This window comes from Astyanax mexicanus, chromosome 12 (genome assembly GCF_023375975.1).
Source record: "Astyanax mexicanus isolate ESR-SI-001 chromosome 12, AstMex3_surface, whole genome shotgun sequence".
In the NCBI taxonomy this organism is placed as follows: domain Eukaryota; kingdom Metazoa; phylum Chordata; class Actinopteri; order Characiformes; family Acestrorhamphidae; genus Astyanax; species Astyanax mexicanus.
The window spans coordinates 13,456,148-13,528,236 of NC_064419.1; the positions used below are offsets into that span (position 1 = coordinate 13,456,148).

The window sequence follows — 72,089 nt, forward strand, 5'->3', positions numbered from 1 at the left end:
TCTCCAATTAAGCCAAAATGATACAGTAATATCATTTGTTACTCAAGTCATTGATAGTATAGAATGTGTTCTTCAAGACTGTCTTGGTGGCATTGGATAACAATTTAATTTGCTGGTTTTATAGGACTCTGAAATCAGGTTTTTTCACAACTGAATAGACATTTTTCCTAAGCTTGGTATCCAATTACTCCAAAATGATACAGTAATATTCTTTGTTACTCATGTCATGCCTAGTATGAAATGTCTTCTTTAAGCCTATCTCAATGGCATTGGATAACAATTTGATTTGCTGGTTTTATAGGACTCTGAAATCTGGTTTATGCACAACCGAATATACATTTTTCCTAGGTTTGGTATCCAATTACTCCAAAATGATACAGTAAAATTCTTTGTTACTCACGTCACTAATAGTATGTAATGTGTACTTCAAGAATGTCTTAGTCGCATTGGATAACAATTTGATTTGCTGGTTTTATAGGACTCCGAAATCTGGTTTATGAACAACCGAATATACATTTTTCCTAGGTTTGGTATCCAATTACTCTAAAATGATACAGTAATATTCTTTGTTACTCATGTCATGCATAGTATGAAATGTCTTCTTTAAGGCTGTCTCAGTGGCATTGGATAACAATTTGATTTGCTGGTTTTATAGGACTCCCAAATCTAGTTTATGCACAACCAAATAGAATTTTTTCCTAAGTTTGGTATCCAATTACTCCAAAATTATACAGTAATATTCTTTGTTACTCACTCCATTAATAACATGGAATGTGTTATTTAAGGCTGTATTGGTGGCATTGGATAACAATTTGATTTGCTGGTTTTATAGGACTCTGAAATCTGGTTTATGAACAACTGAATATACATTTTTCCTAGGTTTGGTATCCAATTACTCTAAAATGATACAGTAATATTCTTTGTTACTCATGTTATGCATAGTATGAAATGTCTTCTTTAAGGCTGTCTCAGTGGCATTGGATAACAATTTGATTTGCTGGTTTTCTAGGACTCTGAAATGTGGTTTATGCACAACCGAATAGACATTTATTCTAAGTTTGGTCTCCAATTAAGCCAAAATGATACAGTAATATCATTTGTTACTCAAGTCATTGATAGTATAGAATGTGTTCTTCAAGACTGTCTTGGTGGCATTGGATAACAATTTAATTTGCTGGTTTTATAGGACTCTGAAATCAGTTTTTTTCACAACTGAATAGACATTTTTCCTAAGCTTGGTATCCAATTACTCCAGAATGATACAGTAATATCATTTGTTACTCATGTCATTAATAGTTTGCAATGTGTTCTTCAAGACTGTCTTGGTGGCATTGGATAACAATTTAATTTGCTGGTTTTATGGGACCTTAAAATCTGGTTTATGCACAACCGAACAGAAATTTTTCCTAAGTTTGGTATCCAATTACTCCAAAATGATACAGTAAAATCACTTGATACTCATGTCAATAATAGTATAGAATGTGTTCTTCAAGACTTTGTTAGTGCCATTGGATAACGATTTGATTTGCTGGTTTTGTAGGACTCTGAAATGTGGTTTATGCACAACCGAATAGACATTTTTTCCAAGTTTGGTATCCAATTATTTCAAAATGATACAGTAAAATCACTTGATACTCATGTCAATAATAGTATAGAATGTGATTTTCAAGAATGTCTTGGTGGCATTGGATAACAATTTAATATGCTGGTTTTATGGGACCTTAAAATCTGGTTTGTGCCCAACCGAACAGACATTTATTCTAAGTTTGGTCTCCAATTAAGCCAAAATGATACAGTAATATCATTTGTTACTCAAGTCATTGATAGTATAGAATGTGTTCTTCAAGACTGTCTTGGTGGCATTGGATAACAATTTAATTTGCTGGTTTTATAGGACTCTGAAATCAGGTTTTTTCACAACTGAATAGACATTTTTCCTAAGCTTGGTATCCAATTACTCCAGAATGATACAGTAATATCATTTGTTACTCATGTCATTAATAGTTTGCAATGTGTTCTTCAAGACTGTCTTGGTGGCATTGGATAACAATTTAATTTGCTGGTTTTATGGGACCTTAAAATCTGGTTTATGCACAACCGAACAGAAATTTTTCCTAAGTTTGGTATCCAATTACTCCAAAATGATACAGTAAAATCACTTGATACTCATGTCAATAATAGTATAGAATGTGTTCTTCAAGACTTTGTTAGTGCCATTGGATAACGATTTGATTTGCTGGTTTTGTAGGACTCTGAAATGTGGTTTATGCACAACCGAATAGACATTTTTTCCAAGTTTGGTATCCAATTATTTCAAAATGATACAGTAAAATCACTTGATACTCATGTCAGTAATAGTATAGAATGTGCTTTTCAAGACTTTATCAGTGGCATTGGATAACAATTTGTTTTAATGGTTTGTAAGACTCTGAAATGTGGTTTATGCAAAAGTGAATCAACATTTTTCGTATGTTTGATATTTAATTACTCCAAAATGGTACAGTAAAATCACTTGTTACTCATGTCATTAATAGTTTGCAATGTGTTCTTCAAGACTGTCTTGGTGGCATTGGATAACAATTTAATTTGCTGGTTTTATGGGACCTTAAAATCTGGTTTATGCACAACCGAATAGACATTTTTTCCAAGTTTGGTATCCAATTATTTCAAAATGATACAGTAAAATCACTTGATACTCATGTCAATAATAGTATAGAATGTGTTCTTCAAGACTTTGTTAGTGCCATTGGATAACGATTTGATTTGCTGGTTTTGTAGGACTCTGAAATGTGGTTTATGCACAACCGAATAGACATTTTTTCCAAGTTTGGTATCCAATTATTTCAAAATGATACAGTAAAATCACTTGATACTCATGTCAATAATAGTATAGAATGTGATTTTCAAGAATGTCTTGGTGGCATTGGATAACAATTTAATATGCTGGTTTTATGGGACCTTAAAATCTGGTTTGTGCCCAACCGAACAGACATTTATTCTAAGTTTGGTCTCCAATTAAGCCAAAATGATACAGTAATATCATTTGTTACTCAAGTCATTGATAGTATAGAATGTGTTCTTCAAGACTGTCTTGGTGGCATTGGATAACAATTTAATTTGCTGGTTTTATAGGACTCTGAAATCAGGTTTTTTCACAACTGAATAGACATTTTTCCTAAGCTTGGTATCCAATTACTCCAGAATGATACAGTAATATCATTTGTTACTCATGTCATTAATAGTTTGCAATGTGTTCTTCAAGACTGTCTTGGTGGCATTGGATAACAATTTAATTTGCTGGTTTTATGGGACCTTAAAATCTGGTTTATGCACAACCGAACAGAAATTTTTCCTAAGTTTGGTATCCAATTACTCCAAAATGATACAGTAAAATCACTTGATACTCATGTCAATAATAGTATAGAATGTGTTCTTCAAGACTTTGTTAGTGCCATTGGATAACGATTTGATTTGCTGGTTTTGTAGGACTCTGAAATGTGGTTTATGCACAACCGAATAGACATTTTTTCCAAGTTTGGTATCCAATTATTTCAAAATGATACAGTAAAATCACTTGATACTCATGTCAGTAATAGTATAGAATGTGCTTTTCAAGACTTTATCAGTGGCATTGGATAACAATTTGTTTTAATGGTTTGTAGGACTGAAATCTGGTTTATGCAAAAGTGAATCAACATTTTTCGTATGTTTGATATTTAATTACTCCAAAATGGTACAGTAAAATCACTTGTTACTCATGTCATTAATAGTTTGCAATGTGTTCTTCAAGACTGTCTTGGTGGCATTGGATAACAATTTAATTTGCTGGTTTTATGGGACCTTAAAATCTGGTTTATGCACAACCGAATAGACATTTTTTCCAAGTTTGGTATCCAATTATTTCAAAATGATACAGTAAAATCACTTGATACTCATGTCAATAATAGTATAGAATGTGCTTTTCAAGACTTTATCAGTGGCATTGGATAACAATTTGTTTTAATGGTTTGTAGGACTCTGAAATCTGGTTTATGCAAAAGTGAATCAACATTTTTCGTATGTTTGGTATCCAATTAATCCGAAATTATACAGTAATATCACTTATTACTCATGTCAATAATAGAATGGAATGTGTTCTTCAAGACAGTCTTGGTAGCATTTGATAACAATTTAATTTGCTGGTTTTACAGGACTCCAAAATCAGGTTTTTGCGCAACCAAATAGACATTTTTCCTAAGCTTCGTATTCAATTACTCCAAAATGATACAGTAACATCATTTGTTACTCATGTCATTAATAGTATGGAATGTGTTCTTCTAGAATGTCTTAGTGGCATTGGATAACAATTTGATTTGCTTGTTTTATAGGACTCTGAAATCTGATTTATGCAAAAGTGAATTAACACTTTTTGTATGTTTGATATTTAATTACTCCAAAATGGTACAGTAAAATCACTTGATATATATGTTGTTAATAGTATAGAATGTGTTTTCCAAGCCTTTGTTAGTGCCATTGGATAACAATTTGATTTGCTGGTTTTATAGGACTCTGAAATCAGGTTTTTTCACAACTGAATAGACATTTTTCCTAAGCTTGGTATCCAATTACTCCAGAATGATACAGTAATATCATTTGTTACTCATGTCATTAATAGTTTGCAATGTGTTCTTCAAGACTGTCTTGGTGGCATTGGATAACAATCTAATTTGCTGGTTTTGTGGGACCTTAAAATCTGGTTTATGCACAACCGAACAGAAATTTTTCCTAAGTTTGGTATCCAATTACTCCAAAATGATACAGTAAAATCACTTGATACTCATGTCAATAATAGTATAGAATGTGTTCTTCAAGACTTTGTTAGTGCCATTGGATAACGATTTGATTTGCTGGTTTTATAGGACTCTGAAATGTGGTTAATGCACAACCGAATAGACATTTTTTCCAAGTTTGGTATCCAATTATTTCAAAATGATACAGTAAAATCACTTGATACTCATGTCAATAATAGTATAGAATGTGCTTTTCAAGACTTTATCAGTGGCATTGGATAACAATTTGTTTTAATGGTTTGTAGGACTCTGAAATCTGGTTTATGCAAAAGTGAATCAACATTTTTCGTATGTTTGATATTTAATTACTCCAAAATGGTACAGTAAAATCACTTGTTACTCATGTCATTTATAGTATGGAATGTGTTTTTCAAGACTGTCTTGGTGGCATTGGATAACAATTTGATTTGCTGGTTTTATGCGACCTTAAAATCTGGTTTATACACAACTGAATAGACATTTTTCTAAGTTTGGTATCCAATTAATCCAAAATTATACAGTAATATCACTTATTACTCATGTCAATAATAGAATGGAATGTGTTCTTCAAGACAGTCTCGGTAGCATTTGATAACAATTTAATTTGCTGGTTTTACAGGACTCCAAAATCAGGTTTTTGCGCAACCAAATAGACATTTTTCCTAAGCTTCGTATTCAATTACTCCAAAATGATACAGTAATATCATTTGTTACTCATGTCATTAATAGTATGGAATGTGTTCTTCAAGAATGTCTTAGTGGCATTGGATAACAATTTGATTTGCTTGTTTTATAGGACTCTGAAATCTGATTTATGCAAAAGTGAATTAACACTTTTTGTATGTTTGATATTTAATTACTCCAAAATGGTAGAGTAAAATCACTTGATATATATGTATATATTAATAGTATAGAATGTGTTTTCCAAGCCTTTGTTAGTGCCATTGGATAACAATTTGATTTGCTGGTTTTATAGGACTCTGAAATGTGGTTTATGCACAACCGAATAGACATTTTTCCTATGTTTGGTATTCAATTACTCCAGAATGATACAGTAATATCACTTGTTACTCATGTCATTAATAGAATGGAATGTTTTCTTCAAGACTTTCTTGGTTTCATTGGATAACAATTTGATTTGAAGGTTTTATAGGACACCGAAATCTGGTTTATGCAAAACCGAATATACATTTTTCCTAAGTTTGGTATTCATTTACTCCAAAATGATACTGTACAATCAGTATACATGCATGACATAAATAGTATGGAAGGTATTCTTTAAGGATTTCATGTTCTGATTTAAGAAGAATTAGATTTTCTTTTAGATTTATAGCACTCCGAAATAGATAGTTTTGGTATTCAATTACTCAAAAATGATACAGTAATATCACTTCAAACATATATCTGGGATACATGAGAATAAGATCTTTAAGAATTTAGGGATGTGATTTTATAACAATTACTTATTTAATAACACTCCAAACCTTTTCAAAACGTTACACTGTTCTACAGATAAGAAGTGGTCTTTCTGGTGTATATTTGTGGATTAGATCTCGTTAAATCATTTTTATTTAGGTGTAAAACTAGTTTCTGTTCCATTTTAAGTCTCTGCACGAGAAGCGCCAGTCTCCGCTCCTCCGGGTGCGCTGTGCACGCTGCTACAGTAAAACACGGTTTAGACGCGCACTTCAGTTTTCGGTGTAGATAGCGCGACCGAGCGTTTTCTAAGTGCAGATGGCGTGACCGCGGTAAAAAATGTTTAGCGTGTTTTGCCTCGGCATATCAGAGTGGAGTTTATGATGACGTGCGGTCTCAGCAAATCAGAGTGGCGTTGACTGGTTGAAATCAACTTAACAATTTTCCACATAAATTGCATTTCCAAATAAAAATAAAAACATACGTAAATAAATACCTACATTCGTTAATTAATTAAATAGATAAAAAATATAATACTCAAATAAATAATTAGAAATAAATGATGCTTAATCATAAATAATCTATATTCATAGTGATTAACAATATTGATAACAACAATTTTGACATACATTTAAAAATAAATATATTCTTAAATAATGTTAATTTCCTGCACCTGTATTAGACGTCCCCATGACGTCCAAAAAAGTGACCTAGTCCGACGTTCAAATGTTTAACTGCATATTGACGTCCAAGTGGGGTCATAGTTAGACGTCCAAATAGCGGACCTAGTTTGCACGTCTTGTAGACGTACAGAATTGGTCTTGGACCGACCGACGCAATATAGACATGATCTGCACGTCCATAAGACGTCTAATGTTTAGTGGGTTATTTCAGCACGAAAAGGGCGGATTCAACTGAGTCGGCTGTATTATGTAGGATATGTAGTATTATGTAGTTTATAGATATATAAATACTTATAGATATTATAAATATTATTTATATATTATATCATTTATATTATTTAGTTTATATATATATATATATATATATATATATATATATATATATATATATATATAGTATTATTTAGTTTATATATGTAGTATCATGTTTATGTTGTTATATGTTAATAGTTATAGATATATAAATACTTATATATTTATTTACATAAACTAAATAATATATATAGTATTTATATATATTTATATATATATATAAAAATACATAATACTATATAATATATAATATATATAATAAATAATATAACATAATACTTTATTCTAATTTATGCTCTTTTTTCCAACTTCATTTCAAACGCCCTTTTATTTGTTTATGTTCAGTTCCACCCGTTCACATTTAAAATATTTAAGTAACTGGCTCATTTCTCAGCTCTTACTTTGGTTGTGGCGGGTAGAATCTCAAACAGGAAACAGGAAATACTATAGAGATATTTTTACGGCTTTCTACGGCTCTGGACTGTCCCATTTCAGTACTGCCATCGCAGCCTACACATCGAAGGACACACCTTCGTAGACTGCGTCCTTCGAAGAATGCAGCCCCTGAATTGAGACATAGATATAGACAGACACCGCCTATTGGAGCTGATTTTTCAGCACGGCCGCCATTTTAGATGGGTCTCCCGTGTACCCTAAGTGAATTTATTTGTACTGAGGAAGGTGTATAATACAACTATAATAATCACAACTTTGTTTGGTTTGTTACAAACGGCAGATATGTAGTTATGATACAGGACGCTCACTGGAACATTAATAGGAAACATGTTATAAATATATCTAACTGATATATGTATAATATATACTCTGTTGCGTGTGCTCTGGTGCTAGAATTGAGTGGAGACCCAACCAATATGGCGGCGATTTTGGATTTACGCTCCAACCAATAATGTGGCCGGAGTTGGACGCCAACCACTCTTGAATGCAGCGAGAGGCTAGACTTATGGACCGGCTTGGCAAGTAGTACTAGTGTTTTTTGAACAGGCGTCACCAAAGCAGCCCGAGGGGCCTTGCGATGGGGAACCAGGACGGGCATATAGGATTGTGCATCGGTTAAAAACAGTAGCACACAAAGTAATATTAGATATTAATGGTTATAAAATCAAGGTAATATTAGTGTTACTGGCCATAAGTGCAGGGCAATATTAGTTTTACTGTTTATTAGGGCTGGGTAATACTAGTGTTACTCGTTATTACTGCTGGGTAATACTAGTGTTACTGGTTATTAGTGCTATTCGGCTCTACTCTCATAACGCTTTCAGAAGGACAGAACAGCGCGCTGAACTAAAGGTAGACTTTAAAGTTAATAGTAGTTAACCAGGGTAATAAGTAGTGTACTGGCTCTAACCCAGCGAGCTGAGCTAGGGCTGTTTGTGCGGGTGAAGCCGGGGATCTGCTTATTAAAACATACGTTAAACCGTAGAATGAAGAACTGCGCTGGATAAATGTTAATGGGAAAGTAACATTAACTAGCTCAATACATCATGACAGGTAAGCTATGCTAAAAGTTTTGTTTTTAGGGTAGCTTTACTAACCTTCGTTAAGCTAGCTTTCTACATAGGTTCTTTGAATGTCTTGTTTAAGTGATACTTTGCCATGCCTCAGATTGTGATTAGATGTTCAGGGTATCTGCTTCACATTCACTTAGCAGATGGATATTTACCTGGTTAATCTAACTAGCTAGTTAATTTTCTTGATTTTGCCATTAAAGTCCAACGACAGATGTCCTTGTTATCTTAACCTGCGAACTATTTTGTAGATGATGTCGTTTTATTGAACGTACCAATAATTCGACAGCTCTATCACTGGGATTGCGGACTGGCATGTTCTCGGATGGTTTTAAAGTAAGTACAGAATCACTTTTTCTTTTTTTTTTTTTCTTTTTTTTTTTTTTAATCTCACATCGCAATTACTTTGGTTTTCATTCGAGGCATATGTTTCTCCGGCTGAGCTGCTGATTCAGAATAACGGGAAAATGTAAGGAAATGTGGAAAGTAATATAAACTAAATAATATATTAATATAAATAAATATACTTCCAACTATAAATAGTTAGTCTGGCTCAAACTGATCTCATACTTTAAAATGTCGTAACACTCTTTTGTGTTGCATTGCACATACAATCATTTCCCAAGATATTGAGAGCTAATTTCTTTTATATTTGCTGTAGACTGAAAACATTTGTCTGGGATCAGATACATAGCTCAGAGGATAGCACCTTCTGTCTGAACCCACCCATATTTGTTGTGAGCAAAAGTACATGAAAAACATGAGATTGGCAAGTGTGTTTTGTTGCCAAGGTGTCTCCTGATACATACATTTTTCAAACAATAAATAGTGCTGAATGTCTGTACAGATTTGGGTTTTATCTTCGCAGACTGTGCATTTATATCATATATATAAGTAACCAGTATGAAAACCAGAGAGCTGTCTATGGTAAAGATCAGAGCCATTGACCAAATATTGGCCATAGCAACCATTTGAAAAGTAATAAAGAAAAGGCATTTTCATGAAAATATTTTAATGAATAAAAGTACAGTGGCTTCACCAGCAGATGAAAACCACTATTAACCTGAAGAATAAGAAGGCCAGATGCACTTTAATTTACTTTAAGCTTATCTGTTCCAATCATTCTTCTCACATGAATAATGGGTTGGTTTACACAAAAAGCTTCCATCCTTTAAACTCTGTCAGATGCAGATATAAATACATATAAACATATATATATATATATATATATATATATATATATATATATATATATATATATATATATATATATATATATATAATATGTTGAAATGCCTGAAAAGTTTTGTCTACCGAAAAAAAAATTATATGAAGCTAAGGTTCTATAAGGATAAAAAAGGCTTATTTACAGTGGCTTGCAAAAGTATATACCTTATACATTTGCCATTCTAACACATATATAACATATGGAGTTATATATAATGTATGGAGTTTCCTGGAGGATTTTGATAGATTTATCTAGAACCAGAACTGATCTTGTACTTAAAAAAGGTTTAAGGTCCTTAGCTGATTTCATATATAAAAAAATATGATTTGTGTGGCATATTTCATAGTAGAGCACATACAACATCAAAATGAAGCAGGTTCTTGCTACAATTTAAATCATTGGCCCTTTTACAAAAGTACAGCCAAGAGAATATGACTCTCTGGAGCAGATCAGTAAACATTAGCCTGTTTGCACCATGCCTAATACCAGGCCCTGTGGAACAGTGCAACTGTGTTCTCTGAAATGAAGGTTCTCTGTCCAGTAATTTTACGAGTTGGGAATGAGGTAGGGTGGTGATCCAACATCCTGACCTTGCATATGCTTTTTTTATTAGTGCCATTAAATCCTCAATGCTTTACATTTTAGTTGAACGTCTTCTCTGGGCAGTAAAGACAGTTACTCAAAAATGGCAGGATACATTTTTTTTAATATGCTTGAACTCAGAAGAAAAAATGTCCCAATACTTTGTTCATGAAATGTACTTCTAAAACCTCAGTTTTGCCATATTGTCAGTTAATTATAAAATATAAAAGCAGTTTGTGTAATGCCAAGATTTTATTACTGTAAAAGTCTGTGACTTGATTTGAGAAACAGTACCTCACAAAAGTGAGTGCACTCCTTACATTGCTGTAAATATTGTATGATACCTTTCAATTGAACAGCACTGAAAAAATTATAGTTTGATTCAATGTAAAGTAGTCAGTGTCCAGCATGTATAATAGTGTAATTTATCTGTGTCCTCAAAATAACTCAACACACAGCCATTAATGTCTAAACCACTGGCAACAAAAGTGAGTACATTTTCCTTCTCCAATGTTATGCGGTTTGTTAGAGTTAGAGGTGTGAATGGGGGCAGGGTTATTATTTTGTTGTTTTTGGTATGATTCTCTCATACATGGCACTTCATGGCAAAAAATATGAGATGGCCTAGGCTATAAAAATATTGCTTATAACTGAGAAACAGAACAATGGTCAAAGGTTTCCACTCAGAACAGTCCTTCTCAGGATCGACCAAAGAAGTTTTGTATAATGTCCAGTGGTTGGCTTTAAGAAATAGATTTACGAGTGCTGCAAGCATTACTGCAGAGTTTGAAGAGGTGAGAAGTGCAATGCAAAAAAAGGCACAAGCCTGCAAACAGATTGCTAAAGACAGGCAGTCCAAAAAATATGTCTTGTGGTTTGACAAGATCAAGATAAACTTTTTTTTGGCTCAGATTGCTTTCAGCATGTGCCAGCATCCTTGCTAGGGCTGTGTATTGAAATTCAATATCAAAAAGCACTGAACAAAATGACTTTGTACTACAGAGTACAGAAAGATTTAAAAACAAACTGTGCTTCTTTTTGATATTTTGTATGAAATGCTAGCTTTTAGCTTATGCTACTTTACAGATTCTTCACAGAGGTAAAGACATGGGTGATGTTGAGCAGTCTAGTCTGTGTTTCTGTTAGAGCTTGTACAAGAGATCTGTTCAGTTCTCTTTTGAATACTTAAACATTGAGTATTTTATGTCCATTTATAGGGTTTATGGAACTATTAAAAAAAAAAAAACGCTTTAAATTAAGGCTTTGATTAGTGTAGGGTTTACTTTATCCAACAAAATTAAACAATATATGAAGAAATCAGACCTCCGAAGCAGAATAACAGCTAAAGAATGTAAACATATATATATATACACATGTATATGTATATGTATATGTATATATATATACATATATATATATATGTATATATATATACATGTACACACATATACATATATATTAGAGTTGCACGGTGTACCGAAGGTTCGATTCTTTTTCGATACTACGTCATCACAAACGATTCGGTTCTTTAGCGTTCGATGCTTTCGATACTGTATATAGCCCAGTCACTAGCTTCAAATGAGTCAAATTAGTAGGCGCGATTTGATTCAGTTCATAAGAAAACTGATTCACACCGCAGCAGTCGGTGTGGCAGGATTCAGATAAACTTAGTGTTCTGAACAAATGAATCGATTCACGCGCAAGCCAGCAGAGCAGCAGCGAGTGTAGAATGGCGACGGCTAAAATAACAGATGTCTCTCGTCCGCGACTTGTGGACAAAACGGGCGCGAGGAGTGAAGTGTGGGAAAATAGTCTGAGATGTAGGCATCTGTTTTTTATTTATATTTTTATTTTTAAATAAAATAACGAAAATAACGAAAACTGAAAGTGAAACTAAACTACTTTATTTATTAGCGCTGTTTTCACTCCCGCAGTTGTACAGCGGGGGGTGTTGTGCCGATTCTGTCCGCGAAGCGGGAGTCGGATTCAGTAGCGGATTCGGCACAAGCGCGGCGGCACCTCGCGGTCCGCGGTGTTAGTTGTAAGCGCTCGCGCTAGCCGCAAAATACGACAGAAAACACTGAGGGAGCTGCAGACTTATGTGTGGGACTAGAATATGAGCACGATGAGATAAAAGAGAACCTTTACCTGTGAGTAGCTCACATCAGAACATGCAAATCTCTCTCTCTCTCACTCTCGCTGTGTCTCTTTCTCTGTTTCTCTCTCTCTCGCACGTGAACGCCTCCGCGTTTGACCTGCAGCACTGTGTTTAGCTGTTCTTAAAAATCATTTTAATTAAATAATAGTTCTATGCTTCTATGTTACAGTGTTATTTAACATAATAGCAGACAAGCACCCTGATCTCTACAAAGGGCTGAGAAGTCGACAGGTTAGTGGAGTTAGTCAAGATACACTCTGTCTGTAGCTTTACTAAGATTTACTAGCGACTGCTTATTAAAAACGGTAAACGGTTGATTAATAAAACGGAGCAGTGAGTGTTAAAATGAACATAACATTGTAACGTTCTTCTGTCTCTTTATTTTCCTTATTCAGAACTTAACTTCTGCCCGCCCGTCAGGTTCACATAGTCAGGCTACCATGACCTCTGGTTTTAGTTTTAGTTTTTAGGAAGTGTTTAGATAATTATGTTATAGTTAAGGTTATAATAACGAAACTTGTTTTTTGTTCAAATGTTTCATTTTAGAATAAAAACGTTTGCACCTATTGTTCAGTGTTCAATCCAGTTCAGTCAAAAATAAACATTTTATGTTCAGATATTTTTATTGTTTTTTTTTTTCTTCCAAGTATCGTTTTGGTATCGAGAATCGTGATACTACAGTTGGTATCGGTATCGAAGTCAAAATTTTGGTATCGTGACAACCCTAATATATATACATATACATATATATACATGTGTGTATATATATATATATATATATATATATATATATATATATATATATACATATATATATACATATACACACACAATTAATAAGCAAGCCATGTTAAAGTTGTTGGCGATACGCCAACAACTTTAACATGGCTTCCTTATATGTATGTATGTATGTATGTATGTATGTATGTTTACATTCTTTAGCTGTTATTCTGCTCTTGAGGTCTGATTTCTTCATATATTGTTTAATTTTGTTGGACAAAGTAAACCCTACACTAATCAAAGCCTTAATTTAAAGCGTTTGAGTTTTATATTATATGTACTCCTAACAGTACAGTAACTCACAAACCTATAGTAAAGCCAAGTCATGCAAAAAATAAAAAGTAGAAGTTAAGTAGAAGTTAAAAAAATAAATACAACAAAGAACTCCAGACTAACTTTTTCCCCAACAATCCTAAAGCTTGTCAGCCGCTCCAAACTGAAATTGTTCGTCCCATTTTTTACCCCATAACTTCAATAAATATTTGTTTGTGCATTTTACTACAAATATGTTGTCATCTGACTTAATGAAACCATTTATAATACATATGGCTGCTCCCGCCTCCAAGACAGTACACAATGACTGTGATCAACCAGTTTGTTTTATATTTCATGTGGTTTGCCAATTGTTTTGGTAAAGTGTCTTCTCTGTTCTTCAGTTGATTTTTTTTGATAATGAAGTCTGATTTCTTCATATATTGTATAATTTTGTGGGACAGTAATCAAAGCCTTAATTTAAAGCCTTAATGTTTTATATTATATGTACTCCAGTACAGTACAACAATTCACAAACCTATATTAGAGCCCAGTCATGCAAAAAAAAATAAAAAAATAATAAAACACTTTGATATACCGTGAAACCTCCAGATTCATGAAAAACACTGTGATATGCATTTTTGGCCATACCACCCAACACTAAATGATACCCAGCCCTAGTCCTCGTGAGGAGTACCAAGGTAACTCTCCCTTGTCTACAGGCAAGCGTGATGATGATAGCATCTTGGTTTGGGGCTGTATGAGTGCAAAGCAAGATGACGCAGTGCTAGTTGCTGATCACAGCAGCTCCGTCTTGAGAGCCTATTTTAACCTACATTGGGTTTTATTACTCCTTTTTTGGTAACTTTGCTAAGTATATATATCAGACAATCTTTCTTCTTGGTCCGTTAATGTTCCCATTCCTGAAGATCTCAGAAGAATGTTCAGAGGATGCAGAGCTGAAGTTAAAATGAAGGCAAAGAGGAGATGCTACATGCCCTTCATCCCCTTCATCATCATGGGAAACGTGAGATCTCTCTGGAACAAAGGGAATGAGCTGAACACACAGTTCGCAACCCAGTGGGAGTACAGGGAGTGCAGCCTGCTGTGTTTCTCTGAGACCTGGCTCTCTGCAGACTGTCCGGACACTAACCAGTTCCTGGCTTTCAGATCGTGAGGGTGGACAGAGACTCTTAACAGGAGCAGTAAGAAAAAAGGCGGAGGTGTTGCTATATTTGTCAGTCAAAGATATTGCCATCCTGGACATATTGTCGTGAAGGAGAGTCACCGTTGCCCGAACGCCGAACTTTTAGGGGTCAGCTTACATCCATATTATCAGCCGAGGGAATTCACAGTCGCCATCATGTTATCGATTACATTCCGCCAGCAGCAAACGCAGATGAAGCCTGTGAAATCATACTTTTGTCTATTGCGAGACTTCAAACTAGACATCTTGACAGTCTGATTGTAATCTCAGAATATTTTAACCTTGTCACACTCTCCACCACGTTACATTACTAAAGTTCCACCAATTTGTCAAATGTACAACAAGGGAAAACAGTGTGCTGGATCTTCTGTATGCAAATGTTTTAGATGCTTACAGTTCTTCTAAACTTCCTCCACTGGGAAGGTCTGATCATAGTCTTCTGACCGCCACATATTGGCCTGTGGTCTTAAGGCAACCTGTGGCAACGAAGACCATAAGGAGGTAGTCGCCAGAGGCAGAGGAGGCTCTACAGGTCTGCTTTGAGACCACAAACTGGGGAGTCCTGTATGATTCATCTGGAGATGACACAACAAGACAGTGTGCATCACTGATTAAATCAACTTCTGTGTGCACACCATTGTTCCACTGAGGCGGGTGCGTTGTTTTCCCAACAACAAACCATGGATCACCAAAAACCTAAAGGAACTTTTAAATAAAAAGAAGCAGGCCTTCAGACTGAAAGACTGAGACATGTTGAGTGTGCAGAAACATCTGAAGGTAAAGCCTAGGGTGAACAAGGAGGCCTACAGAAGGAATCAGGAAGACCAACTACAGCAGAAAAATGCCAAGGAGGTGTGGACAGGCATGATAAAAATCACAGGCTTTAACAGAAGGAAACAAGGTTTTGGGGAAAGTCTGGACAAAGCCAACAAGCTGAATGCTTTCTTCAACAGGTTTAGCACAGCTCCACCCCCACCCATCAGCATTAGCACCCCAAACTCCCCCTCGCCCCACAGCCATTATCTGTGGACACACATCCTCTCCTTGAAGTGACTGCTGGACAGGTGAAGAGGCAGCTGGAGAAGCTGAAGCCTGAGCCTTAAAGTGGAGCACGTGTCGGTGTTGTGGAAAACATCATGCCGGGTTCTGTCACAAATAAATCAGTAACCTCCTCTCTTAATGACCACATCACATGTCATAAATGCCCTGGAAAGGCTTGTTCTGTTACATATTAGACCTCAGGTCAGCCCTTTCCTGGACCCCCTGCAGTTTGCTTACCAACAGCAGGTTGGTGTGGATGATGGTGTGATGTGCAGAGGGTGCACTCTCCTCTTGACCAAAGTGAATCCTTTTTGGACTTTTCGAGTGCCTTTAGTAAAATACAGCCTCTCATACTGGAGGAGAAGATAGTTAAGATGAGGGTTGACCATACCTGTCAAGTTTTGGACTTAAAAATAAGGGATTTTTTCCGCCGCCCCAACAGCCCAACCGAGGGCTTGTGCTTTATATATATATATATATATATATCTATATATATATATATATATATATATATATATATATATATATATATATATATATATATATATATATATATATATATATGTGAAATTGAAGGGTGCACAAATTTACAAGAAGGACATGGATCAGATATATTCCATAAGTAAATAATAGTCCTAAGGGGCCTACACAATTACTAATCTTTCATTAATACTTCTTTCTATCGTTCAGTCCACTCCTGATCAGTTCAGTTAATTTCAGCCCTCTTCACATTTTCTCTCTCTCCAGCTCAACCATCTCTTCTACCCCTTCTAAATAATACATTACACCACAATACTTGAGATTTAAACAAATTCTAACAAACCCTAAAACTAGCCCTGAACAAATAGAGTTTGGAAATTATAGTTATTGGCTGATCAGGCACATAAGGGCAGGGCATTATATATATATATGTAGATTTTTCTCAAACCCTGAATATCTATCTAGCTAATTCTAAAGTTAAGCTAACTGAGTCACAAGCTGGATTTTATTAAACACACAATGGGTTTAATTTATGTTTTGATTCAGAGAAGAGTCTTTTTAACCAGCTATCAGAAACAATCTCATCACAGTTTACATGGTTAGTTACCTTTCTTTTAGAAAAATCTCCGTACATCCAGATTAGTTTTAACGACAGCTGCTCCGACTAGCTGCCTGAACTCACAGCGAGGGGAGGGGCGGGGCTTCCCGCACACTAAACAGCTCTCCGCAAAACCAGCAAGCTGATTGGCTGTTTCTCCTGAAAGGCGGGACTTTCTCCTTGAACCGGCACCACGATTGGTTAAGAGACACACAGCGGTCAGTGCATTGTCGCCTGTGGCCTATATATTTTTTTATTTAGTATAATACGGGAAATTTACGGGAAAATACTAATACGGGAGGACGGCGGGAAAGAGGAGTAAAATACGGTAGTTTCCCGGCCAAAACGGGAGACTTGACAGGTATGGGGTTGACAAGTCCATGATCTTCTGTGTTTTGGACTACCTGTCTGGAAGAAGTGAAATTACATTCCTCCAGAACCATGGTGCAACATGGGACAACAAACAATAGACAACATAAAGTGCAAGGTGTGATGATAGTGCAACATAAGACTAACACTACAATAAATACAAAAGACGAGACAATTTTAAAAAAAGGACAGTGCATTACCAATATATACCGGTATAATAATATGTATAGTGAGGATAAGTTGCAGAGATGTGTAACATACTGTAACATATAGAATATATATAGTGACAGCAGTTACTGAGGTAGAAAGTTTATAGTATTTGGGAGTTGCACCAAATATTGCTGATAGGGATAAAGACATTTCAGTCTGTGTGCTGAGTGTGTGTGTGTATATATAAAGAGTGGTGGAGGGGGGGGGGTTCAGTTCCATTCCATTCTGTGTGAGTGTGGTGGGGTTCAGGTCTGTCTCTGTGTGTTGAGGAGTCTGACTGCCTGTGGATGAAGCTGTTGCAGAGTTTGGTAGTGGAGTCTCTGATGCTCCTGTATCTCCTGCCAGTGGCTTGCTGGTGCTGGTGGCTTGGCGGATGCTGCGTGTGGTGTAGATGTCAGTGATGGAGCGGAGAGAGACTCCGATGATCTTCTCGGCTGTCCTCACTATTCACTGTAGGGTTTTGCGATCTGGAGTGTTGCAGTTCCCAACCCAGATGGTAATGCAGGTGCTCAGGATGCTTTCTACAGTCCCTCTGTAGAACATGGTGAGGATTGGAGGTGGAAGGTGTGCTTTCCTAAGTCACCGCAGGAAGTAGAGGCGCTGCTGAGCTTTCTTCGTTATGGAGCTGGTGTTGAGGGACCAGGTGAGGTTCTCTGCAATGTGAACACAGAGGAACGTGGTGTTCTTCACAATTTCCACTGCAGAGCCGTTGACGTTCAGTGGGTGGTGAACACCTGGAGCTCTCCTGAAGTCCATCTCTTTGGTATTATCTACGTTTAAAGATTAGAGGTTATTGGTTTTGCACCAGTCCGTCGGCCACTGCACCTCCTCTCTGTATGCTGACTCATCGTTCTTGCTGATGAGGCCAACTACAGTTATCATCAGCGAACTTGATGATGTGGTTTGAGCTGTACTTTGCAGTACAGTCATAAGTCAGCAGAGTGAACAGCAGTGGACTGAGTACAAAGCCCTGGGGCGCACCAGTGCTCAGTATGGTGGTGCTGGAGTTGTTGTTTCCAATCCTAACTGATTTTGGTCTCTCAGTCAGGAAGTCCAAAAACCAGGTACAGAGGGAGGAGTTCAGGCCCAGCAATCTGATCAGATGCTGAGGGATGATGGTGTTGAATGCAGAACTGAAGTCGATGAACAGCATTTGAACATAGCAGTCTTTGTTGTCTAGGTGGGTGAGAGCCAGTGGAGTGCAGTTGAGATGGCATCATCTGTTGATCTGTCTGCAAACTGCAGTGGGTCCAGTAAGGAGGGAGCTGGTTTTTGATATGCCTCATGACTAGGGCTGCCACAAACGATTATTTTTATAGTCGACTAATCACCGATTATTTTTTATGATTAGTCGACTAATCGGATCATACGTTAATTGAATATAAAACACAGTTTATCACAATAGAATGCAGCTGCTATTATACAACCATCATTAGATTTCAGCTATATGCTAACTAAAAATAAAAACATGAAACCAGAGCCTGTCTGTATAATGTCCTGAGATGTCGTCCACTACCTACCCCGGTTTCCACTACTGCGCATGTGCGTCCAGGACAGAAAGGCAGTCGCAGCAGTTTGGAGAGCAAAAACAAAGAAAAAAAAAAAAAACGACTAATCGACTATTAAATTAGTCGTCGACTATTTTAATAGTCGACATAATCGTGACTAGTCGACTAATCGTGGCAGCCCTACTCATGACCAGCTTCTCAAAGCACTTCATGATAATGGAGGTAAGTGCAATGGGACAGTAGTCATTGAGGCAGGACACTTGAGACTTCTTTGGCACAGGGACGATGGTGGTTGTCTTGAAGCACGTCGGCACGACTTTTCTGGCTTGGCACGTCTGATGGGCTGTCTGTATGCTGGGATGAGCATCACAGAGATGTGGTCCGAGTAGCCGTAGTGGCTAAACTCGGACCACAAACTCACTGCTATACTGGACAACCCATCTCACCCTCTATATGATCTTCTGACTCCTTCGACTCTGCTGTAGCGAGGATCGGTACAGGAGGTCGTTCATACCAACAGCGATCACACTCGACAACGGCTCTTCTCTGTGCCGGGTCCTTATTTACGCACTGAACTAACAGGACAGGCTCTATGAGCACCAGCTGAAAATTATATCATCTCCTCATATCACCGGCACTGTCACTTTTACTCACACCTATACATATCATTAAGCTTATGCGTCCAGGTTGCAAGTTTTATTTATTTTATTTTTACATTTTATATTTACAATAAAAGTTAATAGTAATATCACTTACTACTGGTTTAGATATTCCTGTAGTGAAATTCATTATTGCACAATTACCTGCATAATATTTTTTACCTCTTAGATCCTCTTAGTTTCTTTTTTATTTTGTTGTTTTTGTTTATTATATATCTTATATCTTTATACAATATTGATCAATCTATCTGTCTGTCTGCCAGCAGTGGGGAATTTAATTCTAACATGTACTGTGACATTCTGAAGCAGAGCATGATACCTTCAGCAAATGGGCAGCACAGCAGTTTTCCAACACATTTCTATGAAGCTCTGATGAACTCCATGCCAAAGAGTGCTAAGGCAGTGCTGGAAAATAATGGTGGGCCTACTTAGAATTATGACAAAAATCATATATCACGATATTAATTTTTTTTAAATCACTATAACGATATATATCATGATGTACCACATTTATATAAGTAAATTATAAATAAATTAACAAACACGAAAATGAGGGTATTCAATCTGTAACTTCAGTTCGTTTTAGTTTTTTCTTGTAATTACTTAATATTAGTTTCAGTTTTCGTTATTTCCTTCATTTCCGTTAACATTAATACTTGGTTACTTAGCTATATGGTGATTATCATGCCATAGCTTTATATAAAATAAAAATAGTATTGAAAAACAGATGACTACATCAGACTATTTCCTGGAGCCCAACCAGCCCGAGAAAAGGGATGGGGAAATTTTGGGTCGGGTCCGGGCAGAGAAATAAAAGTCAAAGTATCTAAAAAGTATTTAAAAGAATTGAACATTTTATAACAATAATAATAATATAGTTCTGCATACTAGAGTTTAGGTTGTCTGCCTGAACGCGAGCCTGAACGGGAGCCTGACTGACAATGCCCGAATTTGGGCCGGCGAGGATTCTCACTGCTTTCCTGGTGCATTGTCGGGTTCGGCTGAAGAATATTGGTCTCTGACGTGACGTAGAACTAGGCCTGGACAATAATTCGATATCGGTATTTATCGCGATAAGAAATGTTTCAATAACGGTGATATCATTTTTGTGGTATATCGATATGTATTATTTACAGAATCTGTCACGGACAGGCGTTTTACTGGCGTCAGCTCGCCGCACAGCTGAACACAATCAGCCTCCGTAGCTGGACTATCTCTGTGCGTGATGATGTAATCACATAGGCACGTAGCCAGATAGGCTAGGCTAGGCTAGATTTGGCTAGGCTAGGCTAGGCTCGGGTCCACTACGCATCTAAAATGCCTCGCGCTGGAGCCAAACGGAGCCGGGACGAGCGGATCCAAGGCTAAGGTAGGCTCGGTTCGCATCTGAAATGCTCCGCGCTGGAGTGGAACGGAGCGGAACCAAGCCGAGCCTAGCCTAGCCTAGCCTCGGGTCCGCTCGGTCCGCCCACGGGTCCGCTCGGTCAGCCTCTGGTCCGCTCGGTCAGCCTCTGGTCCGCTCGGTCAGCCTCTGGTCCGCTCGGTCAGCCTCTGGTCCGCTCGGTCCACCCACGGGTCCGCTCGGTCAGCGGTCAGTCGCGGGTCCTCTCGGTCAGCCGCGGGTCCTCTTGGCTCCCAGCACGGGACATTTTTGATGCAAAATGAATGCCCCTGCCGCTTCCACAAGTGATCAATTGAAGGAGGGAGGTCTAATTCAGTGGTGAGGATTTGGTTCAACTCTCGAAGGTCTGCTAAACTTCAGTTTGCTGCAAATTGTGCCGGAGAGTGGAGCAGGTTAGCAGCGGTAACGTTAAAACATCTAATCTGTTCCACCACCTCAATCAGTTCCACTACATACAATATTTTCCTTATACTGGCTGAAGCACTTTTATAGCTTATGTTGTAAGTTATTTAAGTTATTTAAAGTTTATGAATCCTTTAGGTTTGTTTATTTGATGGGGATATCATGTTCCTTTTATGTTTATAAAGAGTTGTATTTTGGCTGAAGCACTTTTGTAGCTTATATTGTAACTAAGTTATTTATAGTTGATAAAGCCTATAGGTTTGTTTATTTGACGGGAAAATATTGTTGCTTTTATGTATATAGGCTTCTTTTATTCTTTATCCTAGTTGAAACACTTTTGTTTTGATCTGTTAAATTTGTTTACAAAAGAATAAGAAGCTCTGCTCCTGTCCTAATTTAAAGTTATTTTTATTGGTAATAGTTATATAGGCTTATGTTTGACAGGGATGTCATGTTTTTATTTTGCTATATGCAAATAAAATTGAGCATTGATTTATCTTGACTATTTTTTATTTCTTAAGTATTATGTTTTCGTGAAAGGAGGTTTCAAAGACTTAAATTAAATTTTCAGACAGTAGTAGGTACATATTTCCATTGCAGGGATTCTTCGCAGTTTTCTGTGGCCTTCTAAGTATTTATATCGATATCGAAATTATATCGTATCGACCGAAATTAAGGAATATATCGTGATATGAATTTTGGCCATATCGTCCAGCACTACGTAGAACTATGCTCAATGTAGCGCATTTAAAGCTCCGCAGGTGGATTAATGGGTGCGCATCTCGCAGGGATTTGGCGCTTCGTCTACTGTCTACAGCCTGCATGACGTACAGTCGCTCAACTTGCCAGTGTCAGCATATAAATCGCAGGACAAACCATTCAAACATGCGGATGAGCTCTCCACACCCGATTAAAAAAAATCACACAGTGCCTGTCTGTCTTGAAACCGTTAGATACAGCTATTAAATGAATAAATCAACATTCATAGAAAAGACCAGTTAGACCTACACTATTATTCAAGCTGTACACTAACTAATTTATTAAAGTATCATGTCTTCAAACATTAACAAAAATCTAAGGGGTGTATAAGACATTGTGTGTACGATTGATTTATGTGCTATTGGCCAATCTTTTCCTTACAGTAGAATTGTTTCTCCACAGTTTGATGGTTGTTGAGAAAATTAGCCTTATATTCAAATTTCTGGCAGCACTATAGACCACTAAATTCATGCATCCTATTTGGCACTGCATATCTTAGCTCTATTTTCAATGGCAGGAGTAAGTACGATTTTCAAAAAGTTGTGTTCATTACTTCTTCTGGTACATAAGTATGTTTAGAACCCTATACAATTTGCCCTCATTTCTCTTCTTAAAAAGCTTGTTTAAATTCAAACATATGTAAGCTGATTATTCTGTGTATTTAATTTTCAACTGGTAATCCAAAATCGGAAAATTAAAAAAACAATTATTTTTTTAAAGAATACCAATAATATAATTGCTTGTATTTTCTGTTTTTTATTTTATGATCCAAACAAAAATGGGAAATAAAAAATGGGCCAGAGGCCAAAGTTGATTTAGATTTTTCACCAGCGTCTTATTTAGATTTCTTACTTAAATGCTTACTGCAATCACACACGGCCGCATTTAAAGCACAATTCAGTGCACTGAATAGAATATAGATTAAAAAAATAAAACAATAGAACATAACACTACATAAAATAAGAATTTACTATATTATTTAATAGATCTTTAAGACACAATATATCTGTTAAAATCCTGAAAAAACAACAAAAAAAAAAACAGCCTGTGGATATTTTCCATACCGATCCGTTATCTCCTCATTCTCACAGTTTCAAAAAACTGTCTGTCAGACCTAAGAAACAATATCGGAGTTCTAAAATCCTAAAGAGGAATCATTTTTGGGTGGAGGAATTTTTTATTAATGTCCCTGTAATAGCGTGTAATATAATTGAATGAACAGTCATCATAAGAAACAATATATCAGACCATGAAAATCCTAAAGATTAAACAAATATTACTGTTTGTTCATAATGATCCTGTACACAGCTTGTCATTTAATACAATTTAAAGGCCAAATTGCACTTGGGTCTAATTCCCATTATCTTCTCACGTTTTAAGATGATTAGTTGTTAGTGCCATTTGACCATTTATTCTATATTGCATGTCTATACATCTATATTGTATTACATGCCATGTTCACAGGGACATTATGTAACATATCCAATGTTTTTGTTCTTTTTTAGGATTTTAACAGCAGGATGTATTGTGTCTTAGGTCTATGTTTAATAATATAATTGATTCTTATTTTAAGTAATGTTATGTTATCTTCTATTATTATCAAATCATCAAATTAAATTTGTTTGTATAGCGCTTTTTACAACTGATGTTGGCACAAAGCAGCTTTACAGAAACATGATCACAGGACAAAGAATCAGGCAAAACATTAAACATAGAAAATACAGAATACAGAACCCCCAGTGAGCACGGAGGGAAGGAAAAACTCCCTCAGAGCTGCAGGAGGAAGAAACCTTGGGAGGACCGAGACTCACATAAAATGGGGGACCATCCCACCACTGGTTAAATGGCTTTTAAATTAATTTTAACAAATCTTTATACATCCATACAGGTTTTATATATTCAAGAGTATAGTAGTGCCATTAATGGCTTGGCTGTAATCTGTAGTGGAGAGTAAGATGGATGATGAGCAGCTGATCTGTGGTGGGTGGTGGATGGAGAAGAGCTGACTTCAGAAACTTCCATCAGTCTGGTGGGACAGAGGACATGAGAAGGAAGGCAGAGAGATGGAATTAATTTTGACTGGATTTATGTAAAACGGAGAATCCACAATTTCACATATTTTACACATCCCTCGATTGTCCTTAGTTAGTTCTCACTCTGTCATCAGGTTTGGCTGATATGAAGAGCTGAGTGTCATCCGCATAACAATGAAAATTAACATCATGTTTTCGAATAACTCCAGTGGGAGCATATATAATGTAAATAATAACGGTCCTAATATAGAGCCTTGTGGAATTCCATATCTTACCTTTGTACAGTGTGTGCAGAATTATTAGGCAAGTTCTATTTGAGAGGATTCTTTTTGTTATTGAACAACAACTATGTTCTCAATCAACCCAAAAGACTCATATATCAATGCTTAATATTTTTGGAAGTTGGAGTGGGTTTTTTTTAGATTTGGCTATCTAGGCAGGATATATGTTTGTGCAGGTAACTATTACTGTGCAGAATTATTAGGCAACTTAATAAAAAACAAATATATACCCATCTCACTTGTTTATTTTTACCATGTAAACCATTATAACAACTCAAAATTTAGAAATAAACATTTCTGACTTTCAAAAACAAAACCAAAAACAAATCAGTGACCAATATAACCACCTTTCTTTACGATGACACTCAAAAGCCCTCCATCCATAGATTCTGCCATTTTCTTGATCCGTTTACAATTAACGTTGCGTGCAGCAGCCACGACAGCCTCCCAGACACTGTTCATAGAGGTGTACTGTTTTTCCTCCCTGTAGATCTCACATTTCATGGGGACCACAGGTTCTCTATGGGGTTTAGATCAGGTAAACAAAGAGGTCATGTCATTATTTTTCCTTCTTTTAGGCCTTTACTGGCCAGCCACGCTGTGGAGTATTTGGATGCGTGTGATGGAGCATTGTCCTGGATGAAAATCATGGGGTTTTTTTAACGATACCGACTTCTTCCTATACCACTGCTTGAAGTAGGTGTCTTCCAGAAACTGGCAGTAGGACTGGGAGTTGAGCTTCACTCCATCTTCAACCCAAAAAGGTCCCACAAGTTCATCTTTAATGATAGCAGCCCATACCAGTACCACACTTCCACCTTGCTGGTGTCTGAGTCGGAGTGGAGCTCTCTGCCCTTTACTGATCCAGCCTCAGGCCCATCCATCTGGCCAGAGACAAATCCAACCGTAGACAAATCAGTCTTAAGATTTTTCTTGCCCCAGTCTTGACGTTTTATCTTATGTTTCTTGCTCAAAGGTGGTTGTTTTTCAGCTTTTCTTACCTTGGCCATGTCTCTGAGTTACGCACACATTGTGCTTTTTGATACTTCAGTAACGTTGCAGCTCTGAAATATGGCAAGACTGGTGGCAAATGGCATCTTTGCAGCTTTACGCTTGATTTTCCTCAATTCATTGGCTGTTGTTTTGGGCCTTTTTTTTTTCTCAACATGCTCCTTGCGACCCTGTTGGCTATTTGCCATGAAACGCTTGATTGTTCGCTGATCACGCTTCAAAAGTTTGGCCATCTCTCAATTTTTGACTTTCCAGAGTTTGTCAAATTTGTCTTCTGAGCCATTTTGTCAAAGAAACGGCAGTTGCCTAATAATGAAGCACACCTTATATAGGGTGTTTATGTCATTAGACCACACCCCTTCTCATTACAGAGATGCACATCACTTGATTTACTTAATTGGTAGTTGGCTTTCAAGCCTGTACAGCTTGGAGTAGGACGACATGTATAGGATGATGTGATCAAAATACTCATTTGCCTAATAATTCTGCACACAGTGTATAACTGGAAGACATATAATTTATCCTCACAAACTGATAATGATCGGTTATGTATTATTTGAACCATGATAAGGCAGTTCCAGTTACACCAACCATGTTCTCTAATCTTTCTAAAAGGATAGTATGATCTATATGGAGCTAAATTAGTGCCAAAACTACGCAAATAAAGAAAACGTATTCTGTAAATATGATACTACTTGCAAACAAACACAACACGTTTTACAAATACAAAACTCGACTCTCTAACACACACGGTGTGTTTTACAAACACAAAACCTGATGGTTGTAAATATATATGTATTAAATAAATACACAGCTGTTTTCTAATACATTGCTCTTAACCAACAAATATAATACGTTTTACAAATGCAAAAAGCAATAAATAACAAGTAAAACATGATTTTCAAACATTACCGTTTAATGATTCACGAACAGGCACAGCCCATTTGTAAATCACGTGACTTTTGGCACACTTTTAGCTGTGGCAAACTCGTGTTGAGATTTTCTCACAAATACACCCAACCTTCCTTCAAATGCATCGCCCCAGAACAGCAGGTAGCGCTGTGGGACACTTTACAAGATGTGGCTGTGCACCAAAGCAAGCTCTGCTGTCCAGCGCTCCCCAGTACTTTAATTTACACTGATTAAGGGGTTTAATACATCAGTAATAATCACAACTCGAGCATTTTATACCCGATTTCCACACGGTTTGGTTTGTTACAAACAGCAGAGATGAAGTTATGATATAGGATGCTGTTACACATTACAAGTATCTTTCAATACTTTATATTATGCTCTTTAACAAAGAAAGAAAAAATATTTATATAATATATTTATATTTATATAATATTTATATTTATATAATATATATATTTGTTGTGATTATTACTGATGTATTAAACCCCTTAATCAGTATAAATTAAAGCACTGGGGAGCGCTGAACAGCAGAGCTTGCTTTGGTGCACAGCCACATCTTGTAAAGTGTCCCACAGCACTACCTGCTGTTCTGGGGAGATGCATTTGTACGAGGGTTGGGTGTATTTGTGAGAAAATCTCAACACGAGTTTGCGACTCTGCTAAAAGTGTGCCAAAAGTCACGTGATTTACAAATGGGCTGTGCGTGTTCGTGAATCATGAGACAGTAATGTTTGAAAATCATGTTGAAATAAAAATACGTTTTAGATGTTTATTTGAGTGGGCAGTTTATATTATAATTTGGATAATTACCTTTAAGATACTTCTGAAGACAGAGTTCTTCAAAGAGCACTTACTCTTGTAACACCTCTAACAAACCAACCATTACTAACCTCATTTCCTCTATCCCACTTTTTCCCTTCGGCCTCCTTTAGGCCCTGCCTTAAAATGTTTTTGCCTTGAACTTCAATGTCATCTATTGCTATCAATTGCTTGTAATCTGCTTTGGAAAAAAAAGTGTCTATCAAATGTAATGTAATTTATTCCAATATGTTTCCTATAATGTGCTTTTGATGTGACCAAAAGTAATTGTAAGATAATTTCATGATCTTACACTAAAACAGTTATCCTGTTCATATACTTTATTTGTATGTCTAGTCAAAATTACATTTGTATGCAAATTATATGTAAATTTAACCATTTACCATACTACTTTTGATACATAATTACTAATCAAAACTATAAGACAGATATGTGAGCTTAGAAACATTCATAAGCAGTGTAGTCATAGAGTGTAGTCATAGACAGTGTAGTCATAGACATAGTTTATTGTGCATATTTTAGTAAAACCAGCTGGACCAAGGTATTTAAGCTTCCCAAAGGTACAGTGGCTTGCAAAAGTATTTATACCCCTTGAACTTTTCCATATTTTTGTCACATTACAACTACAAACATAAACATATTTCCTTGTAATTTAATATGAAAGACCAACACAAAGTGGTATACAATTGTGAAGTGGAAAGGAAATTATGCATGATTTCAAAACCTTTTTTACAAATGAAAAATTGAAAAATGCGGTGTGCAAAAGAATGAGTCAATACTTTGTGGAACCACCTTTTGCTGCAATTACAGCTGCAAGTCTTTTAGGGTCTGTCTCCCCCAGCTTTGCACGTCTAGTGACTAAATTTTTTTTGCCCATTCTTCTTTACAAAACAACCCAAGCTTAGTTAGATGGAGAGCGTTTGTGAACAGCAGTTTTCAGATCTTGCCACAAGTTCTTGATTGGGTTTAGGTCTGGACTTTGACTGGGCCATTCTAAGTCATGAATATGTTTTGTTTTAAACCATTCCATTGTAGCCCTGGCTATATGTTTAGCCCCAGTCTCAAGTCTTTTGCAGACTCCAAGATTGCCCTGTATTTGGCTCCATCCATCTTCCCATCAACTTCCCTGACTAACTTCCTTGTCGCTGCTGAAGAGAAGCAGCCCCAGAGCATGATGCTGGCACCATGTTTGAGAGTGGGGATGGTGTGTTTAGAGTGGCTATGTTTACATGCAAAGCTTTCCTTCAATTGGAATGAATTCATTCCGATTCTAGAATCTAATTGAGGTGTTTATATGTACACTTTCCCCAACAGTCTAAGTCAACTCTGTTTATATACACGCTACAAGTAATCCGATTAAACATGACGCGCATGTGTAGTATCGCTTAGTATACAAGTAACCATGACAACAAGTATCAGGTGATGGCAGCCAGCATGAGCGGACTAACAGCAACTGAATAACTAGCTATGTTTCCAGAGTTTCCAGTTGGTATCAGAGATGTTCACAAGTCTCTGGTCACAAATCCAAGTCCAGTCTCAAGTCTCGTCTGGTTGTAATGAGCTTTCTCTCGTCGTCTGCTCTTCTGTCTGCTAAAAATACTGCACAGCTATATCTAAAAAATCCAGACAATTACTGATTTATCACTCCTTTATCTAGTCGTAATTAAAATCGTAATATTACGAGAATAAAGTGGTAGTATTTTGAAGGAAATTTAGCTGTAACTGCGTGAGCTGCAGTTTAAGAGCGGGGCACGCACAGTGTGCAGATTTTTCCGTGGTGGGTGTCATTTCAGTATCCACGAGAAGCCTCCTGGGAGAATGCGCATTTTGGCTGCCTTTTAGATCTGGTTTTGTGACCAAAGAAAAAAAAACATCCTAAAACATTGTAATATAATTATTTTAGGCCAGCTATTATAATTTTATATATAGTGTTTTTTATATAGTGTTACAGATAAGAAGAGAAAAGAAGAAGCAGCTTTTTGTTTTTATGCAGAATAAAAATGAAACATCTTACCAGTTAAGATCAGGCAAGCAGCATCAGTAAACAGCGTCTGAAGACATTTTTTTAATTAACTTTGTTTTAATAATTTGTGTTTGTATTATTATACATCGATATGTATTTATTTACATTTTTGTTACTTTTTTCTTTTAATTGATTTATTTTAATATCATAGCCATATCATAATAATATCATAACCCTAACCCTTATTACCTCTCTGTATGTACAGAACTGAGAATTGAGCTGAAGTTTAATGTATGAAAAGTGCTTTATAAATACAGTTTTATATTATTATTTTATTTATTTATTTATTTATTAAAAGAACGAAAATCTCCACACAGGAGCGCGCGCTCTTCTGGGAGGCTCCCAAAGGAAAATCTGAACATTATATTATGTACAGTAACTGTAAGATAACTGATAACATGCAGATAACTGATGGTGATTATGTAACAGCTTGTGAGGGCTCATTTCCTACTGCTTCGCTCCTAAACTGCAGTTTAAGCAGTTAGAATTAGATTTACCTAAAATACTATGAATATCTCCTCTCCTAATATTAGGACTTTAATCTCGAAGCGAACTGTTTTTATTTTGGCCCTAAAATGCTGTGAACCATGTGCAAACGTATTTAAACATTCCGATTGGGGATGTAATCGGGTACTGGTGTTTACAAGGCTGTTAGTCTTCTTTGTATTGGATTATTTAAAGGATTATCCATCTCGTTCGATCGGATAGAAATTGTATTCGGAACAATTTCTCTATTCGGACTACTCTATTCCGTTTGAGGTGTTTACATGGACGTGCTCTATTCCGATTGAGCCAGTAATCCGATTGTTAACGGATTATTAGGCTGCAGGTAAACGTACCCAGTGATGTGTAGTGTTAATTCTCTGCCACACATAGCATTTTAGAATAGATTACACACAGGTGGACTCATTTTAGTCATTAACAGTCATCAGGCAACTTGGTTGCACTCAGAGAAAACACAAAATTGCATCACATAAATAACTTATGCTCTTTCTATATCTGCATATTGTCAAATCAGTGTCCTGCTCAAGAAACATGTCCCACGCTTCATGTAAAAAGTCATAGAACCAAAAAATGATACATTTAAGCTATTAGCTATATTTTCTGAATTATGTGTTTATTTTGTTGCTACAAAAATTCACATATAGAGGATAACGTAGTATCGTGAATGTAATAATGATGTAACTAGATTTAAGAAGGGGTGAATTTCCTTGGAGGCTGACAATGTCTAATACTAAAAGTATTTCATGCTTTGTAAGATATGTGCTGGGAAATATTGGGAATATTTTTATATTAATTAGGTTTATCCAATTATATATGTTACCCCTATATTATTAAACAGTTATTGAGAAATTAGTAAACACAATTTCACATTGTAGAGATAACTTTGATGCACATATCATGTTTCATGCTTATATTACTCACACAGTAAAAGTTTATTTACCACCACTACCTTTGGTAGTGCTGGGCGATAAAACGATATCGATATTTATCGGCATATATATTTTCCTCACACCGCTGATCCACACAGCGGCTCTTCTCCCATTTACTGGATGAACATCATTTATAGGATAAGTTCAGCTGCGCTTCCATGGAACACTCAACTCCTAATTATGTGTCATGCGTCTCGTCCCCAAGATATTTAGAGAGATTAGCCTGTTTAGATTTCTGAAGGCAGGTAACGCTGCTGTTAGCTCGTTTGCTAGGTTAGGTTAGCTTGTCTGATATGTCTCCGGTTCAGAGTTAGCGCTGTTTAAGGTGTAAAAGGGATCTGTGCAGTCTGTCATCATTAGCTAAAGTGTTTCAGTAATATTAGACAAAAACATCCCTCTTTCTCGAGCCGCGAGACACCATTCATACAGCCTTCACTGCTTTTTACATTCTAATAAACTATGAGTAACGCACGTTAGCCGTGTTAATCCACTTGTCGTGTAAATTAACGTTAACTTCAGCGTGAGTGGTGGGTTAGTATATAAACACACAGAAAAGCAGCACTTTCCGCCTTTTTTCCTTACCCTTCTGTTCGAAACCCTGTGGGCAGAATTATCCTCTGTCTGTTATACAGTGATTACTTTATGTATTTTTAACAGAAAGAGAGTCTGTTGTGCTGGATATTTTACTAAATACAGAAGATTATAAAATCTGTGTAGTTGTATTTAAACGAGCTAAACATTGCTGTTACTGAACTGGATGAGTTTTAAATACACTTGTTAAGTAATGTAAGTCTAGTCTACTGAAAGCCAGTAATGTTAGTATAAATCTGCACTGCAATAGAAGTGGATTATTTCAGAAACTTGACTTTATTCCTCCCACCTCTATTACAGGTCACTTGCTTTAAAATATTTAAATGTTAGCATAATTTAAATGCAACAAAACTTAAAGGCTATTATTTTAATAAACATTAGCAGTAAATAATCTCAAAATAACAACAAATATAAAACAGAAAAACAGTAATACATACTTTTTATATGACCAAAATGTATTAGACTAAAACTAGACTAAAATGTTTGTTTTCATCGACTAAAACTTGACTAAAACTAATAATATCCGATAGACTAAAATGTACCTAAAACTATTAAACATTTTAGTCAAAAGACTAAGACTAAACTAAATCAAAATCACCTGTCAAAATGAACACTGTATTTTGCTTTATGTAGTTGCCTGCATTCAGGGAGGGGAATAATCCTTTGATTAAATATAATTTAAAAATTTTAATAATATTAAATAATATTAATAATATAATAATATTAAAAATCCAAGTGCTATTGCAATTTAATTTAAACAGACAAATAATGTGAAGGGTCTGATGATTTTTTTTTTAGTTTATATATGTGTACCCTTGTACTTGTTTTAAGGGCCAAACATGTGGAGGTGTTCCGAACCTGTGTGGATGTATAATGTCTTTTTAAAATTAATTTAAAAGCTGTCTTGGTACACACCTGGCAAGATGTGGACAACCTAGTGTCTGTCCACAAGGCTCTGAGCCTGCTAGTGAGCTTGGCCATAACTCCCTTATTCTGGCACTTATGAGTAAAAAAAAAAACTTTAAGCGTAACAGAAAGTGATTTGATTTATATCATGATACATATCAATATCGGCTGATATGGAAAACTAATTTTTAAAATAATAAAACAATTTTTTTTTCTATATTGCCCAGCCCTATCCTTTGGTTGCAAAAAACAAACTAAAAGGGAGAAGAAAAACTCCACATAGCAGGCACTCTCCCACACAGAAACGCCACCACAACAAAATCTGGACACTGTATTATCTAACTGCAACAACAGAGCTATAATAAGCAGCAGGTTAGAAATGTAGATAACTGCCATGCGAGTCGTTTTTTGTGAAAATATTGCTCAGGTGTTTCTATTTAGCCTTGCTTTAATTCACTATATTGGAGCTCTCTGAAAAAAGCAAGGATTTGCCCCCCCTTCACCCCACGGACCCCCTCCTACTCCGGCTTCAGCACTGTCTGTGGGCGGTCCTGAGGCAAGGCCATGAACTCACTGGTTCACGTAGACTTCTGAGCCTTTCCTGATCAACTTGTTTTTCTGAGGATTTTCTTTTACTAGCTACTGCAGACAATGGTGGTTGAGGAAGAGTTCCATATGCTGCATTCATATACAACTCGGGAGGTCTCCTATTGTATTTCACAGTACAAGGAAAAGTGAATTTTAGCAGAAGGAGACCTTTAAGACACAATACATCAGGCTGTTAAAATCTTGAAAAGAACAAAAAAACACTGAATGTTTTCTATAATGACCCTGTGAACATTGCATATCATATAGTATAGATGTATAGAGACATGTAATATAGATTAAATGGTCAAATGGCACTTAAGGTCTAATTCTCAGGGCGTTGTCTTAAGTCTAACAGTCAATATTTTTTGAGTCGTCTTTAGAGTGAGAATATAATGGGAATTAGACCCAAAGACCTTTTATTATATTATATTACATGCTATTTGCTATGTATACAGGGTCATTATAAAAAGTAATGTTTGTAATATTTGTTTCTCTTCACTTCTCTTGACTGTTTACTCTGTTATTTCTGTGTGATTTAGTTTAATTAGTAGTTGGCTTGTGTTCTGTAATGTAAACTTGTGTGCAGTGTTCTTTTGTACATGCTTGCTCCTGGACAAATTAATTTCCCCATTAGGGATTAATAAAGTAAATTCAATTTAAGGATTTTAGCAGTCTGATAAACATCTGACAGTTTTTTTTAAACAATGTGAGAATGAGGAGATAATGGGTTGCTATAGAAAATATCCACAGGGTGTTTTTGTTCTTTTTCAGGATCTTAACAGCCTGATGTATTGTGTCTTAAGTCTCTATTTAATAATATAATAAATTCTGATTTTATGTTATGTTATTTTCACTTATATTATCTTATTTTATCTATATTCTATTCAAGTTAGCACAGTGTTGTGCTTTAAATGCGGCCATGTGTAACTGCAGGAAGCATTTAAGGTTAAACCAGACACAGATTCTTTTTAACTCTTTGTTTGATTCATTTGGGAAGGTGTGAAAACACTCCAAATCCATGAACTTTATTAACTGATTTGGACTAGAGCAGGCCAACAACAGTTGTTGCAATTCCACCACATTTTCCTGCATAAACCATCGTAAACCTTGTCTGACGTCACTTCCGGGTGAGAGTATCACCGGCGTCTCTGTGTGACTGCTGCTTCTTCCCGCGTCTCCTGTGTGATTATTTGACCAGTCTTTGTTTATTTGTTTTGTTTTTTGTGGACCTTTGTGGTTGAAGTCTGTAGCTTTCTGAACATAGCTGCTTTATTGCTGCTGCTCTTCCCTGCTTGTACATCGATACTGTGTGACTGCTGCACTGCGACAGTGTTCCTCTAGATGTGGTTGTACTCTACTCTGCACGCCGGCTGGAGGTGGCCTTACTGCCGCAATTGTATTCTACTTTACTCTGAAACCTAGCAATCAGCTGGGGATTTCTTTGCTCTAAATCAGGCAACCCCACCTTATTTTAAATGTATCTGCAAACCTCATTCTTCTGGAAGAGGAGGTGGTCTATCTGTGATTTTCAATACTAAAGTCAACATCACAGGAGTTATTCTGCCACTTCCTTTGAAAATATCGCTCTTAAGTTACCTAGCTCTGTTATTGCACTATTACTTTACTGTCCCCCATAACCTAGCGCCCTATTTTAATCTGTAGCGCACTAGTTAATTGCGCTTTGCACAGTTGGATTTAGGGGCGTGTCCTGTGTCTTTGGTATCTTGAGGGGCGAAAAATACACCTTGCGCAGCTCCAACGGCACAAAGGGGGGGTTTTAATTCCCTTAATTATTAGGGGTGTCACGATTCTCTAAATCCTCGATTCGATTTCATTTTCGATTTGAGGGTCACGATTCGATTCGATTCTCGATTTTCTTGTTTTTTTTTCTTGTTATTATTTTATGCCTCATAAAATTTAAATAATATATTTATTATTATTATTATTATTATTATTATTATTATTATTATTATTATTATTATAAATATTATAAATATTATTATTATTATTTATTAAGATATATATGGTAATGCCATCTAGTGACTTTTTTTGGTAGCAACAGTGTGCACTATTAAAACAAGCAGTTTATCAGAGCTGTGTGTGGATGGCTGGTGAAACTGCTCATTACATGAAGCTGCAGTTCTTCATCCAACCACTAGCAGCAGCAGCACAAGCCCCGCTCTCTTCACTCAGTCACTACTTCAGTAGAGCCCAGCCACGGGCTACAGAGCTCAGCCAGTCCGTTTTTACTGTTTCTGTAAACAAATAAAGGTTTTAACCCCACTAACCGGATAATACAGCTCACTACAGTTCATCTTTCAGCCCAAGCAGCTAACAGCAGCAGGTTAGAACAGCCGACACGGAGTTACTGCTCGGATTACATTATAAACAGGTCAGGTAGCGCGCTGCTAACCTCAGGATGTTTATAACTACGGAGTTTAGTGGACACACCACGGCCGCCAGGTAAGTCTTTTAAAGGCTACTGAAGACTATTAAAGGCTATTAGAGGTTATTGAAAGCATTATTGGGGGGCAGAAATCAGTACAGGCTGGTTAGATAAGTGATGTGGTGAAACTGTGACTAGCGCTGTCACAGTGATGTTTATTAACGTCATTAAAACAGATTTTGTCAGGTATTGTCTTATAAATATTTACACATAACTTATATCTCTCCTGAAAAGCTTTTATTTTAGTCAGAAACACGCTTGTGTTTACTTTATCTGAGAGAAAGATGTTTTTTTAATTCAATGGAAAGCAACAGGTGTAGTCAATTATAAGTTTAAGATTTTTAATCCACCTCACTGTGATCTATAGTCAGTGTTCTCAAGTTACACTGACACACGCATTTCAGCGAGTTCACACGCTCTCACCTGCGCGCACCCACCCCTCCGTTAGATACAGATACAAAACCTGCGCGCCCAACCCCCGCCCCCCCTCCCCCGTTGGACAGATAAAAACAGTGATCACACTCCCGCCGACTGCGCTCATGCAGTGGCTATCTCTATTTAAATGAATAGGATGCGCTGTGTTGGTGCCGCGCCATTTGCGTAGCGCGCTGCGCTATTTGCGTAGCGCGCGCGGGAGGGATCGTCGATCCTCTTTTTGACTTCGATACTCGAGACCGTGACCTCATTTCGATTCGATTTCGATAAAATATTGAGATCGTGACACCCCTATTAATTATTCATGGGTGTGTTTTGGGCGTGACATAAATCAGTGTGTCTAGATCCATCCCCTTTAAGAGGCAGCTGCGCTCTGACTTCTGTTCATTCCTATTTTAAGAGCACATAAACTGACTGTGCGTCACGCTGTTCAAATAAGGAAAGCAGCTCAAATAAGGGAAGTGTATTATTATTTTATTCTTTATTCTGTTTATTGTTTATGTAAAAACTGGGTTTGCAACATTGAATATTAATCAAGCAATCGATCATTTACACTGGAGGGGGACCCTCATTTACAATGCCACTGAGCATTTACAGTTTAAAAGGGATAAAAAATAATTTTTAAAAATAAAAATAATAGTAGTGAATATAAAGTAAAATTATAAGAATGATTAAAAAATTATAAAATGTATATGAATAAACTAAGAACATGGGAATCATGGGAAAAATATATAAATGTGTATGTATATATATATATATATATATATATATATATATATATATATATATATATATATATATATATATATAATTTGATCAATACAATAATTAAAATGAATTAAAAAATAAACAATATAAAATATAAACGTATTAAAAACTAATTTAAAACAATCACAGGCTTTCTGATAGTGCGCAGAATAATAAAAGTTTCAAATCATTGAAACAGCTCATCAAAACCTCAACCTATCCTTTATATTTGACAATATTTGATTAACTTTACAGGTCCTTACTCATCTTAATTTATTTGACTAAACTGAGTTTATATTGTTTGTAGCCTCACACTGAATTCAGCTCTGCACTGAGAAAGATTTTGCCTGATTTCTTTTGATTAATTATCTGTAAATATAGTGAGTTTATAACATGGATTTCACTACACTTGATACAACCTTATTTATTGAAATACTTTTTTTTAAGAAAATAGAGCTAATCCTGCGCCGTGCGCGCTGCCAAACCCGCTACAAACGCCTGCGGCATTTTTGAGCGCTGGACCAGATTTTCGTTAATAAATTAATATATTTAATATTTTAATAAATTTGCCCTGGTGATAAGAAACAAACGCTAACATATAGCTTTAGGTTTCTGTGTATTTTAAAAGTTTTAAGTTTTATATAATTGACGGACAGCCCCAGAGGCCAGGGTGACAATGTGCTTTATTTTTCAGATATATAAAAAAAATAAAAATAAAAGTGAATTTTTAGGTAAATAATAGCGAAGTGAAATAAAAAATATATGTTTAATCGATTTGTCCATTATGTTTATTTTTTATTTCTAAAACTCCAGCATTTGAGTGCTGTTCTCAAACAGCAAAATGCCTGTGTCTGATGAAATTAAGTTACAGTTATTAAGTCTGTGTACTGAACATAAATATAAGTCCTTATAACTGTCATGCAAATTTTTAAGTATATTTTATTTTTATAGTTAATTGCTGAAAGCTCTGGGTAAGTTTTTTTTTTACTGTGGTAAAGAAGTGATGGTATGGGTTTTTTTGGAGCGCAGGGTGATCATGATTCAGTTTTTGGTGCGCGACTGACCATTGAATTTCGACGTCCTTTCACAGGATCAATCGCGCAACACATTTTTCCGCCGCCAAGATAGAAACACGCTAGACATTTACCTGAACACACGTCATTTCCAGACCACCACGCCCATCAGCGTTAATATATTCCAGAAGTTCATTGCTATTTTGAGGACGCGTGCGCAAGGCGTAAAAATAGACTGTTGACCGGGTGTAAGATGGCAACCCGCCACGCTACACCCCTTGCGCGGGGTGTACGATAGGGCCCCTAATGTTTCATTCCTTTCAGAGTTATCTGAGTTATCACTTACCTGTTCAATTTCTCCCTGCCTCCTCCTAGTTGGTGATTTAATTTCTATGTAAACTCTCTGGACTGTAACTTTGCTAAGGACTTTCTAGCAATCATTGACTGCTTTCATGTTGCACAGCATGTACATTTTTCCACCCATGACAAAGGTCACACCCTCAACTTAGTCTGTTCTTCCTTCTTGTCTGTTAATAATCCACATTCTCTGCTGTTTCCACTCTGATCACAAGTTGATACTGCTTAATGTTCCTCTGGCTGTGCCATGTCACTGTACTGAGAGAATTTTCTTCTGTAAAACTCAGTCTGTTGATCCTCTCCTTCTCATCCAGTCCATTTCCTCTGCCCTTCCTGATGACTCTGCTCCTTCTCCTCCTAAAGCTATGCTCTGTTGTTAAATAAGGCTCTCTCTGAGTTTTGTATGCATTAGCTCCTTTGAAAACCAAAACGGTCTTTTTCCACCCCTGCTCCTTGGTATACTGGTAAGCTCTGTATTATGAAGCAGGTTAGTCGCCACCTGGAGCGACTTTGACAACTACTACTGCTGATATCCAGAGGTGGAAAAAGTACTGAAAAATTGTAATTGAGTAAAATTACCTTTACTTTGCTAAAATTCTACTCAAGTAAAGGTAAAAGTACCCATCTAAAAATCTACTTGAGTAAAAGTAAAAAAGTACTTAAAATGTACATTGAGTAAAAGTTACATAGTTACTTTTAATTCATATAGGTGACTATAAACCGTATTTTTATAGTTTTACAGTTCATAATTATTTTTTTATTTTCTTTCCATTGCTATGCTTTAACTGCTATTTACATGTTTTTTTAACATTCAAGCAGATTGTTTACTGTTTCCAATAAAAACTTAAGGATTTATCATTAAAAACATGAAATCATACAAAAAAGAATGTTGGTCAGCGCATGCGCAGTGCCGTAAAGAAGCACATATCCATGGGTAGATTCTGTGCATGTGCATTAGTAAGCTGTAAACCTCATAAAATAAGTCGTTAAAATCGATATTACAAGCACTGCTTTGACAAAAATGAGGATTACTGGTGAATGGATTGATGGATTTACTTATTTGGAGCGATTTTGAAGCAGCAGGGAGAGGTAGGCGTTGGTGGGGGCTGGGTGTGTGTGTGACTGAATGACCTCTAATTACCCAGGGGGATTAATTACACAAGCTGCTGTATAAAACAGTCTAACGCACTCTTTAGGCTCTTATTCAGGAACTGTACAGTAAAATGGTTTGCTGTTTCGTAATCCTGAGAGTCAGGCTTTTGTAGCTTTTGCTTTGATGCCAGTGTTGCCTCCTCTCAACGCTCTCTTAGGTCAGCTTGAAACCTAGAATGTTTTTTTTTAAGAATGAGCCAAACTTACACGCAGCTTAAGCTCCAGGTCCAGAAATTAAAAATTCATCCCATGGATTAGGTTGAACTAAGTTAGCTCCAGAGCCAGCCAGGCAATGGGAGAGAAATCCTGGGATGGATTTTTACTTTTTGAACCTAAATTACCCACCTCTACACCTAAACTCATCAAATTAAAAGCTCACACACGCTCTCCAAACGAACTTACAACACCAAATCCATAGCCTAGACCTAGCAACAAACCTCGGCATGTCTTGGCATGTACCAAGCCATGGAGTGCATCACTAGTTTACTACATTATCTTATGAACATATAACTGTAGGAAACAATTAGTTTACCTTAATATGCTTTTTTAAATAAGATGGTGAAAGTTTGAACGCCATTAGCTCGTGCTGCTGAGCTGCAGCTGGAGACGCATAACTGGGGTTTTCTGACCAACTTTCTCACGGCGCAAACTGGAGTTTGACGTGACGTGCAGGTCATGCATTAAATACAAACAAATAGAGGGTCTGAATGGTATATGTTTATACTTGTTATCCAACCACAAGCTTTCCGGATGATGCGAATTATCTATTTGTTTTTCTATGTTACCGGAATGAAATATGAGTAATGAGGCTATTTTAATTTAATTTAATCATTTTTTTTTAGTTCAGACAGTTTTTTTTCCCAGCATTTTATTTTTTACTCAGTAACGGGAGTTTTTCAATGTAGCGAAGTAAATTACTTGTGTCAAAATGTACTTGAGTAAAAGTAATTTTACCTATTTTAAAAACTACTTAAAAAATTACAAATTACTCATAAAATCTACTCAATTACAGTAACGTGAGTAAATGTAATTCATCACTTTCCACCTCTGCTGATATCCCTCTTCAATCTCCTCCTTCTACTCTTCCTCCTAGCTTTTAAATCATTCTCTTCCTCTCTGGTTTCTGTCTATTCCATACTATGGAAACAGCTCTAATTAAGGTCACTAATGATCTCCTTGTGTGTGCAGATGCTGGTGATTTAAACATTCTGTTACTACTTGACTTAAGTGCTGCCTTTGACACAGTGAGTCATTCCATTTTCCTCTCTAGGCTGCATAAACTTGGTTTACTTTCAGTTTATCACGCTCTCTGATCACACTTCCTCTACTTCGGTGGTCTCTCAAGGGGCCCCTTAAGGATCCATCCTTGGACCTCTCCTTTTCATTGTATATATTCTTCCCCTTGGGCACATACTGCATTGTTACAATCTGGATTTTCACTGTTATGCCTATGACCCCCAGATTTACCTCAACGCCAAATCACTTAAAAATCCAGAGGCCTGCTTGTCTCAAGATCTGGATGGAACAGAACTTTCTGTTAAATATCGCCAAAACAGAACTCATTCTCATTGGATCCAAATCCACCCTCAAGAAAACTCCCCCCTTACACTTTGATGATGTAGTTATATCTCCCTCCCCTCTCATCCAAAATCTAGGAGTCATTCTTGATTTAACTCTTTACTGCTCATAATATTACCTCCATTTGTCAAAATTTAATTTTTTTCACCTGCTCAATATTGCCAAAATCAGACCATCCCTCCCTATCAGCTGCAGAAATCCTTACCCATGCTTTCATTTTCAGCTGTCTTGACTACTGTTACTCTCTCCTATTGGGTATCAACTCTTACTCCATTCACAAACTTCAAATGGTTCAGAACTTTGCCGCCCGTCTTCTCACCCACACTCACGCACATTACCCCTGTCTCCATTGGCTTCTTGTGAAATATCGGTTTCAAAATTCTTCTGCTCACCTATAAAGCCCTGATCAACCACACCCTTTCTTACATGTCTGATTTTCTTTCTCCCTATACACCCTCTCGTTCTCTTAGGTCATCCTCAGCTGGAATTCTCACCATCCCTCCATCTACCCTCCAGGGTTTTGGTGACCGAGCCTTCTCAATATCTGGCCCTAAACTCTGGAACTCTTTTCCATTGCTGGTTAAAAAAATCCAATTCACTCTCCATATCCAAATCTAACCTGAACTCTTTTTGCACTTGCCTTCAACCTCCCCCCATGCCTTCAATATCTAAAACTGTATCTTAAATTGTACAGCTTTTATTATGTAAACAGCTCTTTCTCACCTCACTCATAACCTGCCCTCAGTCTGTTATGCTCTTTCATTAGACATGTCTATATAGTCCTCTATTTGTATTGCTGTGCTCTTGTTGACTGTTAATTTCTTTGTAGTTTGTAGGGCTGGGTGATATGAAAAAAAACTTATCACAATATAGTTTTTCATATCAGCCGATATCGATATGTATCACGATATAAATCAAATCACTTTCTGTTACAAATAAATATTTCTTTTTATTCTTAAGTGACAGAATAAGGGAGTTACGGCCAAAATCACTAGCAGGCTCAGAGCCTTTTGGACAGACACTAGGATGTCCACATCTTGCCAGGTGTGTACAAGGTGCTCAGACAGCTTTTAAATTAATTTTAAAAGTCATTATACATCCAAACAGGTCCGCAGGCAACTGAATAAAGCAAAACACAAGAGTATATCACAGTGTTTATTTTGACATGTGATTTTGATTTAGTTTTAGTCTTAGTCTTTTGACTAAAATATATACTAGTTTTAGTTACATTTTAGTCTATCAGATATTATTAGTTTTAGTCACATTTTAGTCTAGTTTTAGTCTAATACATTTTGGTCATATAAAAAGTATGTATTACATATGTTTTACTGTTTTTCTATTTTATATTTATTGTTATTTTGAGATTATTTACTGCTAATGTTTATTTAAATAATAGCCTTTAAGTTTTATTGCATTCAAATTATGCTAACATTTAAATATATAAAAGCAAGTGACTTGTAATGGAGGTGGGAGGAATAAAGTCAAGTGCGTGCTGAGCTGTGAGGCAGTTCCGCTGCCTGATCGCTGCGCTCTTGCGGTAATTTTGGTCGGCCGGCCACTCCTGGAAAGGTTTACCAATGTTCCATGCTTTCACCATTTGTGAGTAATGGCTCTCCCTGTGGTTTGTGGATTCCCAAAACCTTCGAAATTACTTTTAAAACTGTTTGGATATTGGCATGATGTCTAGCTTTTAAATATCTGTTGGTCTACTTTGTTTTGTCAGGCAGGACTTATTTCAATTTTGTATTGATTAAGAACAGATGTGGCAGTAATCAGGCCTGGGTGTTTTAAACCTTTATTTAAAAACTGCATTTTGTGTTTTCTTGTGTTGTCTTTGACTAATATGTAAATTAGTTTGATGATCTGAAACATTTAAGAGTGACAAACATGCACACAAATAAGAAATCATGAAGAGGGTAATCACTTTTTGACACTACTGTATTTAGGGTCAAACAACCTTTAAACAACTATGCAAACAAGCGCACTTTGTTATTGTAGTTGAGGGGTATTAGTAGGGGGTAGAGGGGTGTTTTTTTTTTTACCTTTACATGTGTGCTATAGTGCTAATTAAAATTGAAAGCTTGAGGTTTTCTTTGTGGACATAAGCACTTCACTGTCAGTATGAATTCATTTATAGCTAACTTAAGCCGGCTGGATTTTAATGTGGTAAAGGTTGCATTAATATGTTGTCCCTTTGTAACTGACCAGATATCTTCATCCAGTGAGTGAGGAGGAGTTCCAGGGAGCCTGTTGGGATCTGAAGTTGACGGAGAGCGTATGGACCATCGACCTGGCTTATCTCATGTGCCAGCTAGGCGTAAAGCACTGTTTCTGCACACAAACTTTAGGAGTAGACAAGGGCTTCAGACACCAGGTAGACAACTGAACACGTTGAATGTCTTCTTTTACATTTACATTTCGTATGTATTTAATATGTGGTAAATTAAATATAATACAAACATTGCAGGTCACCTTTTCTCTTACTTTTAAATCCTTTAGACTTGACAGTCCTAACATTTTGCTAACGTCTTTCCCCATACTGTCTAGGGCTACCCATTACCTCCACATTTATTAGAATGTTAGGATGTCTTTAGTCACAGGGGTACTTAAACAGCCAGCAGCTAAAAAATATAGAAATTTACCCAAGCTTATTTACTGTAATTAAATGATCTCTTTTTGTTCTTGTAGTCATTCTACAAAAAACATTTTGACACTGAGGAGGACAGAGTAAATGACCTGTTTCTGAAAGCAGAAAGCAAAGGAGTGGTGGTGAAAAAATGGTAAAGTAAGCTTGTTCTTCAGCACACTAACTGCAAATAAATAGGGCTGGACCCGAATATTGGGGTATTGGGGTATTCGGATATTTGCTCGTTGAGTAGGTATTCGGTTTTTAATTTTGGTATTCGGATATTCGTTTTTTTCCTTTCCTTAGCTCCACCTCGAGCTAACATCACACATCCTCTCAGGTTAATGGTGGTATAAGACGGACAATGCAGAGAAGCCAATGCTCACATGTCTTTGGGCAGGAGTCCGAGTCAAGTCTTTGGTCATGTCTCAAGTCTGTTCTGGGGAAATTGAGGCAAATAAGGCCTGCTCTTAAAAATAATGGAAAATTAATAACAAAATTAATAACTGCAAAATAAATATGAAATTGGAAAATAACCAACCAAAAGCCCAATAAAATCTAATCTAACGAATTTCAAAAGATCAAAAACTAAAAGAAAGACAAGTAAGCAAAGCTTTGCGCTTTCTCAACGTTTTGTTCTGCTTAACCGAGTGCTGGTATCAAAAAGAGTTCTGCATACTAGAGTTTAGATTGTCTGCCTGAATCCGAGCCTGATTGACCCGATGCATGAAGTCGGTCCCGTCGAGAATTTCCACCGCTTTCCTCGGGCCCGGACAGGTTCGGTGGAAGAAAATGGTCTGTGTTTAATGTAACAAATCACACTGTTATTTTTGTGATGTTTCACCAGTTACAGCTCATCTGCGTGTTCAAAGCATGAATTAATTGGTGCGCTGCGCGTGCTCGCGGGGGGATTTGTCGCATCTGTCAAGCAAGATAATGGACAGTTTTATGGGCATAGATGAAGAAGTACAGCAGGTACATCTCAGATTTGTAGTTTAATGCTCTACTAAATTAGTGGCTTTAATATGTGCTTAGGCTCGGGGCCGGTCGGGCAGAGTGTGCGGATCGGGTCGGTTCTGGCTGGATTTTTTCCTGCCTACGGGCTGCATTTGATGGAAAGTCTAGCATCTTCTCAGTCAGACTACAGTGTCAGCATATAAATCGCGTGCGTTTTCCTGCAGGACAAACCATTCAGAAGTGTGGATGAGCTCATTAAAAATCACACAGTGTCTGTCTGGCTTTAAATACATAGGGACAGCTTTTAAATTATTAAATCAACATTCATTAAAAAGATCAGTGAGAAGTTCTGTATGCTAAATGACAAATAATCTAGCAAGAAGCTAGAAGCTAATAAGCTTCTATAAACATTAAATAATAACATAAAAATATATATGATGTTGGAAAATAACTAACTAAAGTAAGCTCAAAATGCTAAAAGAAATGAAATCTAACGAATTTCAAAATATAAAATTGATATATTGAACTGCAGCAGTACAAAAGCCTAAGTGCCTCAACACAAAAAAAACAGCCTATCACAGATCGTTTTCTTGAGCCCGACCCGGCGAGGATAGGAAAAGCTGGGGGTCTGTGGAAAATTTTATTGTGGATTAAGGGGGCCTTGAATTGCATTTTTTTTCGTACTTTAATCTGTTTTTAACCCGTCTTTTTAAAAACGAATATTTGCTACTAATCAGTGCCGAATACCTGGAGCTTAAAAAAAACGCTATTCGGGCCAGCCCTACAAATAAACTTTAGCTTACCAATTCCATTTTGCAAACACAAATCCAAAATATTTTTGTATCATAAACAAATAGCTTATCCATTTTCTGACCTGTGTTTTTTGCCTGTAGCTCTGTTACCATTCAGGAGATCGAGACTCATCTTGACCAGGGTCATGTAGCCATCGTGCTAGTCAATGCTGTAGTGCTCGTGTGTGAACTGTGCTCCACTCCAGTCAAATACTGCTGCTTTCTCCCTGTGGGCCAAAAGTGTTTCTGCCGGAAGCCTGAATACCAGGGGCACTTTGTGGTGGTGTGTGGATTTAATCGTACCACTGGCTGCATCTTTTATAACAACCCAGCCTACTCTGACCGTAAGTACTGTGCAATTGTTACCTTTTACTTGACTTTTCTTGATAATGCTGATTATTACCTATTACATCTCTGACCCTGACTCTCTTTGATGTGCAGGTGTGTGCAGCACTAGCATTAGTAATTTTGAAGATGCAAGAATGAGCTATGGAACAGATGAGGATATACTTTTCATCTTCAAGGACAGTTGATAATAGTTTTGTCTTTTGACTGGCTGACAACTGGAATTTTCCATGTAGACACATGCATTGAAAAACAGGTAAAATGTCCCTGGGCTTTGCTTTTTGCTTCAGACCACGGTGCTTAACATGTCATATGATAGAGGATCAAGCTCTTGTAATGGACAGAAAAAAAACAAAACTGAAGGATAATTAGTTTACATTCTCCAATTCACTGTCATCTGTGAATGAGAGAATGAAGAATCATGAAAAAATAGTTCTTTGGTAATTCCTATATTACCTTTTTATAATTTTTGTTTAGTTATTTCAGATTGTAGGCATATGCAGTGAAATATGTACTGTAATCTCAGGTATACTTTTTATGGTCCCACACACCGGAAACATCATAGACGGCAAAATATTGTGTAATTTCTTTATAAACAACCTATGAAAAAAATAACTATTATGAATACATCTTTGGTAGCTTAAAAAGGGTGTGACTGCTTATGCCAGTTGAAGAGTTACGTTATGCACGATTTACACATGCTCAGAATACTGGGACATCATCAGGTCTTGCATCAGTATTGATTCACCCTAAAATTAACCAGTTTTATATAATGTTGTCATAAATTAATAGTTAATGTCTTTTACTTAATGCAATACCAGCAACTTTTTATAAAGTCCCTTTATCAGCTTAAATGGCTTTAAGATGTATGTGTTTAAACAATGTTAGTCATCCATTTGTTTTTTGACAGGACTAGAGACCAGGTAACATTTATTTTACCATTAGTTAAAAACACTAGTCATTGGTTAACTGCAAGCTGTAATACAGAACAATCAACAGTTGTGAATGTGTTTGCATACAGTCATTATCGGAAATAAATGTGATGGCAATATTGGCCTGTATCTGCCTCACTTATATTTCTAATATAAAATATTGAATAATGATGATGCTGTGTTGCTTGACAAAATGTTTTGAAACTTTTAGCACCACTGAATTAATGTGTACCTTTTTTTATTATTTGTAATTTTGCCCCCTAATTCTAAAATTTGTGTACTGAATTAATGGATTTGGGATGGAAGAGGTAGGAGGGAATATTCTGCCCCAGTTCATTGAAAACCCAATAATAGCATGATTTTGATGTCCATTTATGTATGTAAAGATTCAAAAACACCTGGAAATCTACTCACTAGGTTCACTTAGGCTATGTTCACACAGCAGGTGAATGTGGCCCAAATCTGATCTTTTACATCATATTAATCGCAGATGCTTGTTTGTTTGGCAGTGTGAATGGCAAAAAAACACAGAATTTCTATGTGTGCTTCTAAGGCTTCACCATCAATAACTAAAAACTAAGCTTATAGAAATTACTGGCTGTCCATAGCTGAATAGCGTGCCCTATTTACAGAGAAGCTCCAACAAAACTCACTGATAAACCCAGCTGCAGCCAAAACTTATTCATAGCTCTAAAGATTCTGGCAAGAAGTAAAGTAAATTGTTAAGCAGTGCTGTTCAGAGCATACACAGCGTGGACTGTTCAGTCATATTATACAAATGTCACATTCAAAATACTGTCAACAACTTAAAATGACCATTGGATTTGGTGAGAGAACTATTGGGACACTTTCACCTCTTGTGTGAATGTAGCATTTGTTGTTGTGTTTTTTTCTAATGTCCATTTAATTCCAATAGACTACAGATCAGTTTTTTTATTTTGTTGTTGTTGTTGCTGCTTTTGTTGTATTGTAATTGTAGTCTAAACTGTTTTTCATTAGTTTGATTTTATGGCATTTTATTTCTTATTTCCTTAAGTGTTGTTTACGTAGCTGTATTGTATACAGCATTATCCCTCTGTATTTTGAGTTAAATAAATGCTTGATTGATTTACCCCAACTGTGTTAGTCTGAAGCTTCCATATTCTGGAAAAGACAACTTACTGTTCTTCATAATCTTCTTCTTATTATTTTTCCCTCAAACTGTTAAACGCTACTCCTCCAACAGTTTTTAACGCAAAATCACAGAACTTTGAGGGATCGTAGGACCTACACTGAATTATGTGGCTTCTGCTTCTGCTGGAGTGATATATCGTACGGTTTTTGTAAAAAAAACTTTGTTAATGTGCGCCTTTTTTCCCATAGACAATAAACTAGAATTTTGAACGTCCATGTCACACCTTAGCAACCACCTGGGATATGTTAACAACTGCCTAGCAACAACTTAGCAACCACTTCAGAAATTATAGCAACTGCCTAGTAACTGCCTAGCAACCAGTTAGCAACACCTTAGCAACCACCTGGAAAATGTTAGAACTGCCTAGCAACACCTTACCAACCACCTGGAATATGTTAACAACTGCCTAGCAACATCTTAGCAACTGCCTAGCAACATCTTAGCAACCACCTGGAATATCTTAGCAACAGCTTAGCAACCACTTTAGAAATGATAGCAACTGCCTAGCAACCACCTAGAAAATGTTAGCAACTGCCTAGCAACACATTAGCAACCACTTGGAAAACACCAACACCTTAATATATCAGACAATTATTAGCATTCCACGTTTCAGCCAAAACTTTTTGGACTTTTACATTTAACCGAAAGTCAACAGTATAGCAAACACTTTTCACACGCTTCAGACAGAAACAGCTTAGCAACCATTTTAACTTTTCATTGTTATTAACACACTTTTCCAAGCCAACTTAAAGTTCGTTATCAAACGTTCCTTTTCCCTTTCGTAATTATTCTACGCTCAAATTTCTCAACACTACTCCTCCTACAGTTTTCAACCTAGAACTTCACACGATGGTAGAACCCATAGCTGCGAAGTGTGTTATTGCTAGGTAATCGGAGAACCAGGGTTCTAGCAGGTTCTGTCAACAGTGGAATTTTTCCTTAGACTTCCATTCAAGTGTCCAAACCTTTGTTATTTACTGACTCTACAGGTTTTTTTTTTTATCTAGAACCGGCACACACACTCCACAATACACACCACACACACAGTCCTCACCCCATACTACACAATACATACCCCACAATACACACCACACACCCCACACCACATACACAATACATACCCCACACTACACACCACACACACAGTCCACACCACACACCCCACACTACACACCACACACCCCACACTACACACCACACAGACAGTCCACACCCCATACTACACAAAACATACCCCACAATACACAACACACACCACACACAGTCCACACCCCATACTACACAATTCATACCCCACAATACACAACACACACTACACACCACACACTACATACCCCACACTACACACCGCACACAGTCCACGCCCCATACTACACAAAACATACCCCACAATACACAACACACACTACACACCACACACACACAGTCCACACCCCATACTACACAATACATACCCCACACTACACACCACACACAGTCCACACACTACATACCCCACACTACACACCGCACACAGTCCACGCCCCATACTACACAAAACATACCCCACAATACACAACACACACTACACACCACACACACACAGTCCACACCCCATACTACACAATACATACCCCACACTACACACCGCACACAGTCCACGCCCCATACTACACAATACATACCCCACACTACACACCCCACACTACATACCACACACACAGTCCACACCCCATACTACACAATACATACCCCACAATACACAACACACACCCCACACCACAGACAGTCCACACCCCATACTACACAATACATACCCCACAATACACACCACACACACACAGTCCACACCCCATACTACACAATACATACCCCACACTACACACCACACACAGTCCACACACTACATACCCCACACTACACACCACACACACAGTCCACACCCCATACTACACAAAACATACCCCACAATACACAACACACACTACACACCACACACACACAGTCCACACCCCATACTACACAATACATACCCCACAATACGCAATACACACCACACACTACACAAAACACACACAGTCCACACCCTATACTACACAATACATACACCACACTACACACCATGCACACACACTCCACAATACACACCACACACCCCACACTACACACCACACACACACAGTCCACACCCCATACTACACAATACACACCACGCACACACACCCTACAATACACACTACACACCACACACACAGTCCACACCCCATACTACACAATACACACCACGCACACACACCCTACAATACACACTACACACCACACACAGTCCACACCCCATACTACACAATACATACCCCACACTACACACCACACACACAGTCCACACCCCATACTACACAATACATACCCCACACTACACACCACGCGCACACACCCCACACTACACACCACACACACACAGTCCACACCCCATACTACACAATACATACCCCACACTACACACCACGCGCACACACCCCACACTACACACCACACACACACAGTCCACACCCCATACTACACAATACATACCCCACACTACACACCACGCGCACACACACGCCACAATACACACCACACACCCCACACTACACACCACACACACACAGTTCACACCCCATACTACACAATACATACCCCACACTACACACCACACACACAGTCCACACCCCATACTACACAATACCTACCCCACACTACACACCACGCGCACACACACCCCACAATACACACCACACACCCCACACTACACACCACACACACACAGTCCACACCCCATACTACACAATACATACCCCACACTACACACCATGCACACACACTCCACAATACACACCACACACCCCACACTACACACCACACACACACAGTCCACACCCCATACTACACAATACACACCACGCACACACACCCTACAATACACACTACACACCACACACACAGTCCACACCCCATACTACACAATACACACCACGCACACACACCCTACAATACACACTACACACCACACACACACAGTCCACACCCCATACTACACAATACATACCCCATACTACACAATACATACCCCACACTACACACCACACACACAGTCCACACCCCATACTACACAATACATACCCCACACTACACACCACGTGCACACACACCCCACACTACACACCACGCGCACACACCCCACACTACACACCACACACACAGTCCACACCCCATACTACACAATACATACCCCACACTACACACCACGCGCACACACACCCCACAATACACACCACACACTACACACCACACACACACAGTCCACACCCCATACTACACAATACATACCCCACACTACACACCACACACACAGTCCACACCCCATACTACACAATACCTACCCCACACTACACACCACGCGCACACACACCCCACACTACACACCACACACACACAGTCCACACCCCATACTACACAATACATACCCCACACTACACACCATGCACACACACTCCACAATACACACCCCACACTACACACCACACACACACAGTCCACACCCCATACTACACAATATTTACATTTACATTTACATTTATGGTATTTAGCAGACGCCCTTATCCAGAGCGACTTACAACAGTGCTTCAAAGTTACTTAAGATATCCAAAGCTAGTTTGTAGACTAGGATCAAGAGATACATAGAGCTTAATCATGTTAAGAACCCTAGGAACCTTTTTTTTTTTTTTAGTTTAGGAACTCTTTGAAAAGATGTGTCTTCAGTCGACGTTTGAAGACCGTGAGTGACTCTGCTGTTCTGACAAACAGTGGAAGTTCATTCCACCACCTTGGTGCCAGCACAGAGAAGAGTCTGGATGTCTGTTTTCTGTGTGTTTTGAGGGATGGAGGTTTGATTCGAGCCGTACTGGAAGCTCTAAGAGCTCTTGGTGCAGATCTGGCTTTGACCATCGCCATCAGGTATGAAGGTGCTGGTCCGTTTTTTGCCTTGTAGGCCAGCGTCAGGGTTTTGAATCGGATGCGGGCGGCAACAGGAAGCCAGTGGAGGGAACGCAGCAAAGGAGTCACATGACTGAACTTCGGAAGATTGAAGACGAGTCGTGCTGCCGCGTTCTGAATTAACTGTAGTGGTTTGGTGGCTCGCAGTGGAAGACCAGCCAGTAGAGAGTTGCAGTAGTCAAGTCTTGAGATGACAAGAGACTGCACAAGCACCTGAGTGGCAATACATACCCCACACTACACACCACACACACAGTCCACACCCCATACTACACAATACATACCCCACACTACACACCACGTGCACATACACCCCACAATACACACCACACACACACAGTCCACACCCCATACTACACAATACATACCCCACACTACACACCACGCGCACACACACACCACACACCACACACGCACAGTCCACACCCCATACCACACAATACACACCCCACACTACACACCATGCACACACCCCACACTACACACCATGCACACACCCCGCACTAAACACCACACACACAGTCCACACCCCATACTACACAATACATACCCCACACTCCGCAATACACACTGCGCACACACACCCCACACTACACAAACACACTCCAAACTACACACCACGCACACACACTCCACACTACACAAACACACTACACACCCCACACTACAAACCACGCACACACACCCCACACTCCACAATACACACCACGCACACACACTCCACACTACACAAACACACTACACACCACGCAGACACAGTCCACACCCCATACTACATACCCCACACTACACACCACGCACCCACACTCCACAATACACACCACGCACACACACGCCACACTACACAAAAACACTACACACCACGCACACACACTCCACAATACACACCACGCACACACACTCCACACCCCACACTACACAAAAACACTACACACCCCACACTCCACACCATGCACACACACTCCACACTACAGAAATACACTACAAACCACTCACACACACCCCACACTCCACAATACACACCACGCACACACACTCCACACTACACAAACACAGTACACATCCCACACTACACACCACGCAGACACACCCCACACTACGCACACGCACTCCACACCCCACACTACACAAACACATTACACACCCCACACTACACACCACGTACACACACTACACAAATACACTACACACCCCACACTACAAACCACGCACACACACCCCACACTCCACAATACACACCACGCACACACACTACACACTACACAAACACAGTACACACCCCACACTACACACCACGCAGACACAGTCCACACCCCATATACACAATACATACCCCACACTACACACCACGCGCACACACACCACACACTACACACCACACACACAGTCCACACCCCATACTACGCAAACACACTTCACACCCCACACTACACAAACACACTACACACCACGCACACACACTCCACACCACGCACACACACTCCACACCCCGCACACACACTCCACACTCCACAATACACACCACGCACACACACTCCACACTACACAAACACACTACACACCACGCAGACACAGTCCACACCCCATACTACATACCCCACACTACACACCACGCACCCACACTCCACAATACACACCACGCACACACACGCCACACCCCACACTACACAAAAACACTACACACCCCACACTACACACCACGCACACACTCCACACCCCACACCACGCACACACACCCCACACTCCACAATACACACCACGCACACACACTCCACACTACACAAACACACTACACACCACGCAGACACAGTCCACACCCCATACTACATACCCCACACTACACACCACGCACCCACACTCCACAATACACACCACGCACACACACGCCACACCCCACACTACACAAAAACACTACACACCCCACACTACACACCACGCACACACACTCCACAATACACACCACGCACACACACTCCACACCCAACACTACACAAAAACACTACACACCCCACACTCCACACCACGCACACACACTCCACACTACAGAAATACACTACAAACCACGCACACACACCCCACACTCCACAATACACACCACGCACACACACTCCACACTACACAAACACAGTACACATCCCACACTACACACCACGCAGACACACCCCACACTACGCACACGCACTCCACACCCCACACTACACAAACACATTACACACCCCACACTACACACCACGTACACACACTCCACACTACACAAATACACTACACACCCCACACTACAAACCACGCACACACACCACACTCCACAATACACACCACGCACACACACTACACACTACACAAACACAGTACACACCCCACACTACACACCACGCAGACACAGTCCACACCCCATATACACAATACATACCCCACACTACACACCACGCGCACACACACCACACACTACACACCACACACACAGTCCACACCCCATACTACGCAAACACACTTCACACCCCACACTACACAAACACACTACACACCACGCACACACACTCCACACCACGCACACACACTCCACACCCCACACCACGCACACACACTCCACACTACACAAATACACTACACACCCCACACTACAAACCACGCACACACCCCCCACACTCCACAATACACACCACGCACACACACTCCACACTCCACACTACGCAAACACACTACACACCACGCACACACACTCCACACCACGCACACACACTCCACACCCCACACCACGCACACACACTCCACACTACACAAATACACTACACACCCCACACTACAAACCACGCACACACACCCCACACTCCACAATACACACCACGCACACACACTCCACACTACACAAACACACTGTACACCCCACACTACGCACACACACTCCACACCCCACACCCCACACTACACAAACACATTACACACCCCACACTACACACCACTGGCTGAAACTCCACCCTTTTATTAGGTCTGCCTAAGAACAGAGCGATCTATATTCCGATTGGCTCAACGAGAGTATATTATAATATGCAGCCGATGGATTGGCAAGCGTGAGAAATACCATGTGTGGCGTGTGAACTCGCTGAGGTGCATGTGTCACACGCTCAAAGCGCGAGACTTGAGAACACTGGTTCACCCTGCATTGTAAATCTTTCTTGTGTCAACTTCCCTTTAACAAATGATAGACTCCTAGATTTACTCGGTTTAACTTTCATCCTACCCAGCATAATTTTATCATTTAACATTCCCAGTAGTCGCCGGGTACATGGGACAGTGGTGGTTAATGTTGTCATATCGTCCATAACTGCCCTAACTGGTGGGAGCTAGGTGCCATTATGCAGCCTCTCCCACCTCAGACCCATATAGATGCCCTAATAATCACCTCCATTGCCATCGTAAATGCTAACCGTGAAATTGTGCACCCTGCCTTTATACCTATTTCCAGTCTTTGCCAAGACGTGACAAACTCCACTGTACTAAAGCAAAACTGAATGTCTTCAAAATAGGCTTTAACTAACCTTGTAATCTGATCCGGAACCTGAAAGAATTCAAATGCCTTCCACAACAGTGTATGCGGTACTGAACCAAAAGCATTCGCCAGATGTTCCTCTGCTCTTGCTCTTTGAATTGGGATTAACATCCATCTTTCTCTTACTGGCAGGATGTCTGCTGGCAGTTGGACAGTTTTTGGACAACAATGTCTGTTTTTCTGCCTATATACCACTTTTGCTGTGACAAACACTATGTTGGTACAATGGAAAAAAGAGTGATCAATCAGATCAATCATCTAAAACGTTTTTATTATTATTTTATTATTTTAATTAATTTTGATTTCTTGAAAATACAAACACATACACACAGACAAATGGACAAACATTCTTAATCCCCTAAACCCTCCCTCAAACTATTCCAGCATGTAATGCATTTTCCCATTGACCAAAGCAGAGAAGAGAGAGAAAAAAAATACAAATACATAATAATAATAATAATAATAATAATAATAATAATAATAATAATAATAATAACAATAATACAGCATATATATATATATATATATATATATATATATATATATATATATATATATATATATATATATAAAAGGGTAAATAGATAAATGTGATAAAGGATGTTAAGGGATGGCTGCTGAATTTTAGGAGGACTCGAAATACATCATAAATGGAAGTCAGCTTTTATAGAACCTCCTAACTGATCCTCTGGTAGTATGTTTCATATGCTCTTATTTAAGATTTGCCATGACCTCTTTAACCAAATTTTTATGGGATGGTGGTTCAGCTCTCTTCCAATTACGAAGAATCATTCGTCTAGCTAGTAGTGTAGAGAATGCTACCACTTCTAATTGTGCTGAGGTTACCAGTATATCTTCAGAGACCACACCAAATAGAGCTCTTAGGGGGTTAGGTTTTAAATCCGTATTCCAGATATGTGAGAATGTATATAAAAAAAAAAAAAAAAAAATCTAGTAGTTTTGGGCATGACCAAAACATGTGACCAAGGGTGCCTGGGTCTTGTTTACATCTAAGGCAAATTGGATCCATGTCAGGGAATAATTTTGCCAGTTTACTTCTGGAAAAATGAAGCCTATGGAGAACTGTAGTAAACCATGTCTTATACATATGGATGATGAGTGCACCCACTGCACAGCCCATTGCCAAACTTCCTGTGAAATTTCTTCCCCCAGTTCCTCTTCCCACTGTGCCTTTATACGATTCAGGGTAGGTGAGGCAAATCTTTGAATGTTGTCGTACAGAATGGACACCACTCCTCTGTCTAAAGGGTTAATATTTAAACAATCCAATTTGCTTCAGGTGGACTTAAAGATGGTGAAAAATATTTTTTTATAAAACTTGAAGGTATCTGTAAAAATGTGATTTTGGGATGTCAAAATCTGATTGCAGCTGATCAAATGAGACCAAACTATTACCTTTGAACAAGTCTTTGACTCGACCGATACCCCTCCTCGCCCAGATCTGGAATGTGGAGTCAATTAGTGATGGAGGAAAGAGGGCGTTTGCTGAAATCAGAGCAGAGGGGAGAGCCTGTCTCATGTTAAAATGAATCCTAAACCATGAAGATGAGTCCAGATCTTCAGTGAACCACTCACAACTGGATTTCTGGTAAAGAAGCATTTGCTTAGTGGTAATGGGGCACAAATAAGGGAGAGCAGCAAAACCGGATTACAAGAATGCCGTTCCATCACTGCCCATGTTGGCAATTCTTCATCCACTGAATCTAGGGCCCAAAACCCTAATTTGTGAATATTAGCTGCCCAGTAATAGTACATGTAATTCGGCAAGGCTAATCCCCCCTCCTCCTTCTGCCTTTCTAAGAATTCCTTCCTAATCCGGGGAAGAGTCTTGTTCCAAATAACAGTGGAGGTAATTTTGTTTAACTCTTTAAAGAAAGACTTAGGGATAAAAATAGGAATAGTTTGGAATAAAAATAGAATTCTTGGCATCACCATCATTTTAACGGAATTGATCCTCCCAGCAAGAGACAGGGGGAGGGAAGACCATTGCTCAAAGTTCTGCCTAGCCTTATCCAGTGCAGGTTTTAAATTATTGTCAAACAGATCTTTATACGTAGATGTCACTGTTATTCCTAAATATATAAACTTATCCTTAGTTACTGAGAATGGGAAATGTTGGAATGACATCTGACGTGCCTTGTCATTAATGGTAAATAAAAGGGCTTTTAGTTAAGTTTACTTTATATCCGGATACACGACCAAAATCAAAAAAGCTATAGGTATAGATGTATTTGAATCTGATAGAAACAGGAGGAGATCATCCGCATACAAAGATATTTTATGGAGTTGCCCCTCTCTAGTAATGCCAGACAAGCTGATACTATTTCTCAGTGCTATTGCAAGAGGCTCAATCGCCACATCAAAAAGTAATGGGGACAAAGAACAACCTTGTCTCGTGCCTCTATATATATATATACGAAAAGATTTGGATAGAATCTGGTTTGTTCTGACCATTGCTTTAGGTGACGCATATAAAATCTTAATCCAGGAGGTAAAAGTTGGCCCAAAGCCAAATGACCTCACTGCTGCAAATAAATAATTATATTCTATCCTGTCAAATGCTTTATGAGCATCTAATGAAAGAATAACTTCAGGACTATTTTCATTATTAGGTAGATATATGACATTGAATAACCGACGCAAATTATTAGATAAATGTCTACCAGTCTGATCTGGATGAATTATATTAGGCATAATTGTTTCCAGCCTAGATGCCAGCACCTTACTCAAGATTTTATAATCACAGCAGAGGAGACTGACTGGGCGATACGATTCACACTTAATTGGGTCTTTGTTCTTTTTAAGAAGAACTGATATTACAGCTTCTGTCATTGTTGGGGGTAAGGATTCTTTTTCTAATATCTCCTCAAAGACACGACAAAGTAGGGGTATCAACCTCGCCGAAAATGTTCGGTAAAACTTGATAGGGAACCCATCCGGGCCCGGTGCCTTTCCCAACTTCATTTTTTTATCTGCACTCTCTATCTCTTCCACCGTTATAGAGCTTTCTAAACTGGCTTTCTCGGATTCGCCAAGAGGGGGGACCCGAAGGTTCTTAAGAAAACCTTCTATAAGTTCCTCGTTATCCACCTCTGATGTGTATATATCTTCATAAAAATTCCTAAATTGGTCATTAATGTCCTTTTGATCAATAACTTTCTCACCCTCCGGATTTTGGATAGCTGATATAAAACCCAGCGAAGCTAATTGTTTCAACAGGTGGCTCAAAAGCTTGCTCGCTCGTTCGCCAGATTCATAGTAGGTCTGCCGAGATTTCAAGTATAGATCTGTCGCCCTCTCATTAGTTAAGAAATCAAATTCTGTCTGTAGTGAAAGTCTCTCCTTTAATCCTGTTTGAAATATCTGTAGTGCGCTTTGTTTTCCTTTTTTTTCACCCACAACGTATGAAATAATTTACCCTCTTATACACGCTTTTATGGTTTCCCATAGTGTCATATAGCTAATATCAGGCAATTCATTCGTTTCAAGGAAAAAATCTATTTGTGATTCTATAAATTTAACAAAATGATCGTCAGCTAAATTGAAAGCTTGTACAGGAGGTCTGTTTCCTGGAAAGCTAAGCTCAAGTATTACTGGGCAATTATCTGATATAATTATACTATCGTATTCTATTAATCTCAGCAAAGAAAGCAATTTCCTGTCTATCAGAAAATAGTCAATTCTGGAATATGTATGATGAACTGAAGAGAAAAAGGAAAAATGCTTCTGAGTTGGTTATTTAAATCTCCAAGGATCAATCATACCATATTCCAAAAGAAAAGAATTAATGCACTGAGCTGATTTACTGCTTGTGTTAGGCCAGGGATTGGAGCAGTCAAGTGATTGGTGTAACACACAGTTAAAATCACCTCCTAGAATCAAACTGTATGTGTCTAATTGTGGGAGAAGAGAAAAACCATCCGTAAAGAACTGAACATTGTCCCAGTTATGGGCGTATATATTGACTAAAGTTACTGGCATATTAAACAACTTTCCTTGAATAATTAAGTATCTTCCAATTTTGTCAATTTGTTTCCTCCAAAAATTGAATTTTCCTATGTAAGAGAATGGCCACCCCTCTACACTTACCCCCACAGCCTGAATGATACACCTGAGTAAATCCTCCCCTTCACAATTTCACTTTTCAGCTTCTCTAAATGTGTAAAAATTTTGTTCCGTTTTATCGGATTGGTTAGCCCCCGCACATTCCAGGATACCACTCTCGTAATTGCCTTTCGTGACTGGCTGTTGTCGCGGTTATTTCACGACTCTTCTAGGCCTCCCAGAAAGGGAAGCCTGGGCTAGCTAAAATGAGCTCTAAAACTTATCTAGTCATGCATCTCTACAAAAGTTCCAAGTTCAAAAGAAAGAAGGTAAAAACAGACGAGTGCCTCAAGTTTAAAGAAAGGAGAAGACGAATCTTTCCGAAGTTCTAAGTTGATCTTTTATTGTTCTTGAAGTCAGCCAGATAGGGTCAGGAAGCTTCAGTCTTCTGACAACACAAAGAATTACACACACTTTTATACAGTATTTGGGTGAACAAAGGTGGGGGCTTTAAGCTCCACCTTTTAACATTATATAACTATACATCGGTTGAATATAATCGTTACCAGACACGTTCAGTTTTAGGGAGGATTCTTCCGGCCCCATCTCTTGGCATCATGCCATGTTCCCATTTTTGGAGTTAATCGTGGACAAATCAATATGGTATAGTTTTTTTAAAAACCCTGTCCTTCACCTGCCCAGCTTTCCCGTGGGAGAAGACTGACTTTGGGCCTGTTGAGACATCTGGTACGACTAATGAATCAACGATGGTATGATTAAGTATCTTAAGCTGTCATTTCAGAACATAAAGATTATGACTTTATAAGTTATTTTTAATTATTTTATTATGTGTAAGTTCCGTGCTCGTAAATAGTTTTAAGTCCCAGGTCCATATTAAACCATGTTGATTTGATACGTTTTTATGCATATATGTGAGTAAGTATGACAGAATAGTAGAAAATACATGGTTATATACAAGGGCGTAGGAGCGGGCTTGATATTGGGGGGGACACATTTGCCAATATGAACCCAAGCCCACCCAATAGTTTCCTAGAACAACATTTGTGGAAATTACTTTTAATTAAAAGTAAATTATTATTATAAGGTGATTTTACAACCTAAACATGTTACTCCACATTACAGCTACTGTTGTTAGAAAAATTATGCAAGCAATGTTTCAGTTATCACCTAATATTTAAAATAATATAACAGATTATTATTATTGTTATTATTATTATTATTATTATTATTATTATTATTATTATTATTATTATTATGTATTGGCATGTCAATTCTGTTGTATATTTACATTTTCTCCTGCACTTTTATTTTTTTCTACTGAGAGCTCTTCTTAAGATGGTGTCCTTTTATGTAAAAGAATGTAACTTTACGTTTCATAGAGACTTTTATAAACGTCAGGATATGTGGTCTTACTGTGAAATACAAATGAACAGAAGTCACGTTACAGCAGTGTTTCTCAACCCAGTTCTTATATATTCTACTGCATATTAAAACTGTTCTGCATATTCTAGAGCTTCCTCTGGTGGATATACATGATTAATTTAGGCTCCATAGGGGGCTAAAGGATTTTAACAGGTAAACTCAGTAAATGACTGTTTATTAGCTGATCAGGTGGAAAACACTAGTTTAGGGCAGAGATTGGGGTTAAGTAACTGCTTTAAACTACCAACTTAAAGTACTGTACGAAATTCTGGCGATCATCTACATCCAGCTTCTAGATAACTAGTTAGTTAAATCAATTTTCGTTCATTATAGCTCACAGTAAGTCCTGTAATCCTAAATGAATAAACAGTTTGAAAATTAAAGTGATTAGCTGATCAGGTACAGGGAAACATTACATATATAGTTTATTTTTTTTTCTTTAACCCTGACTCCCAATCTAGCTAATTCCAAAGATAAGCTTACACACTAACACAGCTGCAGTTTATTAATCACAGTGGGTTTAAACTGTGTGCTGATTCAGTGACGTGTATTTTTAACCAGCTATCAGAAACATATCATCACAGTTGAAGTGGTTAGCCTATCGTTACCTTTCTTTTAGAAAAATCTCCGTATATCCATCTCTGTTTTAAAATCAGCTGAAGCTGCTGCGTCCCGATCCCGCTGCTAAATCTCACAGCGAGGGGGCGGGGCTTCCCCAACAGCAAACTGCCTCTGCTCCATGCGCCGCAAAACCAGCAAGCTGATTGGCTGTTTCTACTGAGAGGCGTGACTTAATACCTGAACCGGCTCCGTGATTGGTCCAGTCTGTCTCCTCATTAATAGTTCAGCTGACCTGAGCGAACTGATATCATTTTTGGGGGGGACAAATCCACCTGTTTCTAATATTGGGTGGGACATGTCCCACCCATCCCCCCCGGTTCCTACGCCTATGGTTCTATAACATCTACATGACACCAAAACAGATGGGTAAATGAGGGTGTAACTACAAGAGGTATGAAAATACACATATACAAATGGATTACATATGATATATAAGGATTACATATACAAATGGATTACATATGATATATATATATAAGTTGAGTAGCATATATGGTTTAAGTTCCATATTAATATATTGTCCACTAGGGGGGGTCAGACAGGTCCAAAGGAATTTACACATCTCAAGTATTGAGATGGCCGTTTGTTACAAAAATTGACATAAGTATCTTAACTTCGCCCCACATTCCCCACCTCAGCTGGAAACTGGCGACTAATCGAGCATAGAGCGGCACGTCAAACATAGCACCAGGCAAAGCGACCCAACGTGACCCCACATGCAGCAGCATACCCCAAGAACCAAGGGTTAAGGCAAACCACCCCGGAACAAAGTCAAGGATGGCCAACCCCCCTTAGAACCAAAGGCACTTTGCCGATGAGAGAGTAGCTACGTCATTTGGTGGCTTCCCGGAAAAGCTACCTCATAGGTCCCTTATGGGATTGTGTAGCATTACTAAGACAATGCACAGTCAAGAGGCTCCTCTTCACGCCTCTTCAGAGGATGTTGGGAATGCGAGCAGAGAAAAAGTATAACCCAGAAATAAGCCTAGGCAATGAAGGGTCAATTAAGCCTGTCCCCCCTTGCGCACAATACACATATGTAACTCTGAAACATTTCACCAGACAGTGAAAGGCACTCTTGAAACAAAATAAACAAAACGCACAACCAAGTATGATGGAGCATTGGGACAAAAACGGAATAAAAGGGTGTATGAGTAAATAGTCCATAGAGTTGGAGAAGTAATCCAAAGGCAAAACACAAAAGTAAAAATACAAGTCCAGTTGAAGGCGCCGAAGATGTCTTCCGCCTTTTGTGACTTTACGCCACGTAGAAAGGCACGGTGCAGGTCAAGGGAGAGGTTACTAGCACTTCACCTTGACCCGGAAGTAGCAGTCGCCTTAGCTATCCGGCCTTGCCCTGGCCCATGTGGTAAGTTACTGCAAGTCCCGCTGACGAGTCAACGGACGCATGAAAAACAGCATATTGTCCAGAGATAGACGGAATTGTTCGCTCAACCAACATTCTCAGACAGGGTACAACACAACAGGCAACAAACATCAAAATCAAAATGACATATAAAAGCATCATAGCTTTCCTCATTAAGAGAGCTTTCCATTGAACAGAAAATAACCAGTTAAACCAGGAGGTTTGAGCAGCTTGCGTGTTTCTAACATGTTCATCTCGCAGTTTTCTAAGTTTAGACATAACCTTTGTGAAGTTGCCCTCAGAGCCAGTGTGTAAGGCAATATACGAACAACATTCGTCGCCAATCAAAACACAGACACCATCATCAGGTGCTCTCATTTGGTCAATAGCAAATCTGTTTTGAAGGGTCATTTTTGAAGTAGCGTCCAATTGTTCACCAAGGGCTTCTAAAGCAGTAATGGTATGATTGAGGAATCTCTGTTGATTGTACCAAATGTAATTAATCCAGTGCCCATTTCTATAGGCTTGCATTCCAGCAAACTGTATACCTGTAGCTCCAATACTACCTTCACTCATAACTAGGTGTTCCTTAGGAATTTTTACAGGAATGCCTAGGTAATTTAGTTCAGGAACATTCTGTATGTCTGAGATGTCAGGCAGTGAATAGAGGTCCCTCTTGTGTCTGGGTAAAGCATCATCAAAGGTCATGACTGAGACTGATCCGGTCAGAGTGACTGGAGCACAGCAGCCAGTCCATGTATTAGTAAGGGACTGGAGCAATTTAGTATCCGTTTGACAAATCCAGAAAAGATCAGCAAGAGGAAGGGTACCATTGGCTAGATCAACCTTGAGATATCTATGTCCTGTGAGCATATCAGTACCAGTTGGAGTAAGTCTGGTACGACACCTGTGGTCAATTTCAGGGCGGTTGTGGTGTGTAATGGGCTTGCAAAAACAAAATGGATACTGAGCACCAGTGTCCCGTATTATGGGTGGAGGTGGAACAATTGGGCTGTCAATATCAGTACATGTAAGATCCACAGTTGAGTGTTGGTGTGGAATGGTCAATGAAGACATTAAGCATTGAAGAGGGGATGGGACTGTTCTATTATTAACACCATCCAAACCATCTATAGGGGTAATAGTTGGGACGCTGTTACCGTTGTGACAAGCCAAACAGGCAGTTGAAGCAACTGATTGAGCAGTGTATGTCAAATATTGATAGAACATATTCTGTTCAGCATATTGAGAGATTACTACACTAGGATCATTATCTGTGTCGGGTAGGTCATTAGGGTTTAAGGAATCAAATGTAAATAATCTCTGGGCTTCCCAGGAATGAACCACAGCTCTTGGAGTTCTGTTCAGGCGGGCTTGTTCATAACAGAGTAGAGGCTCACAGAATGCATTCAAGGTATATTGAGCCTGATGTGAGCAGTTAGAGCCAACTGGGTAAGCCTTCACAGAGAATGTACCTTTTGTGTCAATTAGGAATGCTACTGAGTTCATTGATCAATATTCAACTTGGAAGTAGGTGTATCGAGCTCGTGTCAAAGGTGTAGTGGTAAGAAAGTAGGACATTAATAAGGCTATGCTACAACGCAGAAGCTTGGATGGGCGTCTTTTAAGGCGGGCAGAATTGAAACAGTTAGCAGGTTGGTCACAGATATTCTCAGGTGACGCCATGCAACGTTTCCTAATTGTTTTGTAATCAGATTGGCGATATAGTGTCCATTCAAAGTAAATATTTGCGTAAGAGAATGATGAGAACAGGTTGGATGTCGATGTCATACAAATCGTTGGGACAACATAAGGACAGTACCGTTCGCACGAGCGATTGCCCGATTCAGACCAAGTCTGATGGACAATGGATCGTTTGTACTTGTTCGTATCAAGTGAGCGTTTAAAGACAACTTGTGAAGTGTCCGTCTTAGAGCTGGTCATCGTGCCATGCGAACAGATTTGGTATCCGCTACATATCATAGATATGGCTAAGGCACCTAACGCAGAGGTAATAAAGACTGCCAGGACAACTGTGAACCCAAGTAAAAGATGGTCCTTATGAGATCTCCAAAGGTCAATACTCTTAGTCCTAATTTGTATGAGTGTCATGGTTACAACGCAGTCCAATGACAGCAGTAGGTTAGTAGGGAGGATTTATTTGTTACAAACGAACGAAAGTATTGTCGTAGACTTAAGGATGCTTTATCACCCGGAGTGGCAAAGTACCATACAATGGTGGTGGTAAAGTTTGGCCGAATTATTTCTGCAACTAGAAGGTGCTCAGGGTTAATCAATAGAGTTGATTCCAGAAAAGGAACAAAATCAGTGTATGTTTCTAAACCAGTGTCTATAATACCAGTTGGTCCAGTGTGGTTAGATGAATGTGCTATAAATGTATGGGCTGTAGTAATGTCTGCATTAATCAAGTATAAAGGCAAGTCTTTGAAAAAGGAAAAAGTGGGTAATGGGTATGGGAGGGTCGGAATATGGAACGCTCGGCAGGGATTCATCCGATGGAATCGAGACAAAAACATATATACAATGAGCACACAGAAATATTATAAGGTATCAGTAGGTCTATCACATAATGAACTTAGTACTCACTCAACAGCAGTTAGAAAAAGAAAAAAATAAAAACAAGAAAAAGAAAAAATTAAAAACAAGAAAAGGTTATGTACTTGATTAGTACTGTCCAGTAATATTTGATTCAAGAGAGCAATTTACGCAGAGTTCCAGTCCAGTGTAAGATAGCTTGGCGGCCTGTCTTGTGAAAAATATGACAAAGACAACAATGCAGGAGCTGGTGATCAAAATAAGGGTGGTACCTGTAAGTCCGCAAAAACCAGGGTGCCTAAAAGGATGCCATGGGGGCATTTCTTTCCAGAAGGATAGTAGTTGCAAAGTACTGGGATTTTTGGTCGGCAGTGATTTAGCTGGTATCAGAATCTGAATCAGGGTCAGAAACAGCTTGACGTGCACGGAGCCGTGTCTGGATCTGGTACCCGCTTGGTCCTGCCCTAGGTGAGACAGGAGCAGGGTCACCTTGTGTTTGTTCATCAGGCTGTTCATCAGATTGTTGTGGTGGACGGAGCATTAGGGGAGCTCTGGAACAATGGTTCAAATGGAACCACACACTTTTCCCTTCCACTTTAACAGCAGTGGGTGTGGCCAAGACCACCTTATACGGACCTTCCCGTCGGGGTTGATCCCACTGCCTTTTGTGGACTCTGACATAAACATAATCTCCAGGGAGCAAGTCAGCGAGTGAACTGTCAATGTCAGCAGATCTATCAGCATTTGCACCTTTTACTTGTACAGTCAGGTCTCTGTGAATTTTTGTAAGGCATGTGACATAATCATGAAGTTCAGCTTGGAGCTGCTCAAGACTAGGGCCTTGGTATGGTGCCCTAAGAAAAGTGATTGGCATTGGTCTTCCTGTCACCATCTCATGTAGTGTCAGGTTAGTCACCCTGTGGGTTGTCATTCTCATACTCATCAAGGCTAATGGCAGGGCATCGAGCCAGTTAATTTTGCCTTCACTGTGTGCAATGATTTTTGCAATTTTTGCTTTTAGGATGCCATTCTGTCTTTCAACAATGCCTTGACTTTGTGGCCTATAGACGCAACCTAGTCGGCGTTTGATGCCGAGGGATTTGGTTATAGCTGCAATGACTTTATTTGCAAAATGTGATCCGTTATCCGAACTTATCGTATCAGGGATACCAAACCTAGGAATGACTTCTCTAAGTAGGAATCTTGCAGCAGCAGTTGCTGTTTCTTTTTGGGTTGCTTGTGCCTCTGTCCATCTTCTAAATCGATCAGTTATTACTATAATGTAGCGGTAGCCCCTAATGGTTTTTCCCATGTCTAGGTAATCCATTACCAAGTGTCTGAATGGGCCATCAGGAATAGGAATGTGTCCTAGTGGAGCAGTCAGAGACTTTCTGAAGTTATACTGCACACATACCGCACAATTTGCAAGAAATCGGTCTACTGTTGGAACTAAATAGGGAGTCCACCACTCAGCTCTGATTAGTTAAATTACTTCTTTCCGATGGACATGAGCAATTCCATGTGCATCAGCGATTAGCAGATTCAATAAAGTTATGGGAGCTACTGGCAGTGCATTTGGACCGTACCAGACACCATTTTGTTGTTTAGCTCCTCTCTTGACCCAAACGTTTCTTTCATAGATACTGGCATTTTCTTGGCATTCACTTAGGCTAGTTAAGTCTGCTGCATATTCAGTTTGTTGTTCCTCAGCCAGTTGGAGTCTGTCTGGAGACTGCGCAGGACATTGTAACGCTGCGGCAGCAGCATCTTTTCATCAGCTCGTACAAACCCGCGCTGAGCCCAGATAGATCCATACACCTGAGCAACTCCGTATGCATACGCGCTGTCGGTTATCACAGTAGCTTGTTTACCTTTAGCTAATTGACAAGCAGTTGTCAATGCTTTAAGTTCTGCCAATTGGGCAGAGCATGGCTGTGGTACTTTGGCCTTAAAGAGAGTCACAAATTGATGTGTGGTCTGATCGTAATTTACTATGGCAAAGCCAGCTAGGTTGCCATCTGGTCCTCTAAAACAGGAAGAGAATCAAGTCATTGAATGTCAAAGGCTCACTTGTCAGGTCATGTCTTGTCTTCAGGAAGTCTGTAGTATGTTGCTCACAGTCATGTGGAATACCCTCCGTTGGGAGGGGTATCTTGTCAGCTGGGTTGATTTTATTGCATCGTTTGATGGTTAGTTCAGGGGCAGAAAGAATGACGTCATAGCCTGTGCGTCTGGCATTGGTCAGCACAAAAGAGTTTGATGTTAACAACGTATGTAAACAATGGTTAGTATACATGGTAACTGGATATCCCATGGTAATTGTAGTAGCTTTTTCAAAAGCATAGGCCGCTGCTGCCAAACCTTAATAACAAGGTGGCATGCCTAGTTCAATTTTGTCGAGTTGCGTACTAAAGTAGGCTATGGTGTTTATTTGAGTATATCCCTGAATGGGGTTTGACAGTTGTCTTAAAATCGCATTAACAAAACCCTTCTTTACAGACACAAAGAGTTCAAAAGGTTTTGAGTAGTCTGGGTTGGCCAATGCGGGGGCAGTACACAGATCACGCTTAATCTGCATGAAAACTTGTTCAGCTTCCTCGTCCCAAACCAAGATTCCTTTGAGGTCTCTCTGTCCGGCTGCCTTTACCAATCTCCTCAGGGGGGTAGTTTTAAGTGCAAAGTCACAAATCCATTGTCGGCTATAGCCAGCCATTCCTAAAAATGTAAGCATTTGGCCCACTGTGATTGGCTTGGGGACAGATTGGATAGCTTTAATATGTGCCGGCATAATTGTACGCGTATTACCCTTTAAGCGTCTACCAAGGTAGTCTACTTCTTCTGCACAAAATTGTAGTTTATCCTTGCTGATTTTATGGCCTTTTTCTGCCAATTTAGTTAAGACTGTTATTGTGTCTTGTTCACATTTCTGTTTGGTTTTAGACGCAATTAGTAGATCGTCAAAATACATGATCAATGTACTGCTGATTTCGATGTCGCCTAGGTCCTGTGCTATTGTTTTGTTGAATATACTAGGGCTTTCACTGAAACCTTGTGGCATACGGGTGTATGTGTATTGTTTGCCTCCATATGTGAATGCGAACAAGAATCTGGATTGCTCATCAAGTGGAATGCTAAAGAAAGCTGAGCATAAGTCAATGACACTATAGAACGTAGCATCAAAAGGAATATTTGAAAGTAGAGTGTGTGGGTCAGGTACTACAGGAGTTTCGCCTTGCACAATAGCGTTTACAGCCCTTAAGTCATGTACCAAACGGCACTTATCAGAGTTGGGTTTTTTCACAGGGTAAATTGGGGTATTGCATCGGCTGGTGGTCTCTACTAGAACTCCGGCTTGTACCAAGCCCTCAATTGTTGGTTTGATTCCCTCAAACGCAGCTTTACTCAGTGGATACTGTCTTTGGTAAGATAGTCTGGCATGTGGCTTAAGAACCACTCGGACTGGTTCTACAGATTTGACAAAGCCTATATCAGTGTGATGTCTAGTCCATAATTGCTCAGGTACTGCTTTTAACAGTTCTTCCTGATCCTTGGTCAGTTTAGCTTGAATATAAGGCGCTAGTCTGTCTACAGCAACTTTTTCAGCTATTGTTCTGTTAACAGATTTGGTGGTTATTTTATAGTATGTTCGATCAACTGATGCGAGAACACACTCTTCCTCTGTTTCAACCCATATCATCTTTTTGCTGGCCAACATCATTGGACCTAAGTCTATCGGTTGGTTATATTTAGCAATCATAAGAGAGACATGTGGTACAGAATTTTCGCTCTTGTACCACTGTAGCAAGTTGTCATCAAGGATGGCTGCTACAGCGACTCCTTGTGGACCTATGATCATGTCTCCAGTTCTTAGTGTGAATGATTTGCCCTGTAGGCACTGCTGCCAACATGCGTCATACTCAGTCTGCGAATTGTCATGATCGTACAAAAGTGTACAGTGTAGTTCGTCCGACACTTTTTTCATGTCAGGTCTATGGCTCTCGATCCAAGGTTCCCACTTATGGTATAACCTGTCGAGTAATTTGTCAACTAGCTTTAGCCAGTAAACTGTTGGTAAGTCTTTAACTGGCCTTCCTTCTTTTGCTTTTATGTACATCTGGTAGGCTGGGGTTGGGAAGTCTATGCACAGTCCAGTGGGTGAGCATTTGATGTCTGCGTTCAATTTACATAGTATATCCCTCCCTAGGAGATTAGCTGGACATGCTTCCGAGTATAATAAAGGAGCTATCACGGTTTGTTCATTTATAGTTAGGTGTACAGGTTCCGTAAATTTTAGTGTTTGTGTTTTCCCTGAAAAGCCTTGTGCCCTTAGTTGATGAGAGGACAGGGGAAGATGTACTCCTTCTGGACCAATTACGGAGTGGGTGGCTCCTGTATCAATTAAGAACAATACGTTTCTCTCACCATTAATTTTAACTTGTACTTTTGGATCACTAATAGATGAATTTGATACTGCCAATTGGATATTCTCCCTCTCAATGCTTTTCGGGCACCCTCAGTACCATCCAGCATTCGGACAGTTTCTTGAGTAGTGGCCAGGTTGGTGGCATGTATAGCAAACCGGAGGAGTTCCAGCTTGTTGGTGGCTTTGACCTTGTTGGTTAAATAAATCCGGTTGATAGTTTGTGTCAGCTGGGGTCTGCACATTAGGCATTCCAAAAGGATTAATACTAGCCCGTGGCATTCCACGGCCTCTACTTCTACCTCTTCCTCTGCCTCCTCCTCTATTGCCTGACCCTGTGTTAACATATACATTGACAGGTGGCATAGGCTGTTGGAGCTGGTTGAGAGTAGGGTTGGTCATCTGGACATTGTTGGGCTGTATGGCTTGGTTCTGTGGCATGGTATTGATCGGTACCATCGACGTTGCAGGTGCAGGAAGCATCTGAATTGCCGGAGCAGATTGTTGTACAGGTGCTTGTGTGGTCAAAACTGGCAAAATCTGATCAGTTGTACTTTGTACCTTAGGTTTGGCAGGGGTCATTACTGCCATGAGGTCAGTGGATTTTTTATCTTTCTTCTTCAGCTCGGTTAGTTGGGCTCTTTGTAGCTGTAAAGCTATTTTTTCCAATTCTTCTTTGTTCTGTGCTTTCCTTTTCTTGTATCGCTCTGCATGATGGATGATGTGATCTTTGAACATGTTCCAATCCATGTTATTCAGGCCCACTACTTCATCAAGTGCGTCCTGCACTTCCTTGGGCAAGCTCTTTCTTATCATCATCTTAAACAGACACTGGTTGGAAGAATTCCAAGCAGTACCTGTTTCCTCTAGCCATTTCTTTTGAAAGTTAGTGATATACTCGCTGGCAGAGGTGTCAGGTTTCAGTTCAAGTGAGTCCAGTTGACTTGGATCCATGTCAGTGGGGAATTCTTGCCGAATGGCATCCCAGATGTTGTTTCTGTAGTAATTGAAGGGAGTATCTTCAAAAAATTGTTTTGTGGCCAGATTCTTAAAGTTGGCCAGTGAGAATATGTCCTCCATTCTGGCTTTGCCAATGGAGTGTGAGAGGATAGCCTTTATATCTCCAATGGCTAGGGTGTAGCCTGATGTCTTGTCTTCAAAAGCAGTGATCCACTTCTGCCCTCCTGCGGTTATGTTGGGTAGTTGTTCAACCAGGCCTTTCAAATCCATAAATGACCATGGCACATATGAGTTAGTATGGCCCTGAGATATTATAGGGCAGAACAGGGATGACCTGTATGGTTCAGTTAGTTTAGACCTTTGTCTCAGTCTTATGCGCTCGGAACGTCTTGGGGGTGGTTGCCAGTCCGGCATGTCTTCATCTTCATCGGTACTAGGGAAGTCTGGACCTAGAGCAGGTTTTTTCTTTAATGATCTTTGCAGCTCAACAGACCGGCTTCTACGCAAGCCGTGAGCGAAGCGTGAAGCTTTCGGCTTCTCTGGGTCACTTCTACTATGCAATTTCTCTAATTCTTCCTCAAAGGCCTTCTCTGTTTTATTGTAGTGGCGCAGGAAGTCATCTCGTTTTTGTCTAGCACTTGCTTCAGATTCTATCTCTAGCACTCCACTGACTCTCCGCTGTAGTGGGCTAGCCAGGAATTGTACTTCAGGGAGTTGTCCCTCAGCAGCTGGAGTGCTGGATCTTGGTCCTTCATCCTCTTCAAATGGTCCTTGTATGCTGTTATCATAATTGTTTTTTGGTATGGTTTCATTCTTCATTAGTTCTTTGGCGTGGTCCGTCAAGGATCCACTTGCATTAGACACGCCTGGAGTAAAATTTGGCACTTTCCAAATTGGTGTCCATTTCTGAGACCTACTGGATGAAGAATTTCTTGGTGTATTTTTGCTGCAACCTTCTCCCGCTTCTTAATCACTTGTTTGTACGGCCACAGATTGGACGACTGGTGGGTCAGGTGCTCCATGGTCTGATGTTTTGTCAAAGTTTAATGTACCTTTTAGTTCAATTGAAGCATCAGGCCAATACTGTGTTGTAACAGGGTAAAGTCCTGTGGTTGGTGTTCGCTCAGAAGCATAGGGTGGAGGCCTTTCTGGAATTGGGATTGGGCAAGAAGGGTCAGTATTGGTAGGGCCAGTCTGGGCATTATTTGGCTGGCTGCCATGGTCTATGAATGCCTGCAGCAAAATCAATCTTCGCTGCTGTTTGGTTCTCTGACGGCTATTCCATACATAAGATTCTTGTTCTAAGGCTCGTATCATGTTACACAGCCCTATGTCAAAGGTCCCTGCAAGGGGCCATTGCTTACCAGCTTTAGCTGTTAACTTATGCCATCTAGTCATACACTGGGTTAGTTCAGTATAAGTGCCAACCCCTTCTTCAATAAGGAGCTGTACTGGGTCTACCTCATTTTTACATGTCTTGGTATTTTTGTTACCCATATTGTATGAGTTAATAACGAGTGAAATGTACTCTTATCTGTTTCTGCGCAGGGTGTCACCACGTTAGTCT

The 72,089-nt window shown here is 38.8% G+C and overlaps 1 protein-coding gene across 1 annotated transcript; it reads left to right on the forward strand.

Annotated features, from left to right (window-relative positions):
• The first annotated feature begins 8,068 nt into the window (after positions 1–8,068).
• On the forward strand, positions 8,069–46,755 carry gucd1 (guanylyl cyclase domain containing 1). The gene is made up of 6 exons (XM_007241806.4): positions 8,069–8,728; positions 8,997–9,081; positions 42,917–43,082; positions 43,397–43,488; positions 45,185–45,426; positions 45,524–46,755. The coding sequence occupies exons 1-6, from the start codon at positions 8,722–8,724 to the stop codon at positions 45,613–45,615; spliced, it is 684 nt and encodes a 227-aa protein (XP_007241868.3). The 5' UTR covers positions 8,069–8,721; the 3' UTR covers positions 45,616–46,755.
• The last annotated feature ends 25,334 nt before the right edge of the window (positions 46,756–72,089 follow it).

Coding starts and splice junctions, on each gene's coding strand:
- gucd1 (XM_007241806.4), top strand. Junction 9,082..42,916: donor TGTTCTCGGATGGTTTTAAA/GTAAGTACAGAA, acceptor GTAACTGACCAG/ATATCTTCATCCAGTGAGTG. Junction 45,427..45,523: donor CAACCCAGCCTACTCTGACC/GTAAGTACTGTG, acceptor TTTGATGTGCAG/GTGTGTGCAGCACTAGCATT.